A 72089-nucleotide genomic window follows, 5' to 3' on the forward strand; every position below is an offset into this window, starting at 1 on the left:
AAAATCCCTAAGGTTGATGGGGCTGTCTCTACTCTTGCTAAGCGTACTACCATTCCTACGGCAGATGGTACTTCCTTTAAGGATCCTTTAGATAGGAAAATTGAATCCTTTCTAAGAAAAGCTTACTTGTGTTCAGGTAATCTTCTTAGACCTGCTATATCTTTGGCGGATGTTGCTGCAGCTTCAACTTTTTGGTTGGAAGCTTTAGCGCAACAAGTAACAGATCATAATTCTCATAGCATTATTATTCTTCTTCAACATGCTAATAATTTTATTTGTGATGCCATCTTTGATATCATTAGAGTTGATGTCAGGTATATGTCTCTAGCTATTTTAGCTAGAAGAGCTTTATGGCTTAAAACTTGGAATGCTGATATGTCTTCTAAGTCTACTCTGCTTTCCCTTTCTTTCCAGGGTAATAAATTATTTGGATCTCAGTTGGATTCTATTATCTCAACTGTTACTGGAGGGAAAAGAACTTTTTTACCACAGGATAAAAAATCTAAAGGTAAATTTAGGTCTAATAATCGTTTTCGTTCCTTTCGTCACAACAAGGAACAAAAGCCTGATCCTTCATCCTCAGGAGCGGTATCAGTTTGGGAACCATCTCCAGTCTGGAATAAATCCAAGCCTTTTAGAAAATCAAAGCCAGCTCCTAAGTCCACATGAAGGTGCGGCCCTCATTCCAGCTCAGCTGGTAGGGGGCAGATTACGTTTTTTCAAAGGAATTTGGATCAATTCCGTTCACAATCTTTGGATTCAGAATATTGTTTCAGAAGGGTACAGAATTGGCTTCAAGATAAGGCCTCCTGCAAAGAGATTTTTTCTTTCCCGTGTCCCAGTAAATCCAGTGAAGGCTCAAGCATTTCTGAAATGTGTTTCAGATCTAGAGTTGGCTGGAGTAATTATGCCAGTTCCAGTTCTGGAACAGGGGATGGGGTTTTATTCAAATCTCTTCATTGTACCAAAGAAGGAGAATTCCTTCAGACCAGTTCTGGATCTAAAAATATTGAATCGTTATGTAAGGATACCAACATTCAAAATGGTAACTGTAAGGACTATCCTGCCTTTTGTTCAGCAAGGGCATTATATGTCTACAATAGATTTACAGGATGCATATCTGCATATTCCGATTCATCCAGATCACTATCAGTTTCTGAGATTCTCGTTCCTAGACAAGCATTACCAGATTGTGGCTCTGCCGTTTGGCCTAGCAACAGCTCCAAGAATTTTTACAAAGGTTCTCGGTGCCCTTCTGTCTGTAATCAGAGAAAAGGGTATTGTGGTATTTCCTTATTTGGACGATATCTTGGTACTTGCTCAGTCTTCACATTTAGCAGAATCTCATACGAATCGACTTGTGTTGTTTCTTCAACATCATGGTTGGAGGATCAATTTACTAAAAAGTTCATTGATTCCTCAGACAAGGGTAACCTTTTTGGGTTTCCAGATGGATTCAGTGTCCATGACTCTATCTTTGACAGACAAGAGACGTCTAAAATTGATATCAGCTTGTCGAAACCTTCAGTCACAATCATTCCCTTCGGTAGCCTTATGCATGGAAATTCTAGGTCTTATGACTGCTGCATCGGACGCGATCCCCTTTGCTCGTTTTCACATGCGACCTCTTCAGCTCTGTATGCTGAACCAGTGGTGCAGGGATTACACAAAGATATCTCAATTAATATCTTTAAAACCGATTGTACGACACTCTCTGACGTGGTGGACAGATCACCATCGTTTAGTTCAGGGGGCTTCTTTTGTTCTTCCGACCTGGACTGTAATCTCAACAGATGCAAGTCTTACAGGTTGGGGAGCTGTGTGGGGGTCTCTGACGGCACAAGGGGTTTGGGAATCTCAGGAGGTGAGATTACCGATCAATATTTTGGAACTCCGTGCAATTTTCAGAGCTCTTCAGTCTTGGCCTCTTCTAAAGAGAGAATCGTTAATTTGTTTTCAGACAGACAATGTCACATCTGTGGCATACATCAATCATCAAGGAGGGACTCACAGCCCTCTGGCTATGAAAGAAGTATCTCGAATTCTGGTTTGGGCGGAATCCAGCTCCTGTCTAATCTCTGCGGTTCATATCCCAGGTATAGACAATTGGGAAGCGGATTATCTCAGTCGCCAAACGTTGCATCCGGGCGAATGGTCTCTTCACCCAGAGGTATTTCTTCAGATTGTCCAAATGTGGGGACTTCCAGAAATAGATCTGATGGCCTCTCATCTAAACAAGAAACTTCCTAGGTATCTGTCCATATCCAGGGATCCTCAAGCGGAAGCAGTGGATGCATTGTTACTTCCTTGGAAGTATCATCCTGCTTATATCTTTCCGCCTCTAGTTCTTCTTCCAAGAGTGATCTCCAAGATTCTGAAGGAATGCTCGTTTGTTCTGCTGGTAGCTCCAGCATGGCCTCACAGGTTTTGGTATGCAGATCTTGTCCGGAAGGCCTCTTGCCAACCGTGGGCTCTTCGGTTAAGACCAGACCTTCTGTCGCAAGGTCCTTTTTTCCATCAGGATCTCAAATCCTTAAATTTAAAGGTATGGAGATTGAACGCTTGATTCTTAGTCAAAGAGGTTTCTCTGACTCTGTGATTAATACTATGTTACAGGCTCGTAAATCTGTATCTAGGGAGATATATTATAGAGTCTGGAAGACTTATATTTCTTGGTGTCTTTCTCATCATTTTTCCTGGCATTCTTTTAGAATTCCGAGAATTTTACAGTTTCTTCAGGATGGTTTGGATAAAGGTTTGTCTGCAAGTTCCTTGAAAGGACAAATCTCTGCTCTTTCTGTTCTTTTTCACAGAAAGATTGCTAATCTTCCTGATATTCATTGTTTTGTACAAGCTTTGGTTCGTATAAAACCTGTTATTAAGTCAATTTCTCCTCCTTGGAGTTTGAATTTGGTTCTGGGGGCTCTTCAAGCTCCTCCGTTTGAACATATGCATTCATTGGACATTAAATTACTTTCTTGGAAAGTTTTGTTCCTTTTGGCCATCTCTTCTGCCAGAAGAGTTTCTGAATTATCTGCTCTTTCTTTTGAGTCTCCTTTTCTGATTTTTCACCAGGATAAGGCGGTGTTGCGAACTTCTTTTGAATTTTTACCTAAGGTTGTGAATTCCAACAACATTAGTAGAGAAATTGTGGTTCCTTCATTATGTCCTAATCCTAAGAATTCTAAGGAGAAATCATTGCATTCTTTGGATGTAGTTAGAGCTTTGAAATATTATGTTGAAGCCACTAAGAATTTCCGAAAGACTTCTAGTCTATTTGTTATCTTTTCCGGTTCTAGGAAAGGTCAGAAGGCCTCTGCCATTTCTTTGGCATCTTGGTTGAAATCTTTAATTCATCATGCTTATGTCGAGTCGGGTAAAACTCCGCCTCAAAGGATTACAGCTCATTCTACTAGGTCAGTTTCTACTTCCTGGGCGTTTAGGAATGAAGCTTCGGTTGATCAGATTTGCAAAGCAGCAACTTGGTCTTCTTTGCATACTTTTACTAAATTCTACCATTTTGATGTGTTTTGTTCTTCTGAAGCTGTTTTTGGTAGAAAAGTACTTCAGGCAGCTGTTTCAGTTTGAATCTTCTGCTTATGTTTTCAGTTTTTTTCATTATAAAATTTAAACTTTATTTTGGGTGTGGATTATTTTTTCAGCGGAATTGGCTGTCTTTATTTTATCCCTCCCTCTCTAGTGACTCTTGCGTGGAAAGATCCACATCTTGGGTAGTCATTATCCCATACGTCACTAGCTCATGGACTCTTGCTAATTACATGAAAGAAAACATAATTTATGTAAGAACTTACCTGATAAATTCATTTCTTTCATATTAGCAAGAGTCCATGAGGCCCACCCTTTTTTGTGGTGGTTATGATTTTTTTGTATAAAGCACAATTATTCCAATTCCTTATATTTATGCTTTCGCACTTTTTTCTTATCACCCCACTTCTTGGCTATTCGTTAAACTGATTTGTGGGTGTGGTGAGGGGTGTATTTGTAGGCATTTTGAGGTTTGGGAAACTTTGCCCCTCCTGGTAGGAATGTATATCCCATACGTCACTAGCTCATGGACTCTTTCTAATATGAAAGAAATGAATTTATCAGGTAAGTTCTTACATAAATTATGTTTTTTTGCATTGCAGGTGACGAGTCGAGGACCGTATTGGGGGTGTCACTGGAGCGGCAAGGTATTTTTGACATTGATTTTACTACTGGTTGATGTAATATAAGCATAACAAATTAAAAAATGAACAGTATTTACACTAATTATGTTTATGATTGACACACCACAATTTCAAGCTACATGTTTGATTAGTAGATGTGAGATTCTCTCACTCAATTTCTCAGAAATGTTGTGGGAGCTTACGGTGGCATTAGTCAACTCGACATTGTTCATGGGGACCCATGCTTTGTCCACAGTAGATATCTTGAATTATGTTCTTGGTCCAAGTTTTATAAAAACATCACAGCCTAACTACCCCTGGTCATCATAGAGACAAGCGACGCTGTCATTATTCGTAGGATCAGGGGAACAAATTTCCTCCCTCCTCATCATTGCATGTTCTTCAAGTTTTGCAAGTTTTGCAATGCAGATGCCAATAAGCATCTGATAGTACTCTGATACTGTCTCAAAATGGTGACATTTTCTTATACCTGGAATTCTCACACACTTATCAAACTTCAGTTCATGAAATTCAGTTACTTCCTTTTTTTTTACATATATGTGTGTAACCTCCTTAATCTTCTTTTTGCAAAAGAGGAACATAAATTCAGGGGTGAGGATTTGACTCTCTGTTGTCCTCTGTAAACTGGCTTTTCTTGTTTCCTGCTTAGTTGTTCCTCTAGCCCAGTCACATGCATTTTTGCAATGTGACGTTGCGAAGACGTTCCATTTGGCATTCATACCAAAGTCCATATCATGGTTTACAGATTGGAAAAATTCTTCCTGTTTTTTATAATGACTTGCAGATCCATCAGATAAATAGATAGTCTTTCCTGTCTCAGGAAGGATCCCCAATCATTCTAAGACATTGAATTCCTTACTGATTTTGTTCTGGGACCATGAGCTTGGTAATAGACCGAGAAGTGTATTATTGTATTATTTGTTTGCTACAGCACACTTTTCTTTAAGAGCCTCAATTAATCTGGCATATTCTACTGTTGACAGAGTTTTGGCCCTGTTTATATACTTTGCTGGAATCGTCTCACAAAACGGATCTTACAGATTCTTTTCAGAGTTTCAAAAATCCTTCCTACTTTAGGTCTCAAAGCACTTTCGGCCAGATTACGAGTTTTGCGTTAGAGGCTGTGCGGTGCTAACAAGCAGTTTTCTCTCACTGCTCTCTTACCTACAGCGCTGATATTACAGGTATTTACAAGCCCTGCGTTAAAAGCCAAGAAGTGAGCGTTGAGCAAAATTTTGCTCCTTAACGCACTCCAATACCAGCGCTGCTTAAGTCAGCGGTGAGGTGGTCGTACGTGCTCATGCACGATTTCCCCATAGGAATCAACGGGGAGAGCCGGCTGAGAAAAAGTCTAACACCTGCAAAAAAGCAGCGTAAAACTCAGTAACGCAGCCCCATTGATTCCTATGGGGAAGTAAAATTTATGTCTACACCTAACACCCTAACATGAACCCTGAGTCTAAACACCCCTAATCTTACACTTATTAACCCTAATCTGCTGCCCCCAACATCGCTGACACCTGCTTTATATTTATTAACCCCTAATCTGCTGCTCCGGACACCGCCGCCACCTACATTATACTTAGGAACCCCTAATCTGCTGCCCCCAACATTGCCAACACCTACATTGTATTTATTAACCCCTAATCTGCCGCCCCCATTGTCGCCGCAACCTACCTACACTTATTAACCCCTATTCTGCTGCCCCCAACGTCGCCACAACTATAATAAACATATTAACCCCTAAACTGCAGAACTTCCGCCTCGCAAACATTAGTTAAATATTATTAACCCCTAATCTGCCGTTCCTAACATCGCTGCAACCTACCTACATTTATTAACCCCTAATCTGCTGCCCCCAGCGTCGCTTCCACTATACTAAGAGCTCGATTTATCAAGCCTCTACGGCTGCAAGTTCTCACAAGAACTTTCTCGCCGTGATTTATCAAGCAGCGGTCACCAGACCCTAAACTCTTCACCACCTCTAAGGTGGCGAAATTCAATCTCCTCCGTCGAGTCCGACCAAGGAGATTGACAGCTCCTGCCCATGCGTGATTGGCTGTGCGCGGGCAGGGGGCGGGATTGCACGTGATCGCAAAATTGTGCTCGTGTGCAATGGCGAATACTTGCGGGTAATTTTGCCCCGCCACAGGCGAACTGTATGCCTCAGCATTAATAAATCTAGCCCTAAATGTATTAACCCCTAAACCTAAGTCTAACCCTAACACCCCCTAACTTAAATATAATTACAATAAATCTAACAAAAAATTCCTATCATTAACTAAATAATTCCTATTTAAAACGAAATATTTACCTTTAAAATAAACCCTAAGCTAGCTACAATATAACCAATAGTTACATTGTAGCTATCTTAGGGTTTATTTTTATTTTACAGGCAAGTTTGTATTTATTTTAGATAGGTAGCATAGTTATTAAATAGTTATTGACTATTTAATAACTACCTAGCTAAAATAAATACAAAAGTACCTGTAAAATAAAACCTAACCAAAGTTACAATAACACCTAACACTACACTATAATTAAATAAATTAACTAAATTAACAACAATTAAATAAATTAAATTAAATTAGCTAAAGTACAAAAAAACAAACACTAAATTACAGAAAATAATAAACAAATTAAAAGATATTTAAACTAATTACACCTAATCTAATAGCCCTATCAAAATAAAAAAGCCCCCCAAAATAAAAAAAACCCTAGCCTAAACTAAACTATCAATAGCCCTTCAAAGGGCCTTTTGCGGGGTATTGCCCCAAAGTAATCAGCTCTTTTACCTGTAAAAGAAAATACAAACAACCCCCCAACAGTAAAACCCACCACCCACACAACCAACCCCCCAAATAAAAGCCTAACTAAAAAAACATAAGCTCCCCATTGTCCTGAAAAGGGCATTTGGATGGGCATTGCCCTTAAAAGGGCAGTTAGCTCTTTTGCGGCCCAAACCCTAATCTACAAAATAAAACCCACCCAATACACCCTTAAATAAACCTAAGACTAACCCCCTGGAGATCGACTTACTGTACTGAAGACCGGACATCCATCCTCAAAGAAGCAGCAGAAGTCTTCATCCAACCCGGGCGAAGTCCTCAACGAAGCTGGGAGAAGTTTTCATCCAAGCCAGGTGAAGTGGTCCTCCAGACGGGCAGAAGTCTTCATCCAGATGGCATCTTCTATCTTCATCCATCTGACGTGGAGCGGCTCCATCTTCAAGACATCCGACGTGAAGCATCCTCTTCAAATTGAGGTCTTCTTACTGAATGACAGTTCCTTTAAGTGACGTCATCCAAGATGGCGTCCCTTAGATTCCGATTGGCTGATAGAATTCTATCAGCCAATCGGAATTAAGGTAGAAAAAATCCTATTGGCTGATGCAATCAACCAATAGGATTGAGCTCGCATTCTATTGGCTGTTCCAATCAGCCAATAGAATGCATGCTCAATCCTATTGGCTGATTGGATTAGCCAATAGGATTGAACTTCAATCTTATTGGCTGATTGCATCAGCCAATAGGATTTTTTCTACCTTAATTCCGATTGGCTGATAGAATTCTATCAGCCAATTGGAATCTAAGGGACACCATCTTGGATGACGTTACTTAAAGGAACCGTCATTCAGTAAGAAGACTTCGTTTGAAGAGGATGCTCCGCGTCGGATGTCTTGAAGATGGAGCCGCTCCGCGTCGGATGGATGAAGATAGAAGATGCCGTCTGGATGAAGACTTCTGCCCGTCTGGAGGACCACTTTGCCCGGCTTGGATGAAGACTTCTCCCGGCTTCGTTGAGGATTTCGGCCCGGTTGGATGAAGACTTCTGCCGCTTCCTTGAGGATGGATGTCCGGTCTTCAGAACAGTAAGTCGATCTTCAGGGGGTTAGTGTTAGGTTTTTTAAGGGTGTATTGGGTGGGTTTTATGTTTTTGATTAGGGTTTGGGCCACAAAAGAGCTAACTGTCCTTTCTTTCATGTAATTAGCAAGAGTCCATGAGCTAGTGACGTATGGGATATACATTCCTACCAGGAGGGGCAAAGTTTCCCAAACCTCAAAATGCCTATAAATACACCCCTCACCACACCCACAATTCAGTTTTACAAACTTTGCCTCCTATGGAGGTGGTGAAGTAAGTTTGTGCTAGATTCTACGTTGATATGCGCTCCGCAGCAAGTTGGAGCCCGGTTTTCCTCTCAGCGTGCAGTGAATGTCAGAGGGATGTGAGGAGAGTATTGCCTATTTGAATGCAGTGATCTCCTTCTAAGGGGTCTATTTCATAGGTTCTCTGTTATCGGTCGTAGAGATTCATCTCTTACCTCCCTTTTCAGATCGACGATATACTCTTATATATACCATTACCTCTGCTGATTCTCGTTTCAGTACTGGTTTGGCTATCTGCTATATGTAGATGAGTGTCCTGGGGTAAGTAAGTCTTATTTTCTGTGACACTCCTAGCTATGGTAGGGCACTTTGTTTATAAAGTTCTAAATATATGTATTCAAACATTTATTTGCCTTGACTCAGAATGTTCAACTTTCCTTTTTTTCAGACAGTCAGTTTCATATTTGGGATAATGCATTTTAATTTTCATTTTTCTTACCTTAAAATTTGACTTTTTCCCTGTGGGCTGTTAGGCTCGCGGGGGCTGAAAATGCTTCATTTTATTGCGTCATTCTTGGCGCGGACTTTTTTGGCGCAAAAATTCTATTTCCGTTTCCGGCGTCATACGTGTCGCCGGAAGTTGCGTCATTTTTTGACGTTATTTTGCGCCAAAAATGTCGGCGTTCCGGATGTGGCGTCATTTTTGGCGCCAAAAAGCATTTAGGCGCCAAATAATGTGGGCGTCTTATTTGGCGCGAAAAAATATGGGCGTCACTTTTGTCTCCACATTATTTAAGTCTCATTTTTTATTGCTTCTGGTTGCTAGAAGCTTGTTCTTTGGCATTTTTTCCCATTCCTGAAACTGTCATTTAAGGAATTTGATCAATTTTGCTTTATATATATGTTGTTTTTTGTCTTACATATTGCAAGATGTCTCACGTTGCATCTGAGTCAGAAGATACTACAGGAAAATCGCTGTCAAGTGCTGAATCTACCAAAGCTAAGTGTATCTGCTGTAAACTTTTGGTAGCTATTCCTCCAGCTGTTGTTTGTATTGATTGTCATGACAAACTTGTTAAAGCAGATAATATTTCCTTTAGTAAAGTACCATTGCCTGTTGCAGTTCCTTCAACATCTAAGGTGCAGAATGTTCCTGATAATATAAGAGATTTTGTTTCAGAATCCATAAAGAAGGCTATGTCTGTTATTTCTCCTTCTAGTAAATGTAAAAAATCTTTTAAAACTTCTCTCCCTACAGATGAATTTTTTTAACTGAACATCATCATTCTGATTCTGATGATTCCTCTGGTTTAGAGGATTCTGTCTCAGAGGTTGATGCTGATAAATCCTCATATTTATTTAAAATGGAATTTATTCGTTCTTTACTTAAAGAAGTTCTAATTGCTTTAGAAATAGAGGATTCTGGTCCTCTTGATACTAATTCTAAACGTTTAGATAAGGTATTTAAAGCTCCTGTGGTTATTCCAGAAGTTTTTCCTGTTCCTAATGCTATTTCTGCAGTAATTTCCAAAGAATGGGATAATTTGGGTAATTCATTTACTCCTTCTAAACGTTTTAAGCAATTATATCCTGTGCCGTCTGACAGATTAGAATTTTGGGACAAGATCCCTAAAGTTGATGGGGCTATTTCTACCCTTGCTAAACGTACTACTATTCCTACGTCAGATGGTACTTCATTTAAGGATCCTCTAGATAGGAAAATTGAGTCCTTTCTAAGAAAAGCTTATCTGTGTTCAGGTAATCTTCTTAGACCTGCTATATCTTTGGCTGATGTTGCTGCAGCTTCAACTTTTTGGTTGGAAACTTTAGCGCAACAAGTAACACATCGTGATTCTCATGATATTATTATTCTTCTTCAGCATGCTAATAATTTTATCTGTGATGCCATTTTTGATATTATCAGCGTTGATGTCAGGTTTATGTCTCTAGCTATTTTAGCTAGAAGAGCTTTATGGCTTAAAACTTGGAATGCTGATATGGCTTCTAAATCAACTTTACTTTCCATTTCTTTCCAGGGTAACAAATTATTTGGTTCTCAGTTGGATTCCATTATTTCAACTGTTACTGATGGGAAAGGAACTTTTTTACCACAGGATAAAAAATCTAAAGGTAAAAACAGGGCTAATAATCATTTTCGTTCCTTTCGTTTCAACAAAGAACAAAAGCCTGATCCTTCATCCTCAGGAGCAGTTTCAGTTTGGAGACCATCTCCAGTCTGGAATAAATCCAAGCCAGCTAGAAAGGCAAAGCCTGCTTCTAAGTCCACATGAAGGTGCGGCCCTCATTCCAGCTCAGCTGGTAGGGGGCAGGTTACGTTTTTTCAAGGAAATTTGGATCAATTCTGTTCACAATCTTTGGATTCAGAGCATTGTTTCAGAAGGGTACAGAATTGGTTTCAAGTTGAGACCTCCTGCAAAGAGATTTTTTCTTTCCCGTGTCCCAGTAAATCCAGTAAAAGCTCAAGCATTTCTGAAATGTGTTTCAGATCTAGAGTTGACTGGAGTAATTATGCCAGTTCCAGTTCCGGAACAGGGGATGGGGTTTTATTCAAATCTCTTCATTGTACCAAAGAAGGAGAATTCTTTCAGACCAGTTCTGGATCTAAAAATATTGAATCATTATGTAAGGATACCAACGTTCAAGATGGTAACTGTAAGGACTATCTTACCTTTTGTTCAGCAAGGGAATTATATGTCCACAATAGATTTACAGGATGCATATCTGCATATTCCGATTCATCCAGATCATTATCAGTTCCTGAGATTCTCGTTTCTGGACAAGCATTACCAGTTTGTGGCTCTGCCGTTTGGCCTAGCTACAGCTCCAAGAATTTTTACAAAGGTTCTCGGTGCCCTGCTGTCTGTAATCAGAGAACAGGGTATTGTGGTATTTCCTTATTTGGACGATATCTTGGTACTTGCTCAGTCTTTACATTTAGCAGAATCTCATACGAATCGACTTGTGTTGTTTCTTCAAGATCATGCTTGGAGGATCAATTTACCAAAAAGTTCTTTGATTCCTCAGACAAGGGTAACCTTTCTGGGTTTCCAGATGGATTCAGTGTCCATGACTCTGTCTTTAACAGACAAGATACGTCTAAAGTTGATTACAGCTTGTCGAAACCTTCAGTCACAATCATTCCCTTCGGTAGCCTTATGCATGGAAATTCTAGGTCTTATGACTGCTGCATCGGACGCGATCCCCTTTGCTCGTTTTCACATGCGACCTCTTCAGCTCTGTATGCTGAAGCAATGGTGCAAGGATTACATTAAGTTATCTCAATTAATATCTTTAAAACCGATTGTTCGACACTCTCTAACATGGTGGACAGATCACCATCGTTTATTTCAGGGGGCTTCTTTTGTGCTTCCGACCTGGACTGTAATTTCAACAGATGCAAGTCTCACAGGTTGGGGAGCTGTGTGGGGATCTCTGACGGCACAAGGAGTTTGGGAATCTCAGGAGGTGAGATTACCGATCAATATTTTGGAACTCCGTGCAATTTTCAGAGCTCTTCAGTTTTGGCCTCTTCTGAAGAAAGAATCGTTCATTTGTTTTCAGACAGACAATGTCACAACTGTGGCATACATCAATCATCAAGGAGGGACTCACAGTCCTCTGGCTATGAAAGAAGTATCTCGAATTTTGGTTTGGGCGGAATCCAGCTCCTGTCTAATCTCTGCGGTTCATATCCCAGGTGTAGACAATTGGGAAGCGGATTATCTCAGTCGCCAAACGTTGCATCCGGGCGAATGGTCTCTTCACCGAGAGGTATTTCTTCAGATTGTTCAAATGTGGGAACTTCCAGAAATAGATCTGATGGCGTCCCATCTAAACAAGAAACTTCCCAGTTATCTGTCCAGATCCCGGGATCCTCAGGCGGAGGCAGTGGATGCATTATCACTTCCTTGGAAGTATCATCCTGCCTATATCTTTCCGCCTCTAGTTCTTCTTCCAAGAGTAATCTCCAAGATTCTGAAGGAATGCTCGTTTGTTCTGCTGGTAGCTCCGGCATGGCCTCACAGGTTTTGGTATGCGGATCTTGTCCGGATGGCCTCTTGCCATCCGTGGACTCTTCCGTTAAGACCAGACCTTCTGTCACAAGGTCCTTTTTTCCATCAGGATCTGAAATCCTTAAATTTAAAGGTATGGAGATTGAACGCTTGATTCTTGGTCAAAGAGGTTTCTCTGACTCTGTGATTAATACTATGTTACAGGCTCGTAAATCTGTATCTCGAGAGATATATTATAGAGTCTGGAAGACTTATATTTCTTGGTGTCTTTCTCATCATTTTTCCTGGCATTCTTTTAGAATACCGAGAATTTTACAGTTTCTTCAGGATGGTTTAGATAAGGGTTTGTCTGCAAGTTCTTTGAAAGGACAAATCTCTGCTCTTTCTTTTCTTTTTCACAGAAAGATTGCTATTCTTCCTGATATTCATTGTTTTGTACAAGCTTTGGTTCGTATAAAACCTGTCATTAAGTCAATTTCTCCTCCTTGGAGTTTGAATTTGGTTCTGGGAGCTCTTCAAGCTCCTCCGTTTGAACCTATGCATTCATTGGACATTAAATTACTTTCTTGGAAAGTTTTGTTCCTTTTGGCCATCTCTTCTGCCAGAAGAGTTTCTGAATTATCTGCTCTTTCTTGTGAGTCTCCTTTTCTGATTTTTCATCAGGATAAGGCGGTGTTGCGAACTTCTTTTGAATTTTTACCTAAAGTTGTGAATTCCAACAACATTAGTAGAGAAATTGTGGTTCCTTCATTATGTCCTAATCCTAAGAATTCTAAGGAGAAATCGCTGCATTCTTTGGATGTTGTTAGAGCTTTGAAATATTATGTTGAAGCTACGAAATCTTTTCGTAAGACTTCTAGTCTATTTGTTATCTTTTCTGGTTCTAGAAAAGGCCAGAAAGCTTCTGCCATTTCTTTGGCATCTTGGTTGAAATCTTTAATTCATCTTGCCTATGTTGAGTCGGGTAAAACTCCGCCTCAGAGAATTACAGCTCATTCTACTAGGTCAGTTTCTACTTCCTGGGCGTTTAGGAATGAAGCTTCGGTTGACCAGATCTGCAAAGCAGCAACTTGGTCCTCTTTGCATACTTTTACTAAATTCTACCATTTTGATGTATTTTCTTCTTCTGAAGCAGTTTTTGGTAGAAAAGTACTTCAGGCAGCGGTTTCAGTTTGAATCTTCTGCTTATGTTTTTCGTTAAACTTTATTTTGGGTGTGGATTATTTTCAGCCGGAATTGGCTGTCTTTATTTTATCCCTCCCTCTCTAGTGACTCTTGTGTGGAAAGATCCACATCTTGGGTAGTCATTATCCCATACGTCACTAGCTCATGGACTCTTGCTAATTACATGAAAGAAAACATAATTTATGTAAGAACTTACCTGATAAATTCATTTCTTTCATATTAGCAAGAGTCCATGAGGCCCGCCCTTTTTTGTGGTGGTTATGATTTTGTATAAAGCACAATTATTCCAATTCCTTATTTTATATGCTTTCGCACTTTTTTATCACCCCACTTCTTGGCTATTCGTTAAACTGAATTGTGGGTGTGGTGAGGGGTGTATTTATAGGCATTTTGAGGTTTGGGAAACTTTGCCCCTCCTGGTAGGAATGTATATCCCATACGTCACTAGCTCATGGACTCTTGCTAATATGAAAGAAATGAATTTATCAGGTAAGTTCTTACATAAATTATGTTTTTAAGGGCAATGCCCATCCAAATGCCCTTTTCAGGGCAATGGGGAGCTTAGTTTTTTTTAGATAGTATTTTATTTGGGGGGTTGGTTGTGTGGGTGGTGGGTTTTACTGTTGGGGGGGTTGTTTGTATTTTTTTTTTACAGGTAAAAGAGCTGATTACTTTGGGGCAATGCCCCGCAAAAGGCCCTTTTAAGGGTTATTGATAGTTTAGTTTAGTTTAGGCTAGGTTTTTTTTTATTTTGGGGGGGCTTTTTTTATTTTGATACGGCTATTAGATTAGGTGTAATTAGTTTAAATATCTTGTAATTTGTTTATTATTTTCTGTAATTTAGTGTTTGTTTTTTCTGTACTTTAGCTAATTTAATTTAATTAATTTTTTTTTAGTTAATTTATTTAATTGTAGGGTTAGGTTAGGTGTTATTGTTACTTAGGTTAGGTACTTTTATATTTATTTTAGCTAGGTAGTTAGTAAATAGTTAATAACTATTTAGTAACTATTCTACCTAGTTAAAATAAATACAAACTTGCCTGTAAAATAAAAATAAACCCTAAGCTAGCTACAATGTAACTATTAGTTATATTGTAGCTAGCTTAGGGTTTATTTTATAGGTATTTAGTTTTAAATAGGAATTATTTAGGTAATAATATTAATTTTTATTTAGATTTATTGTAATTCTAAGTTAGGGGGTGTTAGGGTTAGACTTAGGTTTAGGGGTTAATACATTTAGTATAGTGGCTGCGACATTGGGGACGGCAGATTAGGGGTTAATAAATTTAGGTAGGTTGCGGCAGATTAGGGGTTAATAATATTTAAGTAGTGTTTGCGATGAGGTAGTGCGGCGGTTTAGGGGTTAATATGTTTATTATAGTTGCGACGATGTCCAGAGCGGCAGATTAGGGGTTAAAATTTTTATTATAGTGTTTGCAATGCGGGAGGGCCTCGATTTAGGGGTTAATAGGTAGTTTATGGGTGTTAGTGTACTTTTTAGCACTTTAGTTAAGAGTTTTATGCTACGGCATTGTACCATAAAATTCTTAACTACTGACTATTAAATGCGTTAGGACTCTTGACGGGGTAGGGTGTACCGCTCACTTTTTGGTCTCCCAGGACAGACTCGTAATATCAGCGCTATGGAAGTCCCATAGAAAAAAAGACTTTACGAAGTTTATGTAAGTCGTTTTGCGTTAAGGCCAAAGAAGTGTGCGGTGCCCCTAAACCTGCAAGACTTGTAATAGCAGCGGGCATAAAAAAGCAGCGTTAGGACCTCTTAACGCTGCTTTTTTACCTTAACGCACAACTCGTAATCTAGCCGTTTGTCTGTTATTTGCATTTATCTTCCTAATATTGGATGCAGGGGATGCACCAAGAGCAGCACAGGCTATTTCAACCTTCTAAAGAAAATATTTGTGTAATACATAGTTCTTTCTCTGCTCCATGCATATGTCTTTTTCCATCACAAATATTTTTTTATAGCATGTGGAAAACAGTGACCTACCAGGGACAAGTTTTAGAGGATAGTTTTTTCCTTTGATAGGTGCTCTAATACAATTTATCATAGTCCTTTTGTAATAGATTTGTTGTGATATTACAAGGGATTATACCAACTGCTACTAAATATGTGATATTTCAATAAAAAGATGCTTTCATGGTACTGATTTAACATCACATCCTCCCCTTCACTTACTGCTTGTATCACAGGAGAAACAACACCATAGCTCTGTTTATGACACTATTAATTTGTAAAACAGCCTATATTTCCATATTTGGATAAAAACTATTCCTGCATCACTTGAAAATAAAACACTTTAGCTCCTAGCATCTAACTCAAAAGAAAGCAGCCAATACACTGACAAGCTGTGTCCATACACTTGCAGATTTGGGCATGCCCAGACAAGTCTTCCGGCAATAATGTTATGTTTGTGCCTGCACTAACATGATAGCACATGCTTCAAATGTAGTAGGATGTTAAAGCTCATTGACAAACATAAGCTATTGTATGTCAATCATAAACATAATTATTCTAAAATACTGTTCATTTTTATTATGTGTAATGCTTATATTACATCTTGTCATTTCTCAAAATGCATGAATAAAGTATGCTTTTCCCTAGATTTCTACTAGCCCTAGCTCTGTAACCAGTGGAATTGCAAATTCATTTTTACAGCAGTATGCTACAATAGAGGATTTATAGCTGTAAAAATTTCAGGTGAGGGGAAATGTTAAAAAAAAAATGAGTAGCCTCAAACCCGAAAAATCCTGTATGCACACTATACTTACCTAGATACCCCCTAAAACTATTTTAAGACTTTGGGGCCCATTTATCAAGCTCCGGATGGAGCTTGAGGGCCCATATATTTGGCGAGCCTACAGGCTCGCAAGAAACACCAGTTATGAAGCAGCGGTCTAAAGACCACTGCTCCATAACCTGTCCGCCTGCTCTGAGCAGGCGGACAGACATCACCGAGTACAATCGGGTTCATTGACACCTCCCTGCTGGTGCAAAGCTGAATACGGAGAGTGTATTGCTCTCCGTATTAAGCGAGGTCTGTGGGACCTGATCCGCACTGTCGGATCAGGTCCGATAGACTTTTGTTAAATAGGGGCATGAGACTTAAACCCTTCCCATTATAAATTGACCCTAAAAGTGGAACTTTAAGGGATTTTCATTCTAAGTCTAAGGATCAAGAATGCGCAAAATGTAAATATGCACATGTAGTTGAGATATTGAGGCTTCCGTAAACATCTGTATAACCAAAATGTGTTGTGCGCTGTGACACAAAAATTGTGGTTTTGCAATACCAATACATAGATCTAATCACTCAATAAAAATTAGGAAAATTAAAAATGGTCAAACAACCAACTTTACAATAATTGGACGACTTGAGATGGACTGACCCCTAAAAACACATAAATGCAATAAGATCTTCTGAATATTTAAGAAGTGTGTTGACTCTAATATTTTATATATAAAGGTACATATAAACATAAATATAAAGCACATTAGATTGTGAAATATAAATATTTATTTATTATTGTTCATCACAAAAAGATGTATTCAGTTTTGTTCAATACTCCTTCATGGAGTAGTTCAATATTTGTTTGTTAAATTATTATTTTTTGTTCTCTTTTCTTCCTATGGGGGATGTCTTTAGGGTGGAAGAGGAGCAGCTGGACAGCAGCTTAAACTTAAATAAAGTTAAAGATGTGGTTAGTGCTACTGCTACAGGCCCGCAGCAGAGTAAAAAAAAAGATATCGATTTTTTTCATTTAATATATTTTTAAATTTTTACTCTGTGAAGAACAAAGGGAAGTTTAAATAATTACATAAGTATTTGCTGAGACATGTATCAATCAATTAAGATGGGCATTGGTGGATCTCTATTGAATAGTGTAAATATGAAACCCTTATGGTGACAGAAAATTACTTTTGCACCTTTAGAGGAACTGTTTTTGTAATTTTTTGCAGCATACATTTACTCCACTGATCATTTATCATTTATGGATCAAAGCAACAAACATTTTTTTTTACCTTCGTCCAAACCGGAATGCACATGCCTATGAAACAGTATATATAACAAAGTAATATGTAATTCATACTTATATGGATATGTAACTGTGTATTGCAGTGGAATGGATCACATGTCAATGAAACTGTGGGAGTGGTTGCTAATAAAACCTGATGTGAAGTATGTTAGCCTACAGCAAACCAACCGAAACTCTTTAAACCAGACAAATTGGGCTTATTGCAACCCAAAGATTGCACCAACCATCTAAACGCACCCTTAGGGCCCCCTAGAGAACATGCTTGTCCAAGTTTACTGTATGTCAGCTGCCCACATTCAACATTGCAAAATGGTGTCCTTGATGTCCTTGTGCAATGCCGCCCCCTCTGCTCTTGTACGACATTTCACATTAGAGTAGGGCCTGTCAATCACCCCAAATGAGTTCACCTCTTCTTTACTTACAGTAAGAGCTTTACAGGTTCTGAATCAGCATTCACTGCCTGTTAAAGAGATATTAAACAGTCTGTTCCATTGTTGTAATAAAAAAGCACTTATCATTGGCTTATACTTAATAGAAATCTTTGCAATCTGTATTTTTCATACATATTAAAACATTTTTTACCTTTTATTATTTTTCACCTTTTATTATTTTTTACACTTATTTGTACACTGTCTATTACTTCCTGTCATAGCCCTACAAGGAGCCTGGGGTCTCTACTAGAAGGCTTATCTAGCTTGAGGTAATAACATTTTCTAGAATAACACGAGCTGGTTTACTATTCATTGAAAAGTAGATAAACAGGGAGTCAGATTTGCCCATGCTCAGACAACCTGTGCTGTCAACATGTCAGTTCACTCTTTATCCTGAGGGCAATGGCTACACTGAGAACTTTTAAAGGAACAGTCAACACCAGAATTTTTGTTGCTTAAAAATATAGATAATTCCTTTATTACCCATTCCCCAGTTTTGCATAACCAACACAGTAATAATACACATTTTACCTCTGTAATTACCTTGTATCTACGCTTCTGCAAACTGCCTCCTTATTTCAGTTCTTTTGACAGACTTGCATTTTAGCCAATCAGTGCTCACTCCAGGGTAACTTCACATGCATGAGCTTAATGTTATCTATATGAAACACATGAACTAATGCCCTCTAGGGGTCAAAATGCATTCAGATTAGAGGCAGTCTTCAAGGTATAAGAAATTAGCATATGAACCTCCAAGGTTTAGCTTTCAACTAAGAATACCAAGAGAACAAAGCAAAATTGGTGATAAAAGTAATATTATTATTATTATTATTATTATTATTATTATTATTGGTTATTTGTAGAGCGGCAACAGATTCTGCAGCGCTATAAACAAATGCGGAGTACAACAAAACAATTATAGGAATCAAATGGGTAGAGGGCCCTGCCAAGAGTTGCACTGTTGTAGTCAGCTCTTAAGAAGGTGATCTACAAACAGCTGGACACTTAGGCTTACATGCTAAGGGGGTTCAGGGGATAGCAATAGAGGAGAGGAACTGGTGTAAAGAAAGGTTAGCGTAGGTTGTATGCATCCCTGAACAGTAGAGTCTTTAGGGAGCACTTGAAGCTTTTAAAACTAGAAGAGAGTCTTGTGGAGCGAGGCAGATAGTTCCACAAGATGGGAGCCAGTCTGGAGAAGTCCTGTAAACGGGAGTGTGATGAGGTGACAAGAGAGGAGAGTAGGAGGTCGTGAGCAGAGCGAAGGGGACGGGAGGGAGAGTATCTGGAGACAAGGTCTGAGATATAGGCAGGGCCGGATTGGGCCATCGGGATACCGGGAAAAATCCTGGTGGGCCGGCATCCATGTGGGCATGCATTGCAGAGAGCAGAAGCTCAAGCAGCTCAGCTGCAGATACGGACGTTCCGCTCCATTAAGCAAGCCTTTCTGGCATTGTTTACTTTACAACAAGTGTGTGCTGACTCAGCTGAGGAGCGGAGGTAAGGGAGGGTGTCCTTAGCCATAGGGGGGGGGTGGCTGATCCGGAGCTGGAAGGGGACGGGGCTGAGCCGGAGCCAGTGAAGGAGGCTAGGAGCGGAGCGGCTTCCGACTTGCGCGAGGAGGTGAGGGTCGGTCTAAATAATGCTTACTTTCAAAATACAATAGGGGAAATGGTTAAGGTGTATGCACTGTATTAAAGAAATGTATAAAAAGTCCTGTAAACAATTCCTTGTAAGGCCACTGCACAACTTAGACTGTTTATAAAGGAAAAAATATGGCGGTGTTCCCCAAAACAACCCCCACACTAATATCATTCACAAGGGACCACTCCCAGACATCCGTGTATACACAAGATAAGATGCTTGACTCACCACTCTTCAGTCCCTTGGTGTGGTGTTTATTCAGATCAGGATGCTGTGTCCAGTGCTGGTGTGAACAATTTTGTCTTGTAATCCAGGATTACTACTCTCTGCCCATTATTCCATTTTAAGGGCCCTGAAAAACTTCACCTGTGTCCCTTGGATGAAAAGAAAGTCAGTGCAGTGTGCCTCTAGCCCAACTACCGCAATTCATATCCAAAACCTGTGCTCACTGTTTGGCCAAGTGGTAAGCAGAGCATCAGAAAAAATGTATAACAGGAGCACCAAGTATATGGATAAAAAATCAAACTTTATTTAGAACATAAAGGGTGTCTTAACCCTTGGGTAAGAACATACATGTATAGTTAAACAGATGAAAAAAAGGCTGACTGGTTTCGGCTGTTGCCTTACTCCTAGCCTGCTTAAAACTGTCTGTCAGTTCTCAGATTTAAAAACCCTCATCTGCAATCCTATTGGTTCAAAAATCCACACCCCTCATTGTAACTCCCTTCAGCTGGGATCAATTAACCCTCCTTTTCAACATAGATGCACTTGTCTATTTACTCAATATTACAAAAAGACTAAGTTCCTAATCTCCTATTGATCATTAGTATTCAATAAGTGCCAAACAATGAGAAATGACAAAAAAATGACAAAAAAACTGTTAATTGGGTCTATTCAACATATATTTGTATAGAGAAACTGTCTCAGAGCTGAAACCGCTTGTATATAGAGATATGTATAGACACGAGTACTGTGTGTTTTTGTATTTATCCTGTCTCTTTTAACAGCTCTAAGGTTTCCTGGTATGCTTCTAGACCGCCTATGTTATAGTTAAGGAAAGTGGTGTATTATGCTAAGAATCTGTGTTTGTTCGTGATACTATTTACCTATAGAGGCTACTTCTTTATCCTCATTGGTTAGTTACCGTATGTGCCGGCCAATCCGGTGTGGTCTATTAAACCCCAGAGCTTTGCAAGGAGTCATGTGTGTAGCTATTGGTCCCTACCTATTGAGTCCTGATTGGTCAAATATCGTATGTGTACACCAATCATAATGTAGCCTGTCACACCTCGCTGTCAGTCCCCACTCTCCCATGCTGTCACTGCTAAATGTTCATAACTTGTGTACTGTGAAACGTATCCATACATTGCGAGCGTGCATTGTCTGCCAAACCTGAATCTAAAGAGTAACAACTCTGTTGTGTTGCTCCCTTGTGAACCACATCCAAGTATAAATACTCATTTATTTATTTAGAGGGGCAAGTGTGCTATACTCTAGCATTGAACTCATCTCCAGTGGATATCCCAAATAAGTAGTGAATTTTAATTTACTATTCAGGTATATTTAACCTAAGTTTATTCTGGTCTATTGTGCCCAGCATCAAAAGAATAATAATAATAATAATAATAATAAGCTGCTTACTAGGCTAACGAATATCACCTTTGTTAAGATGTGCACTTAAGAACCACAATTCAAATACACCCATAAATACACATTATAAAGTGCCAAGTGTATTTAAACTCTAACTATGTGTTTAATAGTAGTAAATATCCTCAACAAGTAGTGAACCCTTATTTTCTATTTTAGGTGTATTTAGCTAAATTTATTCCGGTCCATTACATTTAGCTTCAAAGTGAGCTGCTAATTACCAAGGACCTTAGGAGTTTGTACACTAACTATGTATTTGACCTTAGTATTTCTGACAGATCATGAATGTACTACTTCCTACCCAGCACCTGGAGTGTATTATGTTTTATTTATGTATTGATATTTTGTATTGATATTTTGTATTGATATTTTGGTAGTTACTCTCTATGCATATGTAAGTGCATAGGTAAAATTTTGTATTGATATTTTGGTAGTTACTAAATGTAATGGACCGGAATAAATTTAGCTAAATACACCTAAAATAGAAAATAAGGGTTCACTACTTGTTGAGGATATTTACTACTATTAAACACATAGTTAGAGTTTAAATACACTTGGCACTTTATAATGTGTATTTATGGGTGTATTTGAATTGTGGTTCTTAAGTGCACATCTTAAAGGGACAGTTTACTCAAAACATTTCTCCCCTTTAATTTGTTCCCAATGATCCACTTTACCTGCTGGAGTGTATTAAATTGTTTACAAGTAGCTCCTTTACCCTTATATTGGCATTTGAAATTGTTAATTTAGCATGTGGTATCCCCACCTATTCTGAAAGTTTGTGGCCGCGCGTACCAGCTATAGATAAGCTTTGTAAACACAGCCAGCAGAAGAAATTACACTCCCAGTGCGATAAAGCAGAGATAAGGTAATAAAATGTTGATTTTCCATTGTTCTCTCAAAGTATTGGTGATTGTTTTAAGGACAGATATAAGATAAAGAAGCAGGCATATGAACACAATGTGATACAGTAATGAGATCTGATTATACCTACAAGCTCAACCTATTTTATTAGGCTGTGGCTTCAAAACACAAAATCAGAGCTTTAATATACAGAAACAAACCTTAAAAAGCTAATTTTCATACATTTTTTACTCTGCAGTTGGTAAAAAAAGCAATTGTAAACACATTAAGGGAAAAACTATTTTACAGTATACTGTCCCTTTAACAAAGGTGATATTCGTTAGCCTAGTAAGCAGCTTATTATTATTATTATTATTCTTTTGATGCTGGGCACAATAGACCAGAATAAACTTAGGTTAAATATACCTGAATAGTAAATTAAAATTCACTACTTATTTGGGATATCCACTGGAGATGAGTTCAATGCTAGAGTATAGCACACTTGCCCCTCTAAATAAATAAATGAGTGTTTATACTTGGATGTGGTTCACAAGGGAGCAACACAACAGAGTTGTTACTCTTTAGATTCAGGTTTGGCAGACAATGCACGCTCGCAATGTATGGATACGTTTCACAGTACACAAGTTATGAACATTTAGCAGTGACAGCATGGGAGAGTGGGGACTGACAGCGAGGTGTGACAGGCTACATTATGATTGGTGTACACATACGATATTTGACCAATCAGGATTCAATAGGTAGGGACCAATAGCTACACACATGACTCCTTGCAAAGCTCTGGGGTTTAATAGACCGCACCGGATTGGCCGGCACATACGGTAACTAACCAATGAGGATAAAGAAGTAGCCTCTATAGGTAAATAGTATCACGAACAAACACAGATTCTTAGCATAATACACCACTTTCCTTAACTATAACATAGGCGGTCTAGAAGCATACCAGGAAACCTTAGAGCTGTTAAAAGAGACAGGATAAATACAAAAACACACAGTACTCGTGTCTATACATATCTCTATATACAAGCGGTTTCAGCTCTGAGACAGTTTCTCTATACAAATATATGTTGAATAGACCCAATTAACAGTTTTTTGTCATTTTTTTGTCATTTCTCATTGTTTGGCACTTATTGAATATTGAATACTAATGATCAATAGGAGATTAGGAACTTAGTCTTTTAGTAATATTTTGTAATATTGAGTAAATAGACAAGTGCATCTATGTTGAAAAGGAGGGTTAATTGATCCCAGCTGAAGGGAGTTACAATGAGGGGTGTGGATTTTTGAACCAATAGGATTGCAGATGAGGGTTTTTAAATCTGAGAACTGACAGACAGTTTTAAGCAGGCTAGGAGTAAGGCATCAGCCGAAACCGGTCAGCCTTTTTTTCATCTGTTTAACTATACATGTATGTTCTTACCCAAGGGTTAAGACACCCTTTATGTTCTAAATAAAGTTTGATTTTTTATCCATATACTTGGTGCTCCTGTTATACATTTTTTCTGATGCTCGGTCTAAATAAGCCAGGGGAAGAGCACACTCTTGCTCTCACTGTTCAGATGCAGAGAGACTATTATCCTGAGTGCTAGAGGGGGAGAGCTCTACTCTAGTGAGAGGGAGGGCACAGAGAGGGTGAAACATTATCTTGGAGAGATGAGAGCGGTAAAAATGAAGCTGCTTGTACTCTCTCTTTATGTGTGGATGAAGGCAAGCTAGCATCAACCAGGAGTATGGGAGAGAAAAGCAGCATAAACTTGCCCACTGCAGCAAGGGAGCCAGGACATGGTACCTAAATCTGTTAGTCACCCAGGACCCTATTGCCCTGCACAAAGAAATGCAAGACATGCAAGAGAGGCTCCTCATAACTCAATGTTTAAGGGATTTACACAGTTTGAGGTAGCAGCTTCCCCTGAGGGAAGGGGTGGCGAGACTGAGCCGGAGGAGAGGGCGTGGCTGATCCGGAGGTGGGGCGTGGCTGACCCAGAGGGGTCGGGGCCATATAAATTTCCAGGGCCGGTCTGATTTCACAGTCCGGCCCTGGATATAGGGGGGGGGGGGCAGTGCAGTTGAGGGCTTTGTATGTCAGAATGAGAATTTTGTGTTTGATCCTAGAGGCAAGAGGAAGCCAGTGAAGGTATTGGCAGAGAGGTGCAGCAGATGAAGAGCGACGTGTAAGGAAGATGAGTCTGGCAGAGGCATTCATTATGGATTGTAAAGGAGCTAAGCGGCAAGTGGGGAGACCAGAGAGGACAGAGTTGCAGTAATCGAGGCGGGAAAGAATGAGAGAGTGGATTAAAATCTTAGTTGTGTCTTGTGTAAGGAAGTGTCTAATTTTAGAGATGTTTTTAAGGTGGAAGCGGCAGGCTTTAGCCAATGACTGAATGTGAGGAGTGAAAGAAAGATCTGAGTCAAATGTGACCCTGAGACATTGGGCATGCGGGGTAGGGGTAATGATGGAGTTGTCGACAGTTATAGAGAGATTGGGGGTGGAGAGGTTAGAAGAAGGGGGGAAAATAAGGAGCTCAGTTTTGGAGAGATTTAGCTTAAGGTAGTGAGAGGACATCCAGTTAGAGATGTGAGAGAGACAGTTAGTGACACGGGTTAGCAAGGAAGGAGATAGGTCTGGTGCAGAGAAGTAGATTTGGGTGTCATCGGCATACAAATGATATTGGAAACTGTGGGACTTTATTAGGGAACCTAGTGATGACGTGTAGATTGAGAAGAGAAGGGGACCGAGAACAGACCCTTGCGGTACTCCGACAGAAAGTGGTGACGGGGCAGAGGAGGCCCCAGAGAAGGCTACACTAAAGGTATGATTTGACAGGTAGGAAGAGAGCCACGAGAGGGCTGTGTCACAGAAGGATTGGAGGGTTTGGATTGGAGTGGCCTTTTGATTTTGCTGTAATTAGGTTGTTGGTAACCTTAACAATTGCTGTCTCTGTGGAGTGATGGGGACGAAATCCAGATTGCAATGGGTCATGGAGGGAGTTTATTGTAAGGAAATGGGATAGGCAGGCATAAGCTAGTTTTTCGAGAAGCTTTGATGCAAGAGGGAGGAGGGAAATAGGGCGGTAGTTGGATGGGGAGGTAGGATCAAGGGAAGGTTTTTTGAGGATAGGTGTGACCAGTGCATGTTTCAGCCATGTGGGAAATATACCGGTGCTGAGGGAGAGGTTGAAAGTGTGTGTGAGTAAAGTGGTAAGGGTGGCAGAGAGGGAGAGAAGTAGCTGTGAGGGGGTAGGGTCAAGGGGACAGGTAGTGAGGTGAGAGCGCAGTATAAGTGCTGAAACTTCTTCCTCAGTAACAGGGGAGAATGAGCTAAGTTTAAGGTTATGTGGGTTGTGGTTTATTGAGAGAATTTGAGGGTGTGAGAGAACGGAATTATGTTGAGAGCTGATTTCATTTCTGATGGAGTGGATTTTGTTATTGAAGTGGTTGGCAAAGTCTTGAGCTGACAGAGAAGTTGTATTAAGAGGTGGGGGAGGGCGGAGAAGAGTATTGAAAGTGGAGAACAAACGTTTTGGGTTTGAAGAAAGATTAGAGATAAGAGTAAAGAAGTAGTGTTGCTTATGGAAATTAAGGGCAGAGTAGTAGGAGTTCAAGATAAATTTGTAATGTTGAAAATCAGCTGAACTCCTAGATTTTCTCCAGTGCCGCTCAGCAGTAAGGGAACATATGCGTAGGTATCGTGTCAGAGGAGTATGCCAGGCCTGAGGATGTTTGATTTCCGAGCTATGGTAAGAGGGGCGAGATTGTCAAGGACGGATGTAAGGGTGGAATTATAGTGGCAGATAGATTGGTCAGGGCAGGAAAAGGATGAGAGGAGAGGTTTGAGGGAATTAGAAAGCTGTTGTTGATCTAATGACATAATGCTTCTGTGAAGTTTGGTGTGAGGAGCAGAAGGAGGGAGAGTTGTAGGGAGGGATGATATGTTGCAAGTAAGTAGATGGTGGTCAGAAAGAGGAAAGGGGGAGTTTGTGAAGTTTGAGAGAGTGCATCGATAGCTAAAGATCAGGTCAAGGGAGTGACCATCTTTGTGAGTGAGTGAATCAGTCCATTGTGACAAACCGAAAGAGGAAGTGAGTTGCAGAAGTTGTTTTGCAGAGGAGGCAGTGGGATTGTCAAGAGGGATGTTGAAGTCACCAATAATGAGGGAGGGGGTGTCTGAGGAAAAGAAATAAGGTAGCCAGGCAGCCAAGTAATATAGAAATTGAGTTGAGGAGCCAGGAGGATGGTATATGACTGCAACACGTATAGAAAGAGGAGAGACTAAGCGAATCATGTGGGTTTCGAATGAGGAAAATGTGAGGGAAGAGATGGGATATATTTGTTGAAAGGTGCAACGAGAGGAAAGTAAGATACCTACACCACCTCCTTGTCTATTACCAGACCTAGGAGTGTGGCTAAAGTGAAGACCCCCATGTGACAGAGCAGCAGCAGGTGCTGTGTCTAGGGGAGAGAGCCAGGTTTCTGTTAGGGCCAGAAGGTTGAGGGAGTGGGAGATAAAGAGGTCATGTATAGAAGTGAGTTTGTTGCAAACAGAACGAGAGTTCCAGAGTGCACAAGTGAAAGGGGTAGTGGCTTTTGATGCAAGAAGAATGTGAGTAAGGTTGTCAGAGTTTTGTTTTTTGAGTCTGTGGGAAGGTATACATGGATGTGCATGGCTAGGCAGTTGTTGGGGACCAGGATTAGGGGAGATGTCACCAGCAGTTAGTAAAAGCAAGAGGGAGAGTGACATGAGATGAGATACAGATTTGCAGTAATGAGAATACCTTTGAGACAAGGTGCATGGGGGAGAGAGAGTGTTTAGGAATAGGTAAAGTTTGTGAGTACAAAAGTAAGGTGAGTTTAAGAGAGATGGGCTAATGAACAGTGCAGGTGGAGAGGGAGAAGGAGTAATTGAATAATGTAGTCATATAATCAAGCCATTGGATAAAGGTGGGAATGTGGTCCTTTGGCCACAACAAATGTATATGGATGAGGCCAAAAAACAATTATCTAACTCTGCTTGTTATAAACAGTTGATATTCAACCCTCAGAGTTCATATCTTACTCAATATAACAGAATGATACAAAGTGCTTGGAAATCTAATATAATATCTAACTCAGAGAAAAAGTATCTGATAAAGGACAACCCTAAAATCGCCACTTTATACTTTCTACCGAAAGTGCATAAAAACCCCTCAATACCTCCCGGAAGACCTATTGTGTCAGGCAATGACAGCTTAACAGAAAATGCAAGCAAATTTGTAGATTTGCGATTAAGAGAATATCTCACGAGTATACCCTCATATGTACGTGACACAATGGAGGTACTGCAGCTGTTACAAAACATTAAACTATCTGAGGATATGTGGCTAGTTACAGCGGACGTTGAGTCCCTATACACAAATATAAAACACGAAGATGGAATTAAAGCCATTAAATATTATTTGGCTTCAAATAATAATGATAACAACTTACATAATGACTTCATAATCCAACTTTTGAAATTTGTCCTGACCCATAACTTTTTCACATTTAATGACAGGTACTACTTGCAAACACAGGGTACCGCTATGGGTACAGCCTGCGCGCCGACATACGCGAATTTATTCCTTGGCTACTGGGAACTATTCTATGTATTTTCTAATGATCTCGAAAAATATACTGAACACATTCCAATGTGGTTAAGATACATAGATGATGTTCTTTTCATCTGGGAAGGGTCATATGAACAACTTGAAACCTTTATGAAGAGAATTAATGAGAATGATCTTAACATTAAACTAACTTTTGATGCTAACCAACAGGAGATATGCTTTTTGGATTTAAAGATATTCAAAAATAATGAAGGATTCATCAATACCACTATGTTTAGAAAATAAACATCAACTAATACTCTTTTACATCACTCCAGTGCTCATTCTCCAAGTACCCTAAAAGCTATACCGTACGGGGAATTTTTGAGACTTCGTCGGAACTGCACCACCAATGAGATCTATATACAGGAAAGTGTAGCTTTAGCACAGAGACTAATTGCACGTGGATACAGTAAGAAATCCATAAAAAGAGCCAAGTATAAAGCACTTAGGAAAAGTAGAGATGATTTATTAATTCCAAAAAGCAAAACGCTTCAAGAGTCATGCCCTAGGCTCATTACCACATATAATCCCCAGATGCCGCATGTTATCAAAATCATTAATGATCATTGGAACATACTCCAAAATGATGAAACTCTCAAGTCAGTAATAGGCGACAGAGTCTCATTAGGATACAAGAGACCAAACAACCTGAGAGACAAACTGGTATCCAGTCATTTTGTAAGAACTGCCAAGAAAAAAGATACGAATCCAGGTATGTACCCGTGTGGTACCTGTTCAGCCTGCAAATATGTTTTGAAAACCAAAACAATAACTAAAAAAACAGGACAAGTATACAACCTCCAAGCACATTTCTCATGCACTACTATGGGAGTAATATATGTACTCTATTGCTCCTGCCAAATGGCATACGTTGGCATGATGACAAGGGAGATAAAAACACGTATCTTGGAACATGTTTATAACATCAAATATGCTCAAAGAGACAAAGATAAAGGCAAAAAAATCACCTCTGTGGCCAAGCATTTCTTATCACATCATAATGGATCACCCAGAGATCTAAAATACACTGTGATCCAAAAAGCATCTCTTGGCATAAGAGGTGGTAACATTGAAAAGGTTTTATTAAAAATGGAGTGTAAATGGATATATCTCCTAAACGTGGTTAAACCCTTTGGTATGAATGACTTTAACAACTTTTTTGTATATATCTAACTTCAAAATTCAGCATCACTACATCACTATTTAAAACTGTGATTTCAGTATTGCATATTCATTTAATTTTGTGAGAAAATGTACACCAAGGTTATCCTTAGAATAACCTATATAGGATATTAATTTCTAAACATCCCGGTTTGTATAACAACCATCATACATGTATAATTCTGAGGATACTTAATTAAATAATTTGAGATAACGGACTTAGTCCAGAAAGAAATAACAGTGTACTTTCACCTTATCCAATATTTAGTTTAATAATATTTAAGTCCACACAGTATACAAAAAATTATTGGTATGGGTTTTAGTTTTTCTCTCCTTATATGTATTTATAATATGTCATTTATCAGATATAATATTATCTTTTCCACATTTTTTGTTTCACATGGGGCATACTATTGGCCCTAGTCTATATCACAACATGAATAACATTTACTATTCATGTTCATACTCACACTCTGCATATTAATTATGCTCCCACCCACACTTCCCCCTTTCATTTTATATATTCATCACTTCCTACTTTCATTAATGGCTGTCATCAGCACCACATATTATTTTTATTTAATTTACACACAATACTTGCATTCTCAGTACGCTGAGGTTACTATACACCCCCATTTCTCACAGTGCAGATAGATTAATATATCTGTATAACCCACATCAGGAATAAACCTGAATCTAGTATACACTGTACTACTCCTTTATCACATCTATACACTAATTTTATTTCTCACATATCACATTCCCCACGTTTAACCTAATCACTTCCCTTTATCACTAATATCCAACACATATATACGGATATGGCACACACCCAACTTGTTAGATCTACTAGGGACAAAGTATTATTATTCTAAGATTATTGTAGGTTATTATCTGTTAGATTTCACAATCTCTAAAGCAGTGCTTTCCAAACTGTGTGTCGGGACACACTAGTGTGTCGGCAGCAGTGTGTAGGTGTGTCCCTGCTTCAGCACTAATTTTTTAAAATTTTAATTTTTTAAACATTTTTTTTTTGGTTTCTGACTTTCCGTCTGCCTGCTACACATATCACATGGTTGGCACGTGATTGATACCTAGGGGGTCACAGATCATCTTAACCTATTGGCGCAGATCAGTGGGAACTGAAACTATTGCCATTGGTGGCTTTGACGGCACATTGGCTCCTGACTGCATGTGTAGTCTCCTTAATTGGCTCTTGACTGCATGTGTAGTCTCCTAAATTGGCTCGTGACTGCATGTGTAGTCTCCTTAATTGGCTCGTGACTGCATGTGTAGTCTCCTTAATTGGCTCGTGACTGCATGTGTAGTCTCCTTAATTGGCTCGTGACTGCATGTGTAGTCTCCTTAATTGGCTCGTGACTGCATGTGTAGTCTCCTTAATCGGCTTGTGACTGCATGTGTAGTCAGTGAGTGGGACAGCAGTGTGTTTGCAGCACGGGCAGTAGTCAATCGGACTCACCAAGCTCTGAGGGCGGCAGCTTAAACGCTGAGCTGAAGTCAGAAGTCAGTGGGTTTTTTTTTTGCAACTAGCTCCCAGTAGTGCATTGCTGCTCCTGCTCTTGATATATGGATAGGAAGGGGAAGCTTAAAAATGCTTAATGATGAAATGCAAATGTTTTTATCTAATATTCCACCAAATATTCAGAAATTGTGTCCATCCTATCAATCTTATACATCCTATTAAAATAGTAAGTAGCTTTTGGTGATATTAAACTTTTGTTTAATTCTTGCACATACATACTGTTACTTGTAAATACATTTTGTTATTATATAATTTATGTATGTGTCCGTATCTTGTCTTAAAACAAGTTAGTTTAACCTCCTGTCTGCCAGTACAACTGAATTACTGTGTCGCGAAATGATGTAGGTCTAAAAAGTGTGTCACCAACATGAAAAGTTTGGAAAGCTCTGCTCTAAAGCATGGAACCCATGACAGATTTTGGGATAGACCACTATACATAGTTTACCCACATTATATTCCATCTATGTACACAGTACAGATTAAGGACTGTCATCTTTACCCAATGATGTAGCATAACAGTACCACACTCATTGGAAATTTAATACTATGTCGCAAAGCGTAATCGCTATTCCTTAATGATAACCTATACATGTGGATTCTAAACACTAAAATTGAGAGACAAGATTAAATACGGTGATCTGTTACTTTATCTATTCTATTTATCTGTCTGAACGTTTTACATATACATGGAGTTTGGAATAACAGTGTTTAACTGAAGGCTAAACCACAGGATGCGCTCTATCTCACTGACAGTATGTCAGTCTATAATTTATTGGACATCAGCAGACAGAAATATAGACATTGCAATACAGTGTGAAATTTCAGCATACGACTGTATGCTGTCAGTTTATTTACCAATCTGGTTTACAATCACTTCCAATGATTCGGAACAACAGTGCAACATACACTGGGAATATAATAGTATATTATCTCACAAAGAATAATTGCTATTCCAGAATGATAAGCTATATTCAGGAATCTAAACATCAAAAATTATAAAATAAGATTCCACAAGGTGATCAGTTGTCTAGTTGATCACCTACTTGTCAGAACGCATCATATATACTTTGAAATTAAAACAATAGTGATTGGTTAAAGGCTAGACCACAGCTCGCTTTCTATCTCACTGACAGTATGATAAATAATAATGCTTATTAGATTCAGTCTAACACTTGATAGATTCATTGTATATAAGCAAACAGAAATACTGATATTACAACATATTATGAAATTTTAGCATCTGTTCGTATGCTGTCATTTTACATAACAAACTGTCTTACAATCATTCAAAGACACGCTGTATTCCTTAATGTGTCCGTTTACAAATTATATCTTATTTATCTGCTTTGAAGACTATGATCCCAATTCTGCCAATTCGGTAAGATATAATAATTCCCTATGAAGCATTGTTATGTTACGATATAAAGTAATTCTTAACTCTCAATGCCTTGTTTATAACTCGCAGTGATCATCCAATCGCTACTATACAACACACACACCCCCTGTTTACTAAGTAGTGACTGGTCAATGAGTAAAAGTATACACGCCCCCCTACTCACACTCCCTCATTACGCAACGTAACTCCGGATGTCACAGTCTATTCTTATTACAGACTGACTGGGCAGCGAATCAGATCTATCTAAAACTAAGAGGGACAACGAATCAGGGGCATGAGGTGGGACAACTACCCACATAAATAACGCTGAGTAGCAGCGGCCCGCACCCCCTCTGAGGAAGCGTTCTGTGAAACGCGCGTCAGGGGTCCAGCAGGAGAAGCTAGTCTGTCGCTTTTTAACAGCTTACCTAAGTTAAAAAAGAACCATTATCTCTATGAATATTTGTTGATTCCTGGTGCCTACCATTTACCTTAAAAATATAATAACTTAAAAGTAATTCAGCCCTCGGATTGTAAGGGCTTAGCTTATCTTACATTATATTGTTGTGGGCATCAGGATAAATATACATATTATTGCTTATCATATTAATCCTATTTAACTGGGTTTAAGTGTTTTAACTCTTTCAGGCTACTTATGTGTGAATGTTTGTTCCTAGTTGTAATAATAAAGATTTAAAGTATGAATGATATGGAACTTTTTAATAGATAGAGCAATCCTACATCTATATGAATAATTGGAGTTAGAGAATTTATTTCTTCTGTGGTATTCTTTTCTATCAATCCTAAATGTATCTCTTTGTACAATTAGTATTCCTAGTTGTTTAGTTCTTTTCTCTAAGAATCCACAATAGATACGTACCTTAACTGTTATAAGTGACTACAAAGTACTGGTATATTACATACCCCTTTTGATTTATATAATAGGTACAATATCTATCATTTACTAACTCCTACCATCCCCCATTACATTGCAAAGCTTAGTTCTTTGGGAGAATATACCTAGATTTTCTTTTCTGGGTTTAGCCCTTTTCCTTGGGGATTTAATAAGTAATAACATATATACAATGGATATTCAATCAGACATGGCTAATCGCCATCAGAAACGACTAACAGAACTTAACTCTATTTTTAATAGTTCCACTAGGGACAATATACAAATTAATGAGGATGAATTAAATAATGTGTTATGTAAATTACATCAAACTTTACATAAACAATCTAAAAGATGGTGGAACTGGCACTTCTTTGAGAAGTATGCAGAAAAAAACATAATTCCCAGAGGGTTGAGGATGAAGGTATTTCCAGCCTTTAACCTTTATAACAATGATCTAACCAAAGAATGGGAAACAGCCCTGTCAGAGTGCTCTCTCAAATTAATAAACATATTAATTAAACACGATAAACTTGAACTAACAAAGCTAGACTCTGAAATTGAAGAATACAATGCCCAATTGTCTCAATTTAATGACAAAATAGACTACAAAAATCAGTATGATAAATACCAAAAAGAATTGGACAAATTGGAGCAAGAAATAATAGCAACTAAAAAACAAAAGTTGCAGAGAGATATTGAAGATTTTCAAAATCAAAGAGTTTATCGTTGGCGTAATAATGTCACCTCTAGACACAGGGGTAACAGATATCTTGTTCAACAACCTGAGAGCAGTGCAGAGAGTGAAACTGACATTTCAGATAATGACCCAGACACCAATACTGACAATGACAGTACTAACAACACAGATATAAATGGTGCCAGACCTAAGAGCTATAGCTCAGTACAATCTTCCACATCTTCTTCTTCCTCATCATCTTTTTTGTCCAAAACCCCTCACAACATAACCCCACCAGTCACCTCAACCAATCAGACCAACACTCAGAACAGGGGAAACAAACGGAAATTTTCAGGCCCAGTGAGACAGTCAACAAGAAGAAGGGAATTGAGTCCCTTCAGCAAGATAAGGATGAACAAATGAGGATTGTTAACCTTTCTGACTATATACTTAGTACCACACACAAATCTGTACTATCCAGAGGACTGTCTTTCTGCCCTGTAAACTCATTAAACAAATTTGAGGTAATTAAAGATATCCATCTGTTCTCCAGAAAAATACTACTTAAAAAATTATATGCCTTTAATCCAAACAGTTTGAATGCAGAAGATTTACTAACTGTAGATATATTACAAGAGTTATCTGCAGCCAGTACAGATATGCAAACAGCAATTGACACAGATACTCAAGCAGATGAGTCTGCATCTACTGTTTGGAGATCAAATGTTAAACCTAAATCTACTTATTTCCCATCTTTCTCTATATCCCCAGAGATACAGATTTTTTGCAAGATGGTTTGTAAAGAAATCGAACAATTGCCCATATACAGGACTAAACAAAATCTTAACGTCAATGAAATTAATGCATTAAGAGAGATAGAATCATGGCATGATGTCCTAATCAAGCCATCGGATAAAGGTGGGAATGTGATCCTTTGGCCACAACAAATGTATATGGATGAGGCCAAAAAACAATTATCTAACTCTGCTTGTTATAAACAGTTGATATTCAACCCTCAGAGTTCATATCTTACTCAATATAACAGAATGATACAAAGTGCTTGGAAATCTAATATAATATCTAACTCAGAGAAAAAGTATCTGATAAAGGACAACCCTAAAATCGCCACTTTATACTTTCTACCGAAAGTGCATAAAAACCCCTCAATACCTCCCGGAAGACCTATTGTGTCAGGCAATGACAACTTAACAGAAAATGCAAGCAAATTTGTAGATTTGCGATTAAGAGAATATCTCACGAGTATACCCTCATATGTACGTGACACAATGGAGGTACTGCAGCTGTTACAAAACATTAAACTATCTGAGGATATGTGGCTAGTTACAGCGGACGTTGAGTCCCTATACACAAATATAAAACACGAAGATGGAATTAAAGCCATTAAATATTATTTGGCTTCAAATAATAATGATAACAACTTACATAATGACTTCATAATCCAACTTTTGAAATTTGTCCTGACCCATAACTTTTTCACATTTAATGACAGGTACTACTTGCAAACACAGGGTACCGCTATGGGTACAGCCTGCGCGCCGACATACGCGAATTTATTCCTTGGCTACTGGGAACTATTCTATGTATTTTCTAATGATCTCGAAAAATATACTGAACACATTCCAATGTGGTTAAGATACATAGATGATGTTCTTTTCATCTGGGAAGGGTCATATGAACAACTTGAAACCTTTATGAAGAGAATTAATGAGAATGATCTTAACATTAAACTAACTTTTGATGCTAACCAACAGGAGATATGCTTTTTGGATATAAAGATATTCAAAAATAATGAAGGATTCATCAATACCACTATGTTTAGAAAAGAAACATCAACTAATACTCTTTTACATCACTCCAGTGCTCATTCTCCAAGTACCCTAAAAGCTATACCGTACGGGGAATTTTTGAGACTTCGTCGGAACTGCACCACCAATGAGATCTATATACAGGAAAGTGTAGCTTTAGCACAGAGACTAATTGCACGTGGATACAGTAAGAAATCCATAAAAAGAGCCAAGTATAAAGCACTTAGGAAAAGTAGAGATGATTTACTAATTCCAAAAAGCAAAACGCTTCAAGAGTCATGCCCTAGGCTCATTACCACATATAATCCCCAGATGCCGCATGTTATCAAAATCATTAATGATCATTGGAACATACTCCAAAATGATGAAACTCTCAAGTCAGTAATAGGGGACAGAGTCTCATTAGGATACAAGAGACCAAACAACCTGAGAGACAAACTGGTATCCAGTCATTTTGTAAGAACTGCCAAGAAAAAAGATACGAATCCAGGTATGTACCCGTGTGGTACCTGTTCAGCTTGCAAATATGTTTTGAAAACCAAAACAATAACTAAAAAAACAGGACAAGTATACAACCTCCAAGCACATTTCTCATGCACTACTATGGGAGTAATATATGTACTCTATTGCTCCTGCCAAATGGCATACGTTGGCATGACGACAAGGGAGATAAAAACACGTATCTTGGAACATGTTTATAACATCAAATATGCTCAAAGAGACAAAGATAAAGGCAAAAAAAATCACCTCTGTGGCCAAGCATTTCTTATCACATCATAATGGATCACCCAGAGATCTAAAATACACTGTGATCCAAAAAGCATCTCTTGGCATAAGAGGTGGTAACATTGAAAAGGTTTTATTAAAAATGGAGTGTAAATGGATATATCTCCTAAACGCGGTTAAACCCTTTGGTATGAATGACTTTAACAACTTTTTTGTATATATCTAACTTCAAAGTTCAGATACACATAGCAACATCACTATTTAAAACTGTGATTTCAGTATTGCATATTCATTTAATTTTGTGAGAAAATGTACACCAAGGTTATCCTTAGAATAACCTGTATAGGATATTAATTTCTAAACATCCCGGTTTGTATAACAACCATCATACATGTATAATTCTGAGGATACTTAATTAAATAATTTGAGATAACGGACTTAGTCCAGAAAGAAATAACAGTGTACTTTCACCTTATCCAATATTTAGTTTAATAATATTTAAGTCCACACAGTATACAAAAAATTATTGGTATGGATTTTAGTTTTTCTCTCCTTATATGTATTTATAATATGTCATTTATCAGATATAATATTATCTTTTCCACATTTTTTGTTTCACATGGGGCATACTATTGGCCCTAGTCTATATCACAACATGAATAACATTTACTATTCATGTTCATACTCACACTCTGCATATTAATTATGCTCCCACCCACACTTCCCCCTTTCATTTTATATATTCATCACTTCCCACTTTCATTAATGGCTGTCATCAGCACCACATATTATTTTTATTTAATTTACACACAATACTTGCATTCTCAGTACGCTGAGGTTACTATACACCCCCATTTCTCACAGTGCAGATAGATTAATATATCTGTAGAACCCACATCAGGAATAAACCTGAATCTAGTATACACTGTACTACTCCTTTATCACATCTATACACTAATTTTATTTCTCACATATCACATTCCCCACGTTTAACCTAATCACTTCCCTTTATCACTAATATCCAACACATATATACGGATATGGCACACACCCAACTTGTTAGATCTACTAGGGACAAAGTATTATTATTCTAAGATTATTGTAGGTTATTATCTGTTAGATTTCACAATCTCTAAAGCATGGAACCCATGATAGATTTTGGGATAGACCACTATACATAGTTTACCCACATTATATTCCATCTATGTACACAGTACAGATTAAGGACTGTCATCTTTACCCAATGATGTAGCATAACAGTACCACACTCATTGGAAATTTAATACTATGTCGCAAAGCGTAATCGCTATTCCTTAATGATAACCTATACATGTGGATTCTAAACACTAAAATTGAGAGACAAGATTAAATACGGTGATCTGTTACTTTATCTATTCTATTTATCTGTCTGAACGTTTTACATATACATGGAGATTGGAATAACAGTGTTTAACTGAAGGCTAAACCACAGGATGCGCTCTATCTCACTGACAGTATGTCAGTCTATAATTTATTGTACATCAGCAGACAGAAATATAGACATTGCAATACAGTGTGAAATTTCAGCATACGACTGTATGCTGTCAGTTTATTTACCAATCTGGTTTACAATCACTTCCAATGATTCGGAACAACAGTGCAACATACACTGGGAATATAATAGTATATTATCTCACAAAGAATAATTGCTATTCCAGAATGATAAGCTATATTCAGGAATCTAAACATCAAAAATTATAAAATAAGATTCCACAAGGTGATCAGTTGTCTAGTTGATCACCTACTTGTCAGAACGCATCATATATACTTTGAAATTAAAACAATAGTGATTGGTTAAAGGCTAGACCACAGCTCGCTTTCTATCTCACTGACAGTATGATAAATAATAATGCTTATTAGATTCAGTCTAACACTTGATAGATTCATTGTATATAAGCAAACAGAAATACTGATATTATGAAATTTTAGCATCTGTTCGTATGCTGTCATTTTACATAACAAACCGTCTTACAATCATTCAAAGACACGCTGTATTCCTTAATGTGTCCGTTTACAAATTATATCTTATTTATCTGCTTTGAAGACTATGATCCCAATTCTGCCAATTCGGTAAGATATAATAATTCCCTATGAAGCATTGTTATGTTACGATATAAAGTAATTCTTAACTCTCAATTCTTTGTTTATAACTCGCAGTGATCATCCAATCGCTACTATACAACACACACACCCCCTGTTTACTAAGCAGTGACTGGTCAATGACTAAAAGTATACACGCCCCCCTACTCACACTCCCTCATTACGCAACGTAACTCCGGATGTCACAGTCTATTCTTATTACAGACTGACTGGGCAGCGAATCAGATCTATCTAAAACTAAGAGGGACAACGAATCAGGGGCATGAGGTGGGACAACTACCCACATAAATAACGCTGAGTAGCAGCGGCCCGCACCCCCTCTGAGGAAGCGTTCTGTGAAACGCGCGTCAGGGGTCCAGCAGGAGAAGCTAGTTCTCTCCTGTCTGTCGCTTTTTAACAGCTTACCTAAGTTAAAAAAGAACCATTATCTCTATGAATATTTGTTGATTCCTGGTGCCTACCATTTACCTTAAAAATATAATAACTTAAAAGTAATTCAGCCCTTGGATTGTAAGGGCTTAGCTTATCTTACATTATATTGTTGTGGGCATCAGGATAAATATACATATTATTGCTTATCATATTAATCCTATTTAACTGGGTTTAAGTGTTTTTAACTCTTTCAGGCTACTTCTGTGTGAATGTTTGTTCCTAGTTGTAATAATAAAGATTTAAAGTATGAATGATATGGAACATTTTAATAGATAGAGCAATCCTACATCTATATGAATAATTGGAGTTAGAGCATTTATTTCTTCTGTGGTATTCTATTCTATCAATCCTAAATGTATCTCTTTGTACAATTAGTATTCCTAGTTGTTAAGTTCGGCTCTCTAAGGCCTAGATTTGGAGTTCGGCGGTAAAAGGGCTGTTAACGCTCCGCGGGCTTTTTTCTGGCCGCACCATAAATTTAACTCTGGTATCGAGAGTTAAAACAAATGCTGCGTTAGGCTCCAAAAAAGGAGCGTAGAGCATTTTTACCGCAAATGCAACTCTCGATACCAGAGTTGCTTACGGACGCGGCCGGCCTCAAAAACGTGCTCGTGCACGATTCTCCCATAGGAAACAATGGGACTGTTTGAGCTGAAAAAAAACCTAACACCTGCAAAAAAGCAGCGTTCAGCTCCTAACGCAGCCCCATTGTTTCCTATGGGGAAACACTTCCTACGTCTGCACCTAACACTCTAACATGTACCCCGAGTCTAAACACCCCTACCCTTACACTTATTAACCCCTAATCTGCCGCCCCCGCTATCGCTGACCCCTGCATATTTTTTTAACCCCTAATCTGCCGCTCCGTAAAACGCCGCCACCTACGTTATCCCTATGTACCCCTAATCTGCTGCCCTAACATCGCCGCCCCCTATATTATATTTATTAACCCCTAATCTGCCCCCCACAACGTCGCCGACACCTACCTACACTTATTAACCCCTAATCTGCCGAGCGGACCTGAGCGCTACTATAATAAAGTTATTAACCCCTAATCCGCCTCACTAACCCTATCATAAATAGTATTAACCCCTAATCTGCCCTCCCTAACATCGCCGACACCTACCTTCAATTATTAACCCCTAAACTTCCGATCGGAGCTCACCGCTATTCTAATAAATGGATTAACCCCTAAAGCTAAGTCTAACCCTAACACTAACACCCCCCTAAGTTAAATATAATTTTTATCTAACGAAATAAATTAACTCTTATTAAATAAATTATTCCTATTTAAAGCTAAATACTTACCTGTAAAATAAATCCTAATATAGCTACAATATAAATTATAATTATATTATAGCTATGTTAGGATTAATATTTATTTTACAGGCAACTTTGTATTTATTTTAACCAGGTACAATAGCTATTAAATAGTTAAGAACTATTTAATAGTTACCTAGTTAAAATAATAACAAATTTACCTGTAAAATAAATCCTAACCTAAGTTATAATTAAACCTAACACTACCCTATCAATAAAATAATTAAATAAACTACCTACAATTACCTACAATTAACCTAACACTACACTATCAATAAATTAATTAAACACAATTGCTACAAATAAATACAATTAAATAAACTAGCTAAAGTACAAAAAATAAAAAAAGAACTAAGTTACAGAAAATAAAAAAATATTTACAAACATAATAAAAATATTACAACAATTTTAAACTAATTACACCTACTCTAAGCCCCCTAATAAAATAACAAAGCCCCCCAAAATAAAAAATTCCCTACCCTATTCTAAATTAAAAAAGTTACAAGCTCTTTTACCTTACCAGCCCTGAACAGGGCCCTTTGCGGGGCATGCCCCAAGAATTTCAGCTCTTTTGCCTGTAAAAAAAAACATACAATACCCCCCCCAACATTACAACCCACCACCCACATACCCCTAATCTAACCCAAACCCCCCTTAAATAAACCTAACACTAAGCCCCTGAAGATCTTCCTACCTTGTCTTCACCATCCAGGTATCACCGATCCGTCCTGGCTCCAAGATCTTCATCCAACCCAAGCGGGGGTTGGCGATCCATAATCCGGTGCTCCAAAGTCTTCCTCCTATCCGGCAAGAAGAGGACATCCGGACCGGCAAACATCTTCTCCAAGCGGCATCTTCGATCTTCTTCCATCCGGTGCGGAGCGGGTCCATCTTGAAGCAGGCGACGCGGATCCAACCTCTTCTTCCGATGTCTCCCGACTAATGACGGTTCCTTTAAGGGACGTCATCCAAGATGGCGTCCCTCGAATTCCGATTGGCTGATAGGATTCTATCAGCCAATCGGAATTAAGGTAGGAATTTTCTGATTGGCTGATGGAATCAGCCAATCAGAATCAAGTTCAATCCGATTGGCCGATCCCATCAGCCAATCAGATTGAGCTCGCATTCTATTGGCTGATCGGAACAGCCAATAGAATGCGAGCTCAATCTGATTGGCTGATTGGATCAGCCAATCGGATTGAACTTGATTCTGATTGGCTGATTCCATCAGCCAATCAGAAAATTCCTACCTTAATTCCGATTGGCTGATAGAATCCTATCAGCCAATCGGAATTCGAGGGACGCCATCTTGGATGACGTCCCTTAAAGGAATCGTCATTAGTCGGGAGACATCGGAAGAAGAGGATGGATCCGCGTCGCCTGCTTCAAGATGGACCCGCTCCGCACCGGATGGAAGAAGATCGAAGATGCCGCTTGGAGAAGATGTTTGCCGGTCCGGATGTCCTCTTCTTGCCGGATAGGAGGAAGACTTTGGAGCACCGGATTATGGATCGCCAACCCCCGCTTGGGTTGGATGAAGATCTTGGAGCCAGGACGGATCGGTGATACCTGGATGGTGAAGACAAGGTAGGAAGATCTTCAGGGGCTTAGTGTTAGGTTTATTTAAGGGGGGTTTGGGTTAGATTAGGGGTATGTGGGTGGTGGGTTGTAATGTTGGGGGGGGGGTATTGTATGTTTTTTTTTACAGGCAAAAGAGCTGAAATTCTTGGGGCATGCCCCGCAAAGGGCCCTGTTCAGGGCTGGTAAGGTAAAAGAGCTTGTAACTTTTTTAATTTAGAATAGGGTAGGGAATTTTTTATTTTGGGGGGCTTTGTTATTTTATTAGGGGGCTTAGAGTAGGTGTAATTAGTTTAAAATTGTTGTAATATTTTTATTATGTTTGTAAATATTTTTTTATTTTCTGTAACTTAGTTCTTTTTTTATTTTTTGTACTTTAGCTAGTTTATTTAATTGTATTTATTTGTAGCAATTGTGTTTAATTAATTTATTGATAGTGTAGTGTTAGGTTAATTGTAGGTAATTGTAGGTAGTTTATTTAATTATTTTATTGATAGGGTAGTGTTAGGTTTAATTATAACTTAGGTTAGGATTTATTTTACAGGTAAATTTGTTATTATTTTAACTATTTTAGCTATTAAATAGTTCTTAACTATTTAATAGCTATTGTACCTGGTTAAAATAAATACAAAGTTACCTGTAAAATAAATATTAATCCTAAAATAGCTATAATATAATTATAATTTATATTGTAGCTATATTAGGATTTATTTTACAGGTAAGTATTTAGCTTTAAATAGGAATAAGTTATTTAATAAGAGTTAATTAATTTCGTTAGATGTAAATTATATTTAACTTAGGGGGGTGTTAGTGTTAGGGTTAGACTTAGCTTTAGGGGTTAATACATTTATTAGAATAGCGGTGAGCTCCGATCGGAAGTTTAGGGGTTAATAATTGAAGGTAGGTGTCGGCGATGTTAGGGAGGGCAGATTAGGGGTTAATACTATTTATGATAGGGTTAGTGAGGCGGGTTAGGGGTTAATATCTTTATTATAGTAGCGCTCAGGTCCGCTCGGCAGATTAGGGGTTAATAAGTGTAGGCAGGTGTCGGCGACGTTGAGGGGGGCAGATTAGGGGTTAATAAATATAATATAGGGGTCGGCGATGTTAGGGGCAGCAGATTAGGGGTACATAGGGATAACGTAGGTGGCGGCGATTTGCGGTCGGAAGATTAGGGGTTAATTATTGTAAGTAGCTGGCGGCGACGTTGTGGGGGGCAGGTTAGGGGTGAATAAATATAATACAGGGGTCGGCGGGGTTAGGGGCAGCAGATTAGGGGTACATAAATATAACGTAGGTGGCGGTCGGCAGATTAGGGGTTAAAAATTTTAATTGAGTGGCGGCGGTGTGGGGGGACCTCGGTTTAGGGGTACATAGGTAGTTTATGGGTGTTAGTGTACTTTAGGGTACAGTAGTTAAGAGCTTTATGAACCGGCGTTAGCCAGAAAGCTCTTAACTCCTGCTTTTTTCAGGCGGCTGGAATTTTGTCGTTAGAGCTCTAACGCTCACTTCAGAAACGACTCTAAATACCAGCGTTAGAAAGATCCCATTGAAAAGATAGGATACGCAAATGGCGTAGGGGGATCTGCGGTATGGAAAAGTCGCGGCTGTAAAGTGAGCGTTAGACCCTTTAATCACTGACTCCAAATACCAGCGGGCGGCCAAAACCAGCGTTAGGAGCCTCTAACGCTGGTTTTGACGGCTACCGCCGAACTCCAAATCTAGGCCCCAGAATCCACAATAGATACGTACCTTAACTGTTATAAGTGACTACAAAGTACTGGTATATTACATACCCCTTTTGATTTATATAATAGGTACAATATCTATCATTTACTAACTCCTACCATTCCCCATTACATTGCAAACAATAATGTAGTTTGTTATAGAGACAAAAGGCAGCAAAAATGAATAAGAAGATATTAGGCATTTTTACAAAAGAGGGAACCAGTTAAACACATAAGGCACAGTGTTACAGTAGCAATTGCATAACAAAACAGTAAGGTATTTCAAACATAATATTACAAAAGTACCTGCCTTTTTCTTGCCCCTTGCCCAATCCTTGTTGAATTCTTGTATAATTCTATTGCTAATGCCTCACTTATAAAATGTTCACTTAATTCTTGTATAATTCTATTGCTAATGTCTCACTTATAAAATGTTCACTTAATTCTTGTATAATTCTATTGCTAATGCCTCACTTTGAAAATGTGAACATATGTTGTTATAGCAATGCACATCCCAGTGCAATGCACATCCCAAATTAGTGTAAAATATATGCAGGGAGGGCAGTCAGCTGAGTCCACTAAATTTAGTTGATTGCTAATCAAAGAAAATTGGAAAGGCCAATTGGAAAGTTAGATTCTGGTCTGATCAGGGTGAGATGTTAAGTAAACAGACAATAAAATTTGGGGGAGGTTAAAACTATGGAATAAGACAGCTATAAATTTTAGAATAATAGCAAGTATTGATAAGGATTGAACATCACATGGCAATTAACTGAACATTAGAAATAAGACATTGGATAACAGTACAACATATGTAGATCTAAATTAACAAACTAAAATAATTTGCTCTATGTAAATATTCATGTACCAGAAGAGAGTTACAGGAGAGTAAAAAACACCAGAGAGCAGTGAATAGTTGCAGAATGACAGGGTCTCTATTCACGTACCAGAAGAGAGTTACAGGAGAGTAAAAAACACCAGAGTGCAAAGAATAGTTTGCAGATTGACAGCGTCTCTATTCACGTACCAGAAGAGAGTTACAGGAGAGTAAAAAACACCAGAGTGCAGTGAATAGTTGCAGATTGACAGGTTCTCTATTCACGTACCAGAAGAGAGTTACAGGAGAGTTAAAAACACCAGAATGCAGTGAATAGTTGCAGATTGACAGCGTCTCTATTCACGTACCAGAAGAGAGTTACAGGAGAGTAAAAAACACCAGAGTGCAGTGAATAGTTGCAGATTGACAGCGTCTCTATTCACGTACCAGAAGAGAGTTACAGGAGAGTAAAAAACAGCAGAGTGCAGTGAATAGTTGCAGATTGACAGCGTCTCTATTCACGTACCAGAAGAGAGTTACAGGAGAGTAAAAAACACCAGAATGCAGTGAATAGTTGCAGATTGACAGGTTCTCTATTCACGTACCAGAAGAGAGTTACAGGAGAGTAAAAAACACCAGAGTGCAAAGAATAGTTTGCAGATTGACAGGGTCTCTATTCACGTACCAGAAGAGAGTTACAGGAGAGTAAAAAACACCAGAGTGCAAAGAATAGTTTGCAGAATGACAGGGTCTCTATTCACGTACCAGAAGAGAGTTACAGGAGAGTTAAAAACACCAGAATGCAGTGAATAGTTGCAGATTGACAGCGTCTCTATTCACATACCAGAAGAGAGTTACAGGAGAGTAAAAAACACCAGAGTGCAGTGAATAGTATGCAGATTGACAGGGTCTCTATTCACGTACCAGAAGAGAGTTACAGGAGAGTAAAAAACACCAGAATGCAGTGAATAGTTGCAGATTGACAGGTTCTCTATTCACATACCAGAAGAGAGTTACAGGAGAGTAAAAAACACCAGAGTGCAAAGAATAGTTTGCAGAATGACAGGGTCTCTATTCACGTACCAGAAGAGAGTTACAGGAGAGTAAAAAACGCCAGAGTGCAAAGAATAGTTTGCAGAATGACAGGGTCTCTATTCACATACCAGAAGAGAGTTACAGGAGAGTAAAAAACACCAGAATGCAGTGAATAGTTGCAGATTGACAGCGTCTCTATTCACGTACCAGAAGAGAGTTACAGGAGAGTAAAAAACACCAGAATGCAGTGAATAGTTGCAGATTGACAGGTTCTCTATTCACATACCAGAAGAGAGTTACAGGAGAGTAAAAAACACCAGAGTGCAAAGAATAGTTTGCAGATTGACAGGGTCTCTATTCACGTACCAGAAGAGAGTTACAGGAGAGTAAAAAACACCAGAGTGCAAAGAATAGTTTGCAGAATGACAGGGTCTCTATTCACGTACCAGAAGAGAGTTACAGGAGAGTAAAAAACACCAGAGTGCAAAGAATAGTTTGCAGAATGACAGGGTCTCTATTCACATACCAGAAGAGAGTTACAGGAGAGTAAAAAACACCAGAGTGCAAAGAATAGTTTGCAGATTGACAGGGTCTCTATTCACATAGCAGAAGAGAGTTACAGGAGAGTAAAAAACACCAGAGTGCAAAGAATAGTTTGCAGATTGACAGGGTCTCTATTCACGTACCAGAAGAGAGTTACAGGAGAGTAAAAAACACCAGAGTGCAAAGAATAGATTGCAGATTGACAGGGTCTCTATTCACGTACTTGAAAGCAGAGGAGAGAAAATAGGGTTAGCTTTATGTAGTGTGCAATTCTTCAGCACATGTCAATAGGCAGCATGTTGTCTTAATAAGCAGCACTGTGCTGAGTAGTGAGTGCAGTTCTTGTATAATTCTATTGCTAATGCCTTATAAAATGTTTACTTTGAAAATGTGAACATATGTTGTTATAGCAATGCACATCCCAGTGCAATGCACATCCCAAACTATGGAAAGTTGTTTAAAATGACATGCCCTATTTAAATCAGGAAAGGTTTTTTTTGGACTTGACTGTCCCTTTAAGTGCCCATTTTGCAAGAAAACAAGTAAGCTATTTTTTTAAATATAAAATCTGTTTCTTTCTTCTTTTTGTTGTTGTTTATTTTGATTTAACATATTTGTTTTTACTAAAGGAGCACTGTTTAATATCCCTTTAAACAGAGTCCTTAGTATTGAATCTATAGAGCTTTAATTTAAATTGCTGAACCCAAGAATATACATATTTGTATTGCTTTTCTATGCAGATTTTTAAGATGGATTTTAGAATTCTTTAGTTATTACAATAACAACTCATTTTTAATAAAGTACAGTCACTGAATTACTACTAGCTGCTGATTTATTGTTTAACTCTGTTAGCCTGATACTACAAAGGCATTGACAACGTTATGTTTTTAAAAAAAACTAAATGTTATCTGTAAAAGAGCTTCACAAAGCTGGATAATTAAAAACAAACTGCGCTAGCCACATTTGCTTGTGAAACGCTGTTGGGAAACAGGCCAACGGCTGCTCTATATAGAGAATAATTCCTTATAAATTATGCATCTTTCACTGTGATCATAGTGAGGCTTAGCCTTTGCCCTTATCCAGGTCATTCCAAGTATACGGCATATGCCCTCTTTGTAGAACGTTAGGCAGATATAGCTGAGAATATCTGCATGACTGATCCTGAGTCCAAACACCAGCCAATGAAGCCCTATAATGGACAACAGCATATATTATTAACCATCTGAAAGCATTTGTACAAAGCTCCTGGTATACTCTACATGACTTATTTACTTTGACCTAAAATAGATGCACTTTAAAATGATACAAACATAGATGACGTTAAAGTATTCCAGAGAGGGATGTGACTGAAGAATGGACTATTATTTATACATTTACAGTCATTTCTTCAGTGTAGTTTAAAGTGGCAATGCCTCCTCAATTCTTTTAAATGGGCAGTGTTGCCTGAATTTTAGCAGAGTTAATTAGCAACACATTGATATAATAAAGAGTGGTGGAGAGATTTATTTTGTGTTTTAGAAGCAAATTTGTATCCGTTTGTTGCAGATTTCTATGTAGATAAACCAGAGTAAGAATATTCTTTGTAGAAGTTTTTTAAAAGTCACGTGGCTACAGCACAATGTAGGGATACAGCAAAGAACGACGTTCATGTTGCACAAAATAGTGAAATGATGTCCCTATAATTCTTGATAAATCAGTTAAATACCAAGAGTTCCAGTTATAATCAATTTATGTAACCAATAAAAGCATCGTATTCCGTTTCCAATAAGCAAAAATGGACTAGAATACAAGTGGTGCACTATCCGTTGCCTGCAAGCGATATTGGATTTTTTCGGCTTTTTGCGTGGAAAGGAAATATCATGCATATTGCAAGTTGAAAGCAAAGTATTTAATTGAGCACAATCAAATTTAACTCTTGTCAGGTTAGCGCAACTTTAAGTCTCTGGTTATAACTGTTTTGCCAAACTAAAACGTTGCACAAAACATATCAAAAATACATTTAAAAGTACAGTTACACTCATAATAACACTGTCTGATAAAGGTCTTAGGTGTTAGAAGAAAAGAAAACAGGCCTGCAAATGGCTTTAACATATATATGCATACATACAGATGTCTAACTATGTATATGTATGCATATATATGTGTGTACATATGTATTTACATATTTATGTGTTTTACTGTATATTAACTGTACATATTTAACATTGCAAAATTCCTCACTTACAGGATAATGTCCTTTTTTATTGTGTATATATATATATATATATATATATATATTTCTATATATATCTGTATATACCTACAGTATATGTCTGTTCCTATAGATATATAGGTAAAGATATGTATTTTCCATGAACAGTATCAGATATATATAGAAACATATATTTAATAATAAAAAGTACATTATTTCCTATGTGAAGAACATAGGAATGTAACATATGCGTTGTGTGATTGGGTATTCGTTTGCGAGCTAACTTTTTACTTTCAACTCATAATATGATCACTACCCGACACACACAAAAAGCCTTCGTCCAGCAATGTTATCGCTTGAGTGGGATCGCTAATTTGTGCTCCACTCTTAATCTAGCCCAATATCAGCTATGTATTAATGGGGATATCAAAAAGCAAAAGTAATTTTGTAATTGCACTATTGCTTGCATAACGGAACACAGCTGGTGAGCCAACGATTATATGCATATTTGTATACCTAACAATTTACCAGCTAGCTCTCATCATGCAAGGGTGTGCCTCACCCTACCTACGTATGTTTTTTCAACAAAAGTATACAAAGAAAAGAGCAAGCAATTAAAGGAACACTCAAGTCAAAATTAAACTTCCATGATTCAGATAGAACATGCAATTTTAAACAACTTTCTAATTTACTTCCATTAACAAAATGTGCAGAGTCTTTTTATATTTACACTTTTTGAGTCACCAGCTCCTACTGAGCATGTGCAAGAATTCACATTATATACGTATATGCATTTGTGATTGGCTGATGGCTGTCGCATGCAGGCTCGGCGCTTGCACAAGGTACTTTATCAGTGGCGGACTTCCAGGGTCCCAAAGGTCACATATTTGTTGTGGCCACCGGGCCCTGGAGATCCACCACTTGCGAGGGCCCAGGCCAGCACCGTTCCTAACTCCAAGTTCCAATTCTCTAAGGTGCCTCAGTCATTGCCGTTAGCTCCTCCAACGCGCGCGCAGCGCTCCCTCTGTTACCCTGATGGTGATAGTGACTACTCATGATCATCCCGCTCTCCCCGGCCGCGTGTTAAATAGTAAGTTCTAATCTGCCATCAACGTCTCTTCTCCCCAGTCCATACAGTATGTCCTAAGTTGTTTATTTGCTCGTGCATGTTTCCCTTTCCCTATATACTCTGTTGACACTACACAAATGAATTGATGGTTAAACTCTTCAAGCGGTGTCACACCAGGGATAGGCAGGGTGTCCTACACGGACACTGGTGTACGTGACAAGCCCTTGCAGTGTCCGCCACAACCTTAGTATATCTTTTCTTTCTGATTAAATAATAGGAATAAAAAACATTATGTAGTGTGAATAAAGTTAGTGGCTTGTCAAAAGACTGCTAGCGATATTGGGTGATAAGTTATGGGGGCCTAGTTATCAAGCCGTCAACCTCAAATACGCTGGAATTCCGCAGCGTATTTGTGGCGAGGCTGATTCGCCTTAGTTATCAAAGGCTAGAGACCGGCAAAAGTACGGCTAGATTTAGAGTTCGGCGGTAGCCGTCAAAACCAGCGTTAGAGGCTCCTAACGCTGGTTTTGGGCTACCGCTGGTATTTAGAGTCAGTGATTAAAGGGTCTAACGCTCACTTTACAGCCGCGACTTTTCCATACCGCAGATCCCCCTACGCCATTTGCGTAGCCTATCTTTTCAATGGGATCTTCCTAACGCCGGTATTTAGAGTCGTTTCTGCAGTGAGCGTTAGAGCTCTAACGACAAGATTCCAGCCGCCTGAAAATAGCAGGAGTTAAGAGCTTTCTGGCTAACGCCGGTTTATAAAGCTCTTAACTACTGTACCCTAAAGTACACTAACACCCATAAACTACCTATGTACCCCTAAACCGAGGTCCCCCCACATCGCCGCCACTCGATTAAAAATTTTAACCCCTAATCTGCCGACCGCCACCTACGTTATACTTATGTACCCCTAATCTGCTGCCCCTAACACCGCCGACCCCTGTATTATATCTATTAACCCCTAACTTGCCCCCCACAACGTCGCCGCAAGCTACTTAAAATAATTAACCCCTAATCTTCCGACCGCAAATCGCCGCCACCTACGTTATCCCTATGTACCCCTAATCTGCTACCCCTAACATCGCCGACCCCTATGTTATATTTATTAACCCCTAATCTGCCCCCCACAACGTCGCCGACACCTACCTACACTTATTAACCCCTAATCTGCCGAGCGGACCTGAGCGCTACTATAATAAAGTTATTAACCCCTAATCCGCCTCACTAACCCTATCATAAATAGTATTAACCCCTAATCTGCCCTCCCTAACATCGCCGACACCTACCTTCAATTATTAACCCCTAATCTTCCGATCGGAGCTCACCGCTATTCTAATAAATGTATTAACCCCTAAAGCTAAGTCTAACCCTAACACTAACACCCCCCTAAGTTAAATATAATTTTTATCTAACGAAATAAATTAACTCTTATTAAATAAATAATTCCTATTTAAAGCTAAATACTTACCTGTAAAATAAATCCTAATATAGCTACAATATAATTTATAATTATATTATAGCTATTTTAGGATTAATATTTATTTTACAGGCAACTTTGTAATTATTTTAACCAGGTACAATAGCTATTAAATAGTTAAGAACTATTTAATAGTTACCTAGTTAAAATAATAACAAATTTACCTGTAAAATAAATCCTAACCTAAGATATAATTAAACCTAACACTACCCTATCAATAAAATAATTAAATAAACTACCTACAATTACCTACAATTAACCTAACACTACACTATCAATAAATTAATTAAACACAATTGCTACAAATAAATAAAATTAAATAAACTATCTAAAGTACAAAAAATAAAAAAGAACTAAGTTACAGAAAATAATAAAATATTTACAAACATAAGAAAAATATTACAACAATTTTAAACTAATTACACCTACTCTAAGCCCCCTAATAAAATAACAAAGCCCCCCAAAATAAAAAATTCCCTACCCTATTCTAAAATACAAATATTACAAGCTCTTTTACCTTACCAGCCCTGAACAGGGCCCTTTGCGGGGCATGCCCCAAGAATTTCAGCTCTTTTGCCTGTAAAAAAAAACATACAATACCCCCCCCCAACATTACAACCCACCACCCACATACCCCTAATCTAACCCAAACCCCCCTTAAATAAACCTAACACTACCCCCCTGATGTTCTTCCTACCGTGTCTTCACCATGCCAGGTTCACCGATCCGTCCTGGCTCCAAGATCTTCATCCAACCCAAGCGGGGGCTAGACATCCACTGAAGAAGTCCAGAAGAGGGTCCAAAGTCTTCCTCCTATCCGGCAAGAAGAGGACATCCGGACCGGCAAACATCTTCTCCAAGCGGCATCTTCTATCTTCTTCCATCCGATGACGACCGGCTCCATCTTGAAGACCTCCAGCGCGGATCCATCCTCTTCTTCCGACGACTAGACGACGAATGACGGTTCCTTTAAGGGACGTCATCCAAGATGGCGTCCCTCGAATTCCGATTGGCTGATAGGATTCTATCAGCCAATCGGAATTAAGGTAGGAATTTTCTGATTGGCTGATGGAATCAGCCAATCAGAATATAGTTCAATCCGATTGGCTGATCCAATCAGCCAATCAGATTGAGCTCGCATTCTATTGGCTGTTCCGATCAGCCAATAGAATGCGAGCTCAATCTGATTGGCTGATTGGATCAGCCAATCGGATTGAACTTGATTCTGATTGGCTGATTCCATCAGCCAATCAGAAAATTCCTACCTTAATTCCGATTGGCTGATAGAATCCTATCAGCCAATCGGAATTCGAGGGACGCCATCTTGGATGACGTCCCTTAAAGGAACCGTCATTCGTCGTCTAGTCGTCGGAAGAAGAGGATGGATCCGCGCTGGAGGTCTTCAAGATGGAGCCGGTCGTCATCGGATGGAAGAAGATAGAAGATGCCGCTTGGAGAAGATGTTTGCCGGTCCGGATGTCCTCTTCTTGCCGGATAGGAGGAAGACTTTGGACCCTCTTCTGGACTTCTTCAGTGGATGTCTAGCCCCCGCTTGGGTTGGATGAAGATCTTGGAGCCAGGACGGATCGGTGAACCTGGCATGGTGAAGACAAGGTAGGAAGATCATCAGGGGGGTAGTGTTAGGTTTATTTAAGGGGGGTTTGGGTTAGATTAGGGGTATGTGGGTGGTGGGTTGTAATGTTGGGGGGGGGGGTATTGTATGTTTTTTTTTACAGGCAAAAGAGCTGAAATTCTTGGGGCATGCCCCGCAAAGGGCCCTGTTCAGGGCTGGTAAGGTAAAAGAGCTTGTAATATTTGTATTTTAGAATAGGGTAGTGAATTTTTTATTTTGGGGGGCTTTGTTATTTTATTAGGGGGCTTAGAGTAGGTGTAATTAGTTTAAAATTGTTGTAATATTTTTCTTATGTTTGTAAATATTTTATTATTTTCTGTAACTTAGTTCTTTTTTATTTTTTGTACTTTAGATAGTTTATTTAATTTTATTTATTTGTAGCAATTGTGTTTAATTAATTTATTGATAGTGTAGTGTTAGGTTAATTGTAGGTAATTGTAGGTAGTTTATTTAATTATTTTATTGATAGGGTAGTGTTAGGTTTAATTATATCTTAGGTTAGGATTTATTTTACAGGTAAATTTGTTATTATTTTAACTAGGTAACTATTAAATAGTTCTTAACTATTTAATAGCTATTGTACCTGGTTAAAATAATTACAAAGTTGCCTGTAAAATAAATATTAATCCTAAAATAGCTATAATATAATTATAATTTATATTGTAGCTATATTAGGATTTATTTTACAGGTAAGTATTTAGCTTTAAATAGGAATCATTTATTTAATAAGAGTTAATTTATTTCGTTAGATAAAAATTATATTTAACTTAGGGGGGTGTTAGTGTTAGGGTTAGACTTAGCTTTAGGGGTTAATACATTTATTAGAATAGCGGTGAGCTCCGGTCGGCAGATTAGGGGTTAATAATTGAAGGTAGGTGTCGGCGATGTTAGGGAGGGCAGATTAGGGGTTAATACTATTTATGATAGGGTTAGTGAGGCGGATTAGGGGTTAATAACTTTATTATAGTAGCGCTCAGGTCCGCTCGGCAGATTAGGGGTTAATAAGTGTAGGCAGGTGTCGGCGACGTTGTGGGGGCAGATTAGGGGTTAATAAATATAACATAGGGGTCGGCGATGTTAGGGCAGCAGATTAGGGGTACATAGGGATAACGTAGGTGGCGGCGGTTTACGGAGCGGCAGATTAGGGGTTAAAAGTGTAATGCAGGGGTCAGCGATAGCGGGGGCGGCAGATTAGGAGTTAATAAGTGTAAGGTTAGGGGTGTTTAGACTCGGGGTACATGTTAGGGTGTTAGGTGCAGACGTAGGAAGTGTTTCCCCATAGGAAACAATGGGGCTGCGTTAGGAGCTGAACGCTGCTTTTTTCCAGGTGTTAGGTTTTTTTTCAGCTCAAACAGCCCCATTGTTTCCTATGGGAGAATCGTGCACGAGCACGTTTTTGAGGCCGGCCGCGTCCGTAAGCAACTCTGGTATCGAGAGTTGCATTTGCGGTAAAAATGCTCTACGCTCCTTTTTTGGAGCCTAACGCAGCATTTGTTTGAACTCTCGATACCAGAGTTAAATTTATGGTGCGGCCAGAAAAAAACCCGCGGAGCGTTAACAGCCCTTTTACCGCCGAACTCTAAATCTAGGCCGTAGAATTTTGTGACGTAAACTTCGATCCGCCGGACTCAGTCCGATACAGATCGATTCTTACGTCACTCCAGATGTTCCGCACACAAGTACGGCACAATCTGACTACTTTTGCTAGTTATCAAAAAACTAGCAGGTACGCTCGGCACTTTTCCGGCCCAGCGTACCTGGTTTTCAAACCGCCACCCTGGAGGCGGCGGATCCCATAGAAATCAATGGGAGTCTGACCATAGCGAAAGTACAAGTTCGCTGCTGCCAGACATCCCATTGATTCCTATGAGAGATGTCTGCACCTAACACCCTAACATGTACCCCGAGTCTAAACACCCCTAATCTGCCCCCCCTACACCGCCGCAACTAAATAAAGTTATTACCCCCTAAACCGCCGCTCCCGGAGCCCATCACAAGCTACTCTATACATATTAACCCCTAAACCACCGCTCCCAGAGCCCACCGCAACCTATATTAAATTTATTAACCCCTAATCTGCCCCCCCTACACTGTCGCCACCTATAATACATTTATTAACCCCTATCCTGCCCCCCACTACACCGCCGTCACTGTAATAAAATTATTAACCCCTAAACCTAAGTCTAACACTAACCCTAACACCCCCCTAACTTAAATATTAATTAAATAAATCTAAATAATATTTCTATTATGAACTAAATTAATCCTATTTAAAACTAAATACTTACCTATAAAATAAACCCTAATATATCTACAATATAAATAATAATTATATTGTAGCTATCTTAGGATTTATTTTTATTTTACAGGCAACTTTCAATTTATTTTAACTAGGTACAATAGCTATTAAATAGTTATTAACTATTTAATAGCTTACCTAGCTAAAATAAAGAGAAATTTACCTGTAAAATAAAAACTAACCTAAGTTACAATTACACCTAACACTACGCTATACTTTAATAAATTATTCCTATTTAAAACTAAATACTTACCTGTAAAATAAACCCTAAGATAGCTACAATGTAATTACATTGTAGCTATTTTAGGAATTATATTTATTTTACAGGTAACTTTGTATTTATTTTAGCAAGTTAGAATAGTTATTAAATAGTTATTAACTATTTAATAACTACCTAGCTAAAAGAAATACAAAATCACCTGTAAAATAAATCCTAACCTAAGTTACAATTAAACCTAACACTACACTATCATTAAATAAATTAACTACAAATAACTACAATTAAATACAATTACATAAACTAACTAAAGTACAAAAAAAAAGCTGTTACAAAAAATAAAAAAATAGGTTACAAACATTTTAAAAATACTAATCCCCTGAAGATCATCCTACCTTGAGTCATCTTCACTCAGCCGAGCAGCGATGGAACCAAAGAGGAGACCCGGACCGGCAGAAGTTATCCTCCAAGCGGCGCTGAAGAAATCTTCCATCCGATGAAGTGATCCTCCAAGCGGCGCTGAAAAAGTCTTCCATCCGAGCGATGTCATCTTCCAAGAGGCGCTGAAGAAGTCTTCTATCTGGGCGATGTCATCTTCCAAGCGGGGTCTTGAATCGTCATCCCGCCGACGCGGAACATCCTTCTTTGCCGACGGACTACCGACGAATGAAGGCTCCTTTAAGGGACGTCATCCAAGATGGCGTCCCTTCAATTCCGATTGGCTGATAGGATTCTATCAGCCAATCGGAATTAAGGTAGGAAAAATCTGATTGGCTGATTGAATCAGCCAATCAGATTCAAGTTCAATCCGATTGGCTGATCCAATCAGCCAATCAGATTGAGCTCGCATTCTATTGGCTGATCGAAACAGCCAATAGAATGCGAGCTCAATCTGATTGGCTGATTGGATCAGCCAATCAGATTGAACTTGAATCTGATTGGCTGATTCAATCAGCCAATCGGATTTTTCCTACCTTAATTCCGATTGGCTGATAGAATCCTATAGGGGTATGTGGGTGGTGGGTTTTAATGTTGGGGGGGGTTGTATTTTTCTTTTACAGGCAAAAGAGCTGAATTCTTTGGGGCATGCCCCACAAATGGCCCTTTTAAGGGCTGGTAAGGTAAAAGAGCTTTGAACTTTTTTAATTTAGAATAGGGTAGGGCATTTTTTTATTTTGGGGGGGGGGGTTTGTTATTTTATTAGGGGGCTTAGATTAGGTGTAAGTAGCTTAAAATTGTTGTAATATTTTTAAAATGTTTGTAACCTATTTTTTTAATTTTTGTAACTTAGCTTTTTTAATTTTTGTACTTTAGTTAGTTTATGTAATTGTATTTAATTGTAGTTATTTGTAGTTAATTTATTTAATTTATTTAATGATAGTGTAGTGTTAGGTTTAATTGTAACTTAGGTTAGGATTTATTTTACAGGTGATTTTGTATTTATTTTAACTAGGTAGTTATTAAATAGTTAATAACTATTTAATAACTATTCTAACTAGCTAAAATAAATACAAAGTTACCTGTAAAATAAAAATAAATCCTAAGATAGCTACAATATAATTATTATTTATATTGTAGCTATATTAGGGTTTATTTTAAAGGTAAGTATTTAGTTTTAAATAGGATTAATTTAGTTCATAATATAAATATTATTTAGATTTATTTAATTCATATTTAAGTTAGGGGGGTGTTAGGGTTAGTGTTAGACTTAGGTTTAGGGGTTAATAAATTTATTACAGTGGCGGCAGTGTAGTGGGGGGCAGGATAGGGGTTAATAAATTTATTATAGGTGGCAAAGGTGTAGGGGGGCAGGATAGGGGTTAATTGGTATAATGTAGGTGGCAGCAGTGTCCGGGAGCGGCGGTTCAGGGGTTAATACATTTATCAGAGTTGCGGCAGGGTCTAGGAGCGGAGGTTTAGGGGTTAATACATTTATCAGAGTTGCGGCAGGGTCTAGGAGCGGCGGTTTAGGGGTTAGTAACTTTATTTAGTTGCGGGGGGCTCCGGGGGCGCCGGTATAGGGGGTAGAACAGTGTAGTTTAGTGTGGGTGCTTAGTGGCTAGCAATAAAGCTGGGAAAAAGCCAAAGAGCAGCGAGATCGGATGAGTGATAACTCTCACAGTCCGCTGCTCATCGCCCCGTACTTGGTGCGCGGCTTTTTGACAGCTTTATTTGATAACTTAGGCGAAATTTTTCAGGTCCGCGGCGGCGATGTGAGGCGAGCTTAGGCGGGCGTATTGGGCCGGCGAAGGCAGGAAAGTTGACACGTTGATAACTACCCCCATGGAATAAATAAAGCCTGAGTGAAATACTGGATGTGTATCTGCATCAGTATAATAACACCCAGCGCTATATAATGACATAGTAGTGACACTGGCACATGGGTATAGCCAGAGGAGGGCTGGTTATAGGGTCAGTGGTATCTGCATCAGTATAATAACACCAAGCACTATACAAAAACATGGTAGTGACACTGGCACATGGGTATAGCCAGAGGAGGGCTGGTTATAGGATCATTAATATCTGCATCAGTATAATAACACCCAGCACTATACAAAGACACAGTAGTGACACTGGCACATGGGTATAGCCAGAGAAGGGCTGGTTATAGGATCATTGGTATCTGCATCAGTATAATAACACCAAGCACTCATGGGTATAGCCAGAGGAGGGCTGGTTATAGGATCATTGGTATCTGCATCAGTATAATAACACCAAGCACTATATAATGACACAGTAGTGACACTGGCACATGGGTATAGCCAGAGGAGGGTTGGTTATAGGATCAGTGGTATCTGCATCAGTATAATAACACCCAGCACTATATAATGACACAGTAGTGACACTGGCACATGGGTATAGCCAGAGGAGGGTTGGTTATAGGATCAGTGGTATCTGCATCAGTATAATAACACCCAGCACTATATAATGACACAGTAGTGACACTGGCACATGGGTATAGCCAGAGGAGGGCTGGTTATAGGATCAGTGGTATCTGCATCAGTATAATAACACCCAGCACTATATAATGACACAGTAGTGACACTGGCACATGGGTATAGACAGAGGAGGGCTGGTTATAGGATCAGTGGTATCTGCATCAGTATAATAACACCCAGCGCTATATAATGACACAGTAGTGACACTGGCACATGGGTATAGCCAGAGGAGGGCTGGTTATAGGATCAGTGGTATCTGCATCAGTATAATAACACCCAGCGCTATTTAATGACACAGTAGTGACACTGGCACATGGGTATAGCCAGAGGAGGGCTGGTTATAGGATCAGTGGTATCTGCATCAGTATAATAACACCCAGCGCTATATAATGACACAGTAGTGACACTGGCACATGGGTATAGCCAGAGGAGGGCTGGTTATAGGATCAGTGGTATCTGCATCAGTATAATAACACCCAGCGCTATTTAATGACACAGTAGTGACACTGGCACATGGGTATAGCCAGAGGAGGGCTGGTTATAGGATCAGTGGTATCTGCATCAGTATAATAACACCCAGAACTATATGACACAGTAGTGACACTGGCACATGGGTATAGCCAGAGGAGGGCTGGTTATAGGATCAGTGGTATCTGCATCAGTATAATAACACCCAGCGCTATATAATGACACAGTAGTGACACTGGCACATGGGTATAGCCAGAGGAGGGCTGGTTATAGGATCAGTGGTATCTGCATCAGTATAATAACACCCAGCGCTATATAATGACACAGTAGTGACACTGGCACATGGGTATAGCCAGAGGAGGGCTGGTTATAGGATCAGTGGTATCTGCATCAGTATAATAACACCCAGCACTATATAATGACACAGTAGTGACACTGGCACATGGGTATAGCCAGAGGAGGGCTGGTTATAGGATCAGTGGTATCTGCATCAGTATAATAACACCCAGCACTATATAATGACACAGTAGTGACACTGGCACATGGGTATAGACAGAGGAGGGCTGGTTATAGGATCAGTGGTATCTGCATCAGTATAATAACACCCAGCGCTATATAATGACACAGTAGTGACACTGGCACATGGGTATAGCCAGAGGAGGGCTGGTTATAGGATCAGTGGTATCTGCATCAGTATAATAACACCCAGCGCTATTTAATGACACAGTAGTGACACTGGCACATGGGTATAGCCAGAGGAGGGCTGGTTATAGGATCAGTGGTATCTGCATCAGTATAATAACACCCAGCGCTATATAATGACACAGTAGTGACACTGGCACATGGGTATAGCCAGAGGAGGGCTGGTTATAGGATCAGTGGTATCTGCATCAGTATAATAACACCCAGCGCTATTTAATGACACAGTAGTGACACTGGCACATGGGTATAGCCAGAGGAGGGCTGGTTATAGGATCAGTGGTATCTGCATCAGTATAATAACACCCAGAACTATATGACACAGTAGTGACACTGGCACATGGGTATAGCCAGAGGAGGGCTGGTTATAGGATCAGTGGTATCTGCATCAGTATAATAACACCCAGCGCTATATAATGACACAGTAGTGACACTGGCACATGGGTATAGCCAGAGGAGGGCTGGTTATAGGATCAGTGGTATCTGCATCAGTATAATAACACCCAGAACTATATGACACAGTAGTGACACTGGCACATGGGTATAGCCAGAGGAGGGCTGGTTATAGGATCAGTGGTATCTGCATCAGTATAATAACACCCAGCACTATATAATGACACAGTAGTGACACTGGCACATGGGTATAGCTAGAGGAGGGCTGGTTATAGGGTCAGTGGTATCTGCATCAGTATAATAACACCCAGCACTATATGATGACACAGTAGTGACACTGGCACATGGGTATAGCCAGAGGAGGGTTGGTTATAGGATCAGTGGTATCTGCATCAGTATAATAACACCCAGCGCTATATAATGACACAGTAGTGACACTGGCACATGGGTATAGCCAGAGGAGGGCTGGTTATAGGATCAGTGGTATCTGCATCAGTATAATAACACCCAGCACTATATAATGACACAGAAGTGACACTGGCACATGGGTATAGCCAAAGGAAGGTTGGTTATAGGATCAGTGGTATCTGCATCAGTATAATAACACCCAGCACTATATAATGACACAGTAGTGACACTGGCACATGGGTATAGCCAGAGGAGGGTTGGTTATAGGATCAGTGGTATCTGCATCAGTATAATAACACCCAGCGCTATATAATGACACAGTAGTGACACTGGCACATGGGTATAGCCAGAGGAGGGCTGGTTATAGGATCAGCAGTATCTGCATCAGTATAATAACACCCAGCGCTATTTAATGACACAGTAGTGACACTGGCACATGGGTATAGCCAGATGAGGGCTGGTTATAGAATCAGTGGTATTTGCATCAGTATAATAACACCCAGCACTATATAATGACACAGTAGTGACACTGGCACATGGGTATAGCCAGAGGAGGGTTGGTTATAGGATCAGTGGTATCTGCATCAGTATAATAACACCCAGCGCTATATAATGACACAGTAGTGACACTGGCACATGGGTATAGCCAGAGGAGGGCTGGTTATAGGATCAGCAGTATCTGCATCAGTATAATAACACCCAGCACTATTTAATGACACAGTAGTGACACTAGCACATGCATATAGCCAGAGGAGGGCTGGTTATAGGATCAGTGGTATCTGCATCAGTATAATAACACCCAGCGCTATATAATGACACAGTAGTGACACTGGCACATGGGTATAGCCAGAGGAGGGCTGGTTATAGGATCAGTGGTATCTGCATCAGTATAATAACACCCAGCACTATACAAAGACACAGTAGTGAGGTGACACAGGCACATGGGTATAGCCAGAGGAGGGCTGGTTATAGGATCAGTGGTATCTGCATCAGTATAATAACACCCAGCGCTATATAATGACACAGTAGTGACACTGGCACATGCATATAGCAAGACGAGGGCTGGTTATAGGATCAGTGGTATCTGCATCAGTATAATAACACCCAGCACTATATAATGACACAGTAGTGACACTGGCACATGGGTATAGCCAGAGGAGGGTTGGTTATAGGATCAGTGGTATCTGCATCAGTATAATAACACCAAGCACTATATAATGACACAGTAGTGACACTGGCACATGGGTATAGCCAGAGGAGGGCTGGTTATAGGATCAGTGGTATCTGCATCAGTATAATAACACCCAGCACTATATAATGACACAGTAGTGACACTGGCACATGGGTATAGCCAGAGGAGGGCTGGTTATAGGATCAGTGGTATCTGCATCAGTATAATAACACCCAGCACTATATAATGACACAATAGTGACACTGGCACATGGGTATAGCCAGAGGAGGGCTGGTTATATGATCAGTGGTATCTGCATCAGTATAATAACACCCAGCACTATATAATGACACAGTAGTGACACTGGCTCATGGTTATAGTCAGTCAGAGGAGGGCTGGTTATAGGATCAGTGGTATCTGCATCAGTATAATAACACCCAGCACTATATAATGACACAGTAGTGACACTGGCTCATGGTTATAGTCAGTCAGAGGAGGGCTGGTTATAGGATCAGTGGTATCTGCATCAGTATAATAACACCCAGCACTATGTAATTACACAGTAGTGACACTGGCTCATGGGTATAGCCAGAGGAGGGCTGGTTATAGGACCAGTGGTATCTGCATCAGTATAATAATACCAAGCACTATAAAATAATGTTTTTAATTTCAAATGTACCTTGGTGTCCTTCACTATGGTCTGTACTTTGGAAAATGTCCGCCACAGCCTTTGTCTGTGCCTATCCCTGTGTCACAAACACACATCGGTCTCTGCCAGTGTCCCCAGTGCTGAGCCAAAGAAAACCCTCCAGGCTTGTAAAGTCAACACATAAGACAATAGGTGCCCTGCATCAATATAGTATATATATAGTTATATAGTTTTATATATATATATATAGTGTGTATATAATTATCTTTAGGGTTTTTTAGTTCATCTTTTTAACATTTTGTAAAAATCAGAAATGGTATATGGTTTGTAATGGGGGGGGGGCAAAATGTATCCTCACCTGTGTGACCAAAAATCCTAGCACTGGCCCTGGTCACATGATACAGGAGGAGTGGAAATAGACTTAACTTTGATATTTGTCAGAAAAAAAAATCTACTACTCATTTGAAGTTCAGACTAAATTATATTGTTTTGTCTTGTTATCATGCATTTGTTGGTTGTATTTACTGGTCCTTTAAGGGAGCTGAGATTGAGAGGTTTGAATACTTACCCTCCATCCAGCTCTATTAAACTTCTTTCTGCAGTCTGGCATTTACACGCCTCTGGGGTACGGTGACATCCCCACCCCTGTGAGATGATGGACCACTTGGCCAAGTTGTTTGTGGGAGTAAGTGTATGGGGGGAGCACTATTAGCTCTTAATATCCCCCCCAGGTGATGACACGTGCTCATGATGTGTGCTATAGACGTTGTTAAAGGGCTCATGTCTATTAATTTAGGAGAGAAGGGATATAATGAAGATATCCTCATACGTTCTATGGAGGATCGATGCAATAGAATGCAAGGCTTTTCTTGTGGCTTAGTTTAATATTCAAATCAACCAGTGGATCAATGACTATTCATATACTATACTATTCATGTACTATACTATTCATATACTATACTATTCATATACTATACTATTCATATACTATACTATTCATATACTATACTATTCATATACTATACTATTCATATACTATACTATTAATGTTAGATGATTTTGGTTAAATAAAAATAAGAGCAGTCACAATGACTCTATATTATATATATATTATTTTAGTGATTAAAAGGGTTTAGGTTTTTTTGGAGGGTCTTTGGATGGGGGGGTCCTATTGGTGAAGGTCTTAGTTGTTGGGGTTTATTGAGGTGGGGGTTGAGGCAGTTTAGATTTTAATAGAGAAACTTAATAGTAAATAGAAGACCTTTCCGCATATTGCAGTGTGTCTCCTGACTGAACTGTTTTGTTTGAAGAAGTTGGTTCACATTCAGGGCAGTCCGTAGTGGTACAAACACACTTATTTTGGGAAGAAGTGGAAATCCATTTAGGAACCCAATATTTATAAATGTATTGACTGTTTCTGACATATAGATACCTTAATAGACTTTATTGCACAGCACCATATTTTTTTTCCATGAAGTATCCATATATGTGCCAGACTTACTTTATCTTCCATATGAAGTGGCTCCATACTTACTTTATCTTCCATATGGAGTGGCTCCCCTGCATATGAAAAGACCTATTACAAAAAGGAGGAAGCAGGAATCTGTAGACTTCAGTCTACATCTGATTCTTTGGGGTTGGTAAGGAGTCTGAAAATCAGCACAATGTTATTAAAAATTAAAAAACTATACTGTACATTGTTACAAAACCACTCCCAGATGGACTATAAAAATGCATACAAATCATTTATGCAAAGCAAAATCTAGTGTACAATTTTCCTTTAAGTTTCCAGTCCTCATAGTTGAACAAATATGGAATTTCCTTGCAAACAGTCAATAAAGTTTGCAGCTTTTCAATGCTTCTTTTCAAATCAAATTTTTTATTCACAGCATTTGATAATAATTTTGGCCATTTGATTCTGTTTATATTTTGTAGCAAAAACTTTGTAGATTTTACAATTGAAACTGAATTCACCTTTGATCTACAGCGAAATAAATTTTCTTTCATGTAATTAGCAAGAGTCCATGAGCTAGTGACGTATGGGATATACATTCCTACCAGGAGGGGAAAAGTTTCCCAAACCTTAAAATGCCTATAAATACACCCCTCACCACACCCACAAATCAGTTTTACAAACTTTGCCTCCTATGGAGGTGGTGAAGTAAGTTTGTGCTAGATTCTACGTTGATATGCGCTCCGCAGCAGGTTGGAGCCCGGTTTTCCTCTCAGCGTGCAGTGAATGTCAGAGGGATGTGAGGAGAGTATTGCCTATTTGAATGCAATGATCTCCTTCTACGGGGTCTATTTCATAGGTTCTCTGTTATCGGTCGTAGAGATTCATCTCTTACCTCCCTTTTCAGATCGACGATATACTCTTATATATACCATTACCTCTGCTGATTCTCGTTTCAGTACTGGTTTGGCTTTCTACAAACATGTAGATGAGTGTCCTGGGGTAAGTAAGTCTTATTTTCTGTGACACTCTAAGCTATGGTTGGGCACTTTATTTATAAAGTTCTAAATATATGTATTCAAACATTTATTTGCCTTGACTCAGGATGTTCAACATTCCTTATTTTCAGACAGTCAGTTTCATATTTGGGATAATGCATTTGAATCAATCATTTTTTCTTACCTTAAAAAATTTAACTTTTTCCCTGTGGGCTGTTAGGCTCGCGGGGGCTGAAAATGCTTCATTTTATTGCGTCATTCTTGGCGCGGACTTTTTTGGGGCAAAATTTTTTTTCTGCTTCCGGCGTCATACGTGTCGCCGGAAGTTGCGTCATTTTTGCGTCAAAAGTGTCGGCGTTCCGGATGTGGGGTCATTTTTGGCGCCAAAAGCATTTAGGCGCCAAATAATGTGGGCGTCTTATTTGGCGCTAAAAAAAATATGGGCGTCACTTTTGTCTCCACATTATTTATTGCTTTTGGTTGCTAAAAGCTTGTTCACTGGCATTTTTTTTTTCCATTCCTGAAACTGTCATTTAAGGAATTTGATCAATTTTGCTTTATATGTTTGTTTTTTCTATTACATATCGCAAGATGTTCCACGTTGCAACTGAGTCAGAAGATACTTCAGGAAAATCGCTGCCCGGTGCTGGAGCTACCGAAGCTAAGTGTATCACTTTTGGTATCTGTTCCTTCAGCTGTTGTTTGTATTAAATGTTATGACAAACTTGTTAATGCAGATAAAATTTCCTTTAGTACTGTTACATTACCTGTTGCTGTTCCGTCAACATCTAATACTCAGAGTGTTCCTGATAACATAAGAGATTTTGTTTCTAAATCCATTAAGAACGCTATGTCTGTTATTTCTCCTTCTAGTATACATAAAAGTCTTTTAAAACTTCTCTTTTTTCAGATGAATTTTTAAATGAACATCATCATTCTGATTCTGATAATGGTTCTTCTGGTTCAGAGGTTTCTGTCTCAGAGGTTGATGCTGATAAATCTTTGTATTTGTTCAAGATGGAATTTATTCGTTCTTTATTTAAAGAAGTATTAATTGCATTAGAAATAGAGGATTCTGGTCCTCTTGATACTAAAACTAAACGTTTAAATAAGGTTTTTAAATCTCCTGTAGTTATTCCAGAAGTGTTTCCTGTCCCTGATGCTATTTCTGAAGTAATTTCCAGGGAATGGAATAATTTGGGTAATTCATTTACTCCTTTTAAAACGTTTTAAGCAATTATATCCTGTGCCATCTGACAGATTAGAGTTTGGGACAAAATCCCTAAGGTTAATGGGGCTGTCTCTACTCCTGCTATATTTTTAGCGGATGTTGCTGCAGCTTCAACTTTTTGGTTAGAAGCTTTAGCGCAACACGTAACAGATCATAATTCTCATAGCATTATTATTCTATAACATGCTAATTATTTTATTTGTGATGCCATCTTTGATATCATTAGAATTGATGTCAGGTATATGTCTCTAACTATTTTAGCTAGAAGAGCTTTATGGCTTAAAACTTGGAATGCTGATATGTCTTCTAAGTCAACTTTGCTATCCCTTTCTTTCCAGGGTAATAAATTATTCGGTTCTCAGTTGGATTCTTTTATCTCAACTGTTACTGGAAGGAAGGGAACTTTTTTACCACAGGATAAAAAATCTGAGGTAAATTTAGGTCTAATAATTGTTTTCGTTCCTTTCATCACAACAAGGAACAAAAGCCTGATCCTTCATCCTCAGGAGCGGTATCAGTTTGGAAATCTTCTTCACTTTGGAATATATCCAAGCCTTAGAAACCCAAAGCCAGCTCCTAAGTCCACATGAAGGTGCGGCCCTCATTCCAGCTCAGCTGGTATGGGGCAGTTTACGTTCTTTTCAAAGAAATTTGGATCAATTCCGTTCACAATCTCTGGTTTCAGAACATTGTTTCAGAAGGGTACAGATTTGGCTTCAAGTTAAGGCCTCCTGCAAAGAGATTTTTTTCTTTCCCGTGTCCCAGTAAACCCAGCAAAAGCTCAAGCATTTCTGAAATGTGTTTCAGATCTAGAGTTGGCTGGAGTAATTATGCCAGTTCCAGTTCTGGAACAGGGGCTGGGGTTTTATTCTATCTCTTCATTGTACCAAAGAAGGTCAATTCCTTCAGACCAGTTCCGGATCCATCAATATTGAATCGTTATGTAAGGATACCAACATTCAAGATGGTAGCTGTAAGGACTATCCTGCCTTTTGTTCAGCAAGGGCATTATATGTCTACAATAGATTTACAGGATGCATATCTGCATATTCCGATTCATCCAGATCACTTTTAGTTTCTGAGATTCTCTTTTTTAGACAAGCATTACCAGTTTTGTGGCTCTACCGTTTGGCTTAGCATCAGCTCCAAGAATTTTTACAAAGGTTCTCGGTGCCCTTCTGTCTGTATTCAGAGAACAGGGTATTGGTATTTCCTTATTTGGACGAAATCTTGGTACTTGCTCAGTCTTCACATTTTACAGAATCTCATACGAATCGACTTGTGTTGTTTCTTCAAGATCATGGTTGGAGGATCAATTTACCAAAAAGTTCATTGATTCCTCAGACAAGGGTAACCTTTTTAGGTTTCCAGGTAGATTCAGTGTCTATGACTCTGCCTTTGTCAGACAAGAGAAGTCTAACATTGATATCAGCTTGTCAAAACCTTCAGTCACAATCATTCCCTTTGATAGCCTTATGCATGGAAATTTTAGGTCTTATGACTGCTGCATCGGACGCGATCTCCTTTGCTCATTTTCACATGCGACCTCTTCAGCTCTGTATGCTGAACCAATGGTGCAGGGATTACACAAAGATATCTCAATTAATATCTTTAAAACCGATTGTACGACACTCTCTGACGTGGTGGACAGATCACCATCGTTTAGTTCAGGGGGCTTCTTTTGTTCTTCCGACCTGGACTGTAATTTCAACAGATGCAAGTCTTACAGGTTGGGGAGCTGTGTGGGGGTCTCTGACGGCACAAAGGGTTTGGGAATCTCAGGAGGTGAGATTACCGATCAATATTTTGGAACTCCGTGCAATTTTCAGAGCTCTTCAGTCTTGGCCTCTTCTAAAGAGAGAGTCGTTCATTTGTTTTCAGACAGACAATGTCACAACTGTGGCATACATCAATCATCAAGGAGGGACTCACAGTCCTCTGGCTATGAAAGAAGTATCTCGAATTCTGGTTTGGGCGGAATCCAGCTCCTGTCTAATCTCTGCGGTTCATTTCCCAGGTATAGACAATTAGGAAGCGGATTATCTCAGTCGTCAAACGTTGTATCCGGGCGAATGGTCTCTTCACCCAGAGGTATTTCTTCAGATTGTTCAAATGTGGGAACTTCCAGAAATAGATCTGATGGTTTCTCATTTAAACAAGAAACTTCCCAGGTATCTGTTCAGACCCCGGGATCCTCAGGCGGAGGCAGTGAATGCATTATCACTTCCTTGGAAGTATCATCCTGCCTATATCTCTCCGCCTCTAGTTCTTCTTCCAAGAGTAATCTCCAAGATTCTGAAGGAATGCTCGTTTGTTCTGCTGGTAGCTCCAGCATGGACGGATTCTTTTTCGGATGGCCTCTTGCCAACTGTGGGCTCTTCCGTTAAGACCAGACCTTCTGTCGCAAGGTCCTTTTTTCCATCAGGATCTCAAATCTTTAAATTTAAGGGTATGGAGATTGAACGCTTGATTCTTGGTCAAAGAGGTTTCTCTGACTCTGTGATTAATACTATGTTACAGGCTTGTAAATCTGTATCTAGAGATATATATTATAGAGTCTGGAAGACTTATATTTCTTAGTGTCTTCTCATCATTTTTCCTGGCATTCTTTTAGAATTCCGAGAATTTTTTTTTACAGTTTCTTCAGGATGGTTTAGATAAAGGTTTGTCCGCAAGTTCCTTGACAGGACAAATCTCTGCCCTTTCTGTTCTTTTTCACAGAAAGATTGCTAATCTTCCTGATATTCATTGTTTTGTACAAGACTTGGTTCATATAAAACCTGTCATTCAGTCAATTTCTCCTCCTTGGAGTTTGAATTTGGTTCTGGGGGCTCTTCTAGCTCCTCCTTTTGAACCCATGCATTCATTTGGACATTAAACTTCTTTCTTGGAAAGTTTTGTTTCTTTTGGCCATCTCTTCTGCCAGAAGAGTCTCTGAATTATCTGCTCTTTCTTGTGAGTCTCCTTTTCTGATTTTTCATCAGGATAAGGCGGTGTTGCGAACTTCTTTTGAATTTTTTCCTAAGGTTGTGTATTCTAACAACATTAGTAGAGAAATTGTGGTTCCTTCATTATGTCCTAATCCTAAGAATTCTAAGGAGAAATCATTGCATTCTTTGGATGTTGTTAGAGCTTTGTATTATTATGTTGAAGCTACTAAGTCTTTCCGAAAGACTTCTAGTCTATTTTTCATCTGGTTCTAGAAAAAGCCAGAAAGCTTCTGCCATTTCTTTGGCATCTTGGTTGAAATCTTTAATTCATCATGCCTATGTCGAGTCGGGTAAAACTCCGCCTCAAAGGATTACAGCTCATTCTACTAGGTCAGTTTCTACTTCCTGGGCGTTTAGGAATGAAGCTTCGGTTGATCAGATTTGCAAAGCAGCAACTTGGTCCTCTTTGCATACTTTTACTAAATTCTACCATTTTGATGTGTTTTCTTCTTCTGAAGCAGTTTTTGGTAGAAAAGTACTTCAGGCAGCGGTTTCAGTTTGAATCTTCTGCTTATGTTTTCATTAAACTTTATTTTGGGTGTGGATTATTTTCAGCAGGAATTGGCTGTCTTTATTTTATCCCTCCCTCTCTAGTGACTCTTGCGTGGAAAGATCCACATCTTGGGTAGTCATTATCCCATACGTCACTAGCTCATGGACTCTTGCTAATTACATGAAAGAAAACATAATTTATGTAAGAACTTACCTGATAAATTCATTTCTTTCATATTAGCAAGAGTCCATGAGGCCCACCCTTTTTGTGGTGGTTATGATTTTTTTGTATAAAGCACAATTATTCCAATTCCTTATTTTATATGCTTTCGCACTTTTTTCTTATCACCCCACTTCTTGGCTATTCGTTAAACTGATTTGTGGGTGTGGTGAGGGGTGTATTTATAGGCATTTTAAGGTTTGGGAAACTTTGCCCCTCCTGGTAGGAATGTATATCCCATACGTCACTAGCTCATGGACTCTTGCTAATATGAAAGAAATGAATTTATCAGGTAAGTTCTTACATAAATTATGTTGTTTTGTGAAAATAAATGTATTTTTTATTTTAATTATTAACTTTTTTTTTTTTTACATTTTCAAAATGATACCTATAAAACAAAACAGTTACCTAGATGTAAAAATGTAACATGGCATATGGGTAAAAAGTAAAAATTCAAAGTGTCAAAAAATGGTAGTAGAAGACGCAAGATAAGCGTTGTTATCCTGACATGGTTTACAGAAGCTTTCTAAAAAGATAAAGATTTTCTGCCGCTTTCTCTAATTTACAAGGATAAGAAGAATTCCCTTACAGTAAGTGTAGACATTTTTAAAAGCTGAAGTATAAACACAACATCAATAAGGGAATTCAACAAAACATCTTATAGCAAGTCCATTAAAAACAAGCAGGGTGACGAGAAAAAGAAGGAAAAAGACAGAACGTGTCTCAAATACTGCATACACTGCAATTGGTAAAAATACAAAAAAACTACAAGGTCAACTAATATTAGAAGCACCTGCTAATATAAGAACTGGAATCTTGTAGAAATCTGCCACATTTCTGTAACGTATGGTGACTAAAAAGAAGGATATTGGTCTACTCTGTAGATGGACTGACATTCTAGCCATTGATTTATGATATTTCCCTTATACCTATAACAACATATATGGAGTTGGAATGTAGATTTTCATGGTTTAGTGAGTGCTTTGCAGTGCTTCAAACATATCAGACGGAATAGTCTGTGTTTTGTCTAACTCTGGGCAAGTTTATATAGTAATATCTCCCATCCAGACTAGTCCATACAACTTTACTAATAAGCTTGTTTAAAATTATAGCCCAGTTAGAGCTATATTACGTATGGAACCCAATATTACGCTTATGTGAGCACAATATTTGCGCTCCACTCAGTAATACCAGAGTACGTAAATGTGCGCTGGTATTACAAGTACGACGCAATGGGACGCAACCTCGCGCTCGCATTGCCCGGAAGCCTTACGCTCATGAGAGCGAGCATCCATAGTCTTCAATGGGAACCTTGTTCTGATGCCATTAGACATGGCAAACCACCTAGCGCAGCGCAGGGGACAATTCGTACAGCGTTAGGTAGCAATAAATGAATATATATTTATATACGCATATTAACACATAAATGTATATGTATATAAGCATATTAACACATAAATATATATGTATATACGCATATTAACACATAAATATATATGTATATACGCATATTAACACATAAATATATATGTATATAAGCATATACATATATACCGTATTTATTTATAGTGAACATACAGTCCCCCATTAACCTCCCTGTAAAGGCACTTTCAGTGCTGTTTTTTTTCTTTTCTTACACCCCACATCACCTCACTTTAAAAATAATAAAAAAAAGATGCTCATATGTTTAATTATTCTCTACTGTCTGCTTTATTAAGGGGCAATTTTTTTCATTAACCAGAGATCTAATCTCTGGATAATAAATTCTAAAGCAAAGTGAAACTGCGTTCACATTAACCAACCACTTGTAATGTCTGGTTATTTAACGTTCGCCCGTAAACGGGCAAATTTGCCCCTTTAAAGGCGCACGTTAAGATAGCGCTCCACTCGTAATCTGGCCCTTATTTGTTTAACAATTATCTGAAGTCTGTATTGGACAATCATTTCTTCTAAAATGCAATTAACATTAATATCATGTTCCAGTTGAAGCTTAAAAAGAAAATACAGAGGGTAGAGTATACATGAGTTTATAGATGGGCAATAGCACAATCATACACAAGTAGTGTACCATATACCATAACAAAACAGTGGCTTAGGTATGTATTGGGTGGTAGAACAGACAATCACTTGACCCCAAATTAACTCATAATTCAGCAAAAGTCCTCTTGAAGCTTTAAATACCCCTTAGTCTACTGTATTCACCAGCAAATAACTCTTGTTCAATTGTGAAGATTATTTTCTTTTTTCAAACAGGGATGCCAAAATAAACCTACAATCTTCAAAGCTTTTTTTTAAAAATTATTTTTGTGACTTGGTGGGTGTTAGCTTAGAGGTGGTGGGGGGGGGGTTAGGTGTTAAGTAGTAAGGAAGTGTAGGGGCTGTTTGCATTGGGGGGGTTGTGGCGGTATAGAGGTTAATAGGTTAGGGGCTATTGGTGATATAGGGGTTAAGTAGTATGGGGGTTATTGCAGTGGGCTATTGGCGGTATAAGGGTTAAGTAGTGTAGGGGTCATTGCAGTGAGCTATTGGCAGTATAGGGGTTAAGTAGTGTAGGGGTTATTGCGATGGGCTATTGGCAGTTTAGGGGTTAATTAGTGCAGGGTTAGTTTGCTGTGGTGGGTTATGTCGGATTAGAGGTACATAGGTATATTTATTAGGCTCAGTGCTATATGTTTAAAAGGGATCTTTTACTTTACATCGTCAAGGATGCTGCTTGTAATATTTTGCTAGCATCACCGCCCATTGGGATGTATAGTAAAACGCCCCTCTGCAATGCTGCCTTTAAAGAGTAATGTTAGCACTTTTAGATATTTCGCCGTCACTATCGACATCGTGTCAGGTCCCTTTTAAATATATCTCCGCCTCACAGCACATTTGATCCTTGGAGCCAGAGAGAGGTATAGATATATATTTAAAAAAAATAAAAATTAGATACATGTAGAAATATATATTTAAAAATAAAAAGAACATTTTCTTCTATGAAGAACATTGGAATGTAAAATATGCATAATTACCTTCAGCTTTAGTGCTGGTTAGTCTAATGCATGTTAGGTTTGGTTGGGAGAGAGGTAAGTGTTAGAGAAGTTAATGAGGTTGCGATATCTGAGTCCTGTACCATTTCTGTGTAACAGCAGCAGCATCTAATGATGTCGATTTTTTCTTTATAGGACAAGATTGAAAATAGAACTTTTTAAAGGAGAGTGATATTCAAAAATTCTATATTTACCATCTAAAATAGAATGTTTTAAATGTATTTGTGTTTGGGCTTTAAATGTAATCCCTATCAGCCAACGAGCAGTCCCAGAACTCAGCAGTTCACAACCATGCACTTCCTCTTAGATTCCCATTAAAATGAACCCTTTTCATGTTAACATATTCTAACATGTTTAACTGATGTCCTTTCATATTCATAATATACAATTTTAAAATAACATGCTCCTTTAAATTTAAACTAATACAGCTGGATGTGGAGCACTTCCTACTAATGCTTATTGGCTAATAGGCACTAACTATGA

Source organism: Bombina bombina, chromosome 1 (genome assembly GCF_027579735.1).
Source record: "Bombina bombina isolate aBomBom1 chromosome 1, aBomBom1.pri, whole genome shotgun sequence".
NCBI classification, from domain to species: Eukaryota; Metazoa; Chordata; class Amphibia; order Anura; family Bombinatoridae; genus Bombina; species Bombina bombina.